The following is a 71,373-nucleotide window of genomic DNA, read 5'->3' as shown; positions in this document are numbered from 1 at the left end:
TGTTGGTGCAGTGGGGCTGTCGGGGGTGCTCCTCTTAAGACCTTTTAAAACTGATGCTGCCAGGGATCGATGGGGCCTGGGGCTTTCCGCATACAAAACAACCACTCTGCTGCTGACCTGTGGCTCCGTTAGATCCCCTCTCCCCGGTTGGGAAACTTGCATCTTTCTTTAAGATAAAAGCTTGCTTGCTTCCTCGCTCCCTCCCTTGAAATTAAATCAAAAGTTTACAGCTAAATATTAGGAAGAACTTTTTGACAGTTAGAATGGTTCCTGAGTGGAACAGGCTTCCTCGGGAGGTGGTGGGCTCTCCTTCCCTGGAGGTTTTTAATGCAGAGGTTGGATGGCCATCTGTCAGCAATGCTGATCCTATGACCTTAGGCAGCTCATGAGAGGGAGGACAGGAAGGGTTGCGGCAGTGCTTGGCTCTCGTGGTCCTTTCTTGCATGCCCATGGAAATGCTGATCACCACTTTCCTCCAGGCCAGATTGGCTAGGGATCCTGGAGGGGTTTTGTTGCCATCTTTTGGGCATGGAGTAGGAGTCACTGGGGGTGGGGTGGGGGAGGGAGTTGTGAATTTCCTGTATTGTGCAGGGGGTTGGACTAGATGACCCTGGTGGTCCCTTCCAACTCTGATTCTGTTATTCCTTCCTTCCTTCTTTCCTTCCTTCCTCTTTCAGTAATGATTTTTTTGCTGCTGGCTTCCTTGTTCTGTGGTTAATCTTTGGATGTAATCAAAGACTACAGATGGTTTCTCCCCCCCGCCCCAAGACAGCAAATATTTAAAGAAGGTTCAGTTGCAACCCAGCCGTGACTCCAGCGCCCTTCTCGGTCTGTGCAAACACTGAGCTGGATGGAGCACAAGCATCTTCCTGTGGAGCCAGATTCGCTCCTGTTGCAACCTTTATCCAAACAGCATTCACAAAACAGTAACCTTTCGCTGTTTTTTTTTTAAGGTGTCAGGTTCTCCTGCCCTTTGCAAAGGTACGGAAGGATGGCTCTTCACAGCCCGTGTCGCTCCAAATTGCATAACCACAAAGAAATGCCACTTTGGTTTGAGTCTCAGTTGACACCATGTGAACACAGATACCTGCAAGGTCCCAAGTCTGAGGACGGAGTCATACAAATGGGTCCTGGGGTGCCGGACTCACCAAGAAAGCATGCCTTCCGTTTTCCTTCTATTCAACCCATGGAAAAGATGAGGAGGAGCAACCAGCCTTCTTACATAGGGGGAAATCCCTACGTGACGAGGACAATGGAGGCTGGCCAATGAGCTGCAGCCCAAATTCCTGAAGAACTCTCTTTGCCTCCAGCTGCCAAGAATCCATTTAAAGCCCATAATGATCTGGGAGTCTCGTACCTATGGGACCACCCCTCGAGAGCCAGTGTAGTGTAGTGGTTAAGAGCAGTGGTTTGGAGGGGTGGACTCTAATCTGGAGAACCGGGATTGATTCCCCGCTCCTCCACATGAGCAGTGGACGCTAATCTGGTGAACTGGGTTGGTTTCTCCACTTCTACACATGAAGCCAACTGGGTGACCTAGGGCTAGTCACAGTTCTCTCGGAGCTCTCTCAGCCCCACCTACCTCACAGGGTGTCTGTTGTGGGGAGGGGAAGGGAAGGTGATTGTAAGCTGGTTTGATTCTCCCTTAAGTGGCAGAGAAAGTCAGCATATAAAAACCAACTCTTCTTCTTCTTCTTCAACCCCCTGCATTCCCTTCGGTCATTATCTAGGGGCTTCTTGCAGGTGTCCGGCTCCAAGATGGACCAGTTAGCTGTCACCAGGGGAATGGCCTTCTTGGTTGTGGCCCTGGTCCTGTGGAATGCATTCTCTGATGACACTCATGCCCTGCCGGACTTGTTTCGTTCCCGCAGGGAATGCGAGGCCAGATTGTTTAGGTTGGCCTGTGGAGCGTCATCCACATGTTTGGATTGTTTTGTTGGCGGTAGGGTGCTAGCCACATATTTTAATAGTTTAACATTTTAATGTTAATATTTTATATTTCTGATCTGCTTTTATGTTGTTTTTAACTCATTTATACTGTTTTAATGTTGCAAGTTGCCGCAAGACCCTTGGATGAGTGGCAATACATGTATAAATAAATAAATTGGCATACTCCTCCATGGTAGAGCAGAAGTTTGCTCCAATCAGCTTGAGCAGGTTGTCAGCTACAGAAGGTTGACTTGGGACGCCTGACACCCTCAAAAGAACACACTAATCTTCTAGCTGGGTGGAGGAAACCTCATACCCAAGGGTATGAGCTAGTGATTCCCAAAGGCATTCCTCGAGTCTTTAGGACTGAGCTTCATTATTGCTAATTTCAGAGGGTAGCCACGTTGATCTGCAGTAGAACAGCTAGATTTGAGTCCAGTAGCACCTTAGAGGACAACAAGATACGCTTCCGAGGGTCAAAGCTCTCTTGGTATCTGACGAAGGAAGCTTTGACTCTCAAGCTTATACCCCAAAACTCTTGTCAGCCTCTAAGGTGCGACTGGACTTGAATCTAGCTGTTCATTATTTCTAAGAACCAAGGTGGAAAACAACATTGGTTAATTTCTTATTCCCATTTTACAGACTAGAGAGCTGAGATTGGGAGCCAAGGATTTTCCCAAGGCCACCTATGCCACTGAAAGGCAAACTGGGAATTGTACCCCAATCCCAGTTCATCTCCTGAGGCCTCAAGGGACAATGTGAAGGAAATCCCACGGCAGAACTCTTTAGTCCTGGGAGCCAGAAGGGTGTCCTCTGCTCATTGAGTACGTCTGTTCTCAAGACCTTTAGGATACCCTTATCTTGAGATAAATAAGATTAAGGGAGAACAGGAGGATTTTCAAAGAGTTTGAGGGCCGTCATAAAGAAAATGAGAAACAGTAAACATTGGAACTTGGGTCAGAACAGAAGGAAGTACATTTCACAGCCGTACAAAGGATTAGCTGACGTCCACTATTCCAAACCCGCATCATTTCAAGAAGGATACTGATAAACTGGATTCTGTCCAGAGATTAGTTCCAAGGACTCTCAGATCTCTGGAAGGAAGGTCATGGGACAACAGGCGAAAAAGAAGTTGTCAGTGGTGATCCCAAAGAAAACAAGATTAAAGTGATCGCAGCTGTTTTCACACTCAGAAGAATTTCAAGAAAAAGTCACTGTTCTTTCGAATGCTTCTCCGTGTTCAAGAGTATAGGTCAGGGAGTGACAGTCCGGATTATAGGGAGGGAGACCAAACCCAAGGTGCATTCTGGTCAGTTCAACATGGCTCTCAACTCGAGGAGCTGTTTACATCAAAGGATATCACAAAGAGTGATTAAAGGGTGGAATTTGCTACCAGAGGATGTAGTGATGGCCCACAGTCATTGATGGCTTTGAAAGGTGACTAGACATATTCATGGAAGAAAGGTCTATCAGTGGCTACTAGCCATGGTGACTAAAAGGAACCTCCATATTCAGAGGCAGTCAACCCCTGAATCCCAGTGCCAGGAGGCAACATCAGGGGAAAGCCTCTGCCTCTATGCCCTGTTGTTGGCTCTCCAGAGGAACAAATTGCCTGCTATTTGAGACAGGATGCTGGACTAGATGGACCACTGGTCTGATCCAACAGGGCTCTTCTGGTGTTCTTATGAAGGTGTTGGCCTCTATGCCTTGTTGGCCGTCCAGAGGAACTGGTTGGCCACTGGATGAGACAGGATGCTGAACTAGATGGACCACTGGTCTGATCCAACAGGGCTCTTCTGATGTTCTTATGAAGGCCTCAGCCTCTATGCCCTGTTGCTAGATCTTCAGGGGAGCTGGTTGGCCACTGTGGGAGAAGAGGATGCTGGACCACTGACCTGATCCAGCAAGGCTCTTCTTAAGTTCTTATGAAGGTCTTGACCTCTATGCCCTGTTGCTAGACCTCCAAGAGAAGAAGAGCTGGTTTTCTATAAGCCAATTTTCTCTATCTTTTAAGGAGAATCAAACCGGCTTACAATCTCCTTCCCTTCCTCTCCCCACAACAGACACCTTATGAGGTAAGTGAGGCTGAGAGAGCTTGAAGAGAACTGTGACTAGCCCAAGGTCACCCAGCTGGCTTCATGTGTAGAAATCTGGTTCACCAGATTAGTCTGCTGCTCATGTGGAGGTGTGGGGAATCAAACCCGGTTTTCCAGATTAGAGTCCACCGCTCCTAACCACTACACCATGCTGGCTCCCTGGTTGGCCCCCATGTGAGGCAGAATTCTGGACTAGATGGACCACTGGTCTGATCCAGCAGGGCTCTTCTGATGTTCTTATGACACTGGATGGCCTGTGCTTCCATGAAAAGGTGGGAGGATCACATACTGGAGATGTTTTAGGTACAGAGAATCCTCTCTGGGTCAAAGGGCTCTATAAGATCAATGCTAGCTAAACTATGGGATTGCCCAACCATGATGCGCCACAACAGCAATTTCCAGAGGATGTTGTCACCCAGAGCACGCTGGCATAAAAGTCCTCCTTTGCAGTGTAAGGTACTTTCATGAGTGGATCACATTGCCTGTAAAACCATTAATCTTGCGTAGACTGTGGGGAAAAGCAGGGAATTCAGAGGGCTTCGGGATTGTCCGTGGGAGGGCAGAGGGCCTCTGTGGTCCACATCCATTGGCTACGTGCAGGAGCACCTCAGGAAGACGTCTGGCTGGTGGTTGGACCTGAAGCTGGATAGAAACAAGTCATGAGAAGACAAGAGTCACTGGAAAAGAACATAATGCTAGGAAAAGTTGAAGGCAGCAGGGAAAGAGGATTGACTCCATCAAGGAGATGGATTGACTCCATCAAAGGAGCCACAGACCTCAGTTTGCAAAACTATTAATGAGTGGACGTTTTGGAGGTTGCTATAAGTTGGAAGCGACTTGACAGCCCTTAACAGACACACACAACTGGCACTAAGTCCTGTAGCCCCATCCCGTGGTTCTCATGGGGGTGAAGTCTGATTCCACAGGTAATCAGAAGGACTTGTACACATCATGAATAATCCTTACAGCCTGCTCTGAAGACTGGGTACTAGGCTAAGCCCCCTTCTGCACACAGATGCACATTTCATGCTCTATTGGGAGCCCTGCATGCATTACAGAAGGGGTCCCTAATGTGGTACCCGTGGGCATCATGGCACCTGCAAGCATATCTAAGCTGGATATGCTTAGAGCCATGCATAGCTGTGTGCATATTAATAAATCCGAACCAAAAATAAACCCCAAATTAGCCATTTCGATAAATTTCCAGTTCAGGTTTACCGAATGCACAAACGTGGGGAGAAAGCTAAAACCAAGTAGGCAATTCCGGGTCCTGGGGTGTGTGTCATTTTTTGAGGTAGAGCCCCCAAATTCACAGCGTGGCTTGAAGGGACTGTTCTTGCACAAACCCCAAAGTTTGGTGAAGATTGGGTCAGGGGGTCTGATTTTATGGGGTTTGGAAGGGGTTGCCCCCCTTCCTCCATTGACAATTATTGCAAAATGACCCCCCGCCCCCGGGCCAAGTTTTTTTGGGAAACCTGGAAATAAGCTGAATGCCCAGTATGGGTATTCGGCTTATTTCAGGTTTCCCCCCCCAAAAAATCAGGCCCACCCAATTAACCCGAACCCGAAATTTAACGAATTTTTGTTGATGTTGCACAGCCCATGCAACCTCAGCTGGATAAAAGAAACTGCTTTGGCCAGGTGAACCACATTCTGTGCCAAGAAAAGCCGATTTCTGCATACTGATTCTGGTTTTGCATGATTTATCTCACTGTCCAGGATGTCCTCATTGGTAGCCGTTGCCCAAGTTTGCTGACTGTCGCAGGTAGACAGCTGGTTGCAAAGCACCGTTCAGACACACAAACATTTGAAGCTGCCTTAGACAGAATCAGACCCTTGGTCCATCAAGGTCACTATGGTCTATGCAGACTGCCAGTGACTCCTGGGTCTCTGGCAGAGGTCTTTCACATCACATCACCTTCTACCTGGTCCTTTAACTGGAGACGCCAGGGATCGAACCTGGGACCTTGTGCATGCCAAGCCACACACCCTCCTCTTTCACTCAGAGGTTTGAACCCACCCAAAGGAGAGCTCTGGTTGCCTGCAGGTTTATGATGCAGGTAAGAAAGGGAAAAGAAAGGGTTGCCAACCTCCAGGTGGTGGCTGAAGATCTCCTGCTATTACATCTGATCTCCAGGCGATAGAAATCAGTTCCCCTGGAGAAAATGGCTGCTTTGGCCATTGGCATTGAAGTCCCTCCCCTCCCCAAACCGCGCCTTCCTCAGGCTCCACCCCCAAAATCTCCAGGTATTTCACAACCCAGAGCTGGCAACCCTAGAAAAAGAAGCAGCCCAACCCCATCCTGTCATCTCATTGGTCTTGTGGGCCGTCACTTACATTTCAGAAGCCACTGGATGAAGGCACCTGGGAAGGGTTTATCCTAGAGGAGGGGGAGAGGGAGAATAGGGTGTCAGGCATGTCTCAGCTGAACAGGGGTCACGAACATCCCCCCAACTGAGATTCAGCAAAGTGCCTCTTTGAGGGGGAGGGGTGCTTACGAAGGAGGGATGATCAGAAGAGCTGAGCGAACACAGGAGGAGAAACAGAAGAGCCAGAGGCTGAGTTACCTTCAAATCGATCTCTGAAAACTGGCCTGTGGAAATTGGCATGCTGGAAAGAGTGGTGTGGATTTTCCCAAGCAGTCCAAAGAATACATAATCTGGAGAGGGCAGAGAAAGAAGTAAGTGTTTTCCCTGAGCTTGCTAATGCTGCCGATCCTGGTTGGAAGGGACCACCAGGGTCATCTAGTCCAATCCCCTGCACAGTGCAGGAAATTCACAACTACCTCCCCTCCACACACACACAATGACCCCTATTCCATGCCCTTCCTCACTGTCAGTCTTCAAGCAGAGGCTGGACAAGCACTTGTCAGGGATGCTCTAGGCTGATCCCGCATCGAGCGGGGGGTTGGACTAGACTGCCTCTATGGCCCCTTCCAACTATATGATTCTATGATTCTCTCTGGAGTTAGCCCATGTTCAGCATAATCCCACTTCTGCCTTCCATGCCAGCGAGCAAATCAACCGCACCCTAGGCAAAGATGGTCTTCTCACCTGGGGCTAGCCAAGAAGCTGCTTCACAGCCACTGTAACCCCCACCCCAGATGTACATTAAGTATTCCCAGAATGTCATGTAAAAGTGCCTCATAAGGTTCTAGCAGGCAAGTGCAACTGTTGTATACCATTGACTGAAAAATGGTACACTCCAATCTGGGATGGCTGTCCTCTTCCGCCAAGTGGGCCGCTTCAGGAGGGATACACATGGAGGGGTAAGGGAGGAAAGGGACCCCCACCTAGCCAGACAGATCAGTCAAATCAACCCTATCTTTAGGGTTTCCATTTGCCTAGTTATGGTGGGCAATTGACTAGGCGGCTCACCGCCCCCCAGCTGGTCAGCGGGCAGAAGCAGTCCAGCTGAAGGGGGGAGCGATCTGCACATGTGGCACGATGACATCACTTCCGGATTTACCCCAGAAGTGCCGGCATCACAACACACTAGCATTGTCCCCCACCCCCACAAAACTCTACAGTTTCCATAGAGTTTAAGGAGGACACTGCTAGAGCATCCTGTGCGATGCCGGCATTGCTGGGATAAACCTGGAAGCGGCATAATTGCACTGCGCAGACAAATCACCATCCCCAGCCCCGCCTCCCCAAAGCTCCCGCTTGTGGCCGGGGGGACCTGGCAACTCTGATCTCCAGGATCAGAGGAGCATGCCTGTTAGGTGCTGTTATTAGGTGCTGAGGAACACAGGCAGGATAAATGCTGCTGCAGTCGTCTTGTTTGGGGGCTTCCTAGAGGCCCCTGGTTGGCCACTGTGTGACCAGACTGCTGGACTTGATGGGCCTTGGTCTGATCCAGCAGGGCCTTTCTTATGTTCTTACCTAACTGGCTGGCTGGGACAACCACCCCAGATAGAAGGAATGTGCCACTATGCCGTCAAGGGTATGCCACATAAGGAGTGGATGTTGTGTGGGGGAGAGACTCTCTCAAGAAGCAAGAATATTACCAAAACCACAAAGAATGTTACCATTGAGAATGTGGAGCTGTTCGTTGATGAGACGGAACCAGATCTGGAAGATGGGGCATATCTGAAATGAAGCAGAACATCAGCACCCAATAGCTGGGGAACGTTCCAGTATTCCACGGCCTGGGAAAATATGGGGGAATATTAGGAAAACCTTTTTAACAATAAGGGCAGTTCAGTGGTGGAAATGGATGCCCAGGGATGTGGTGGGTTCTCCCTCCTTGGAGGTTGGACAATTATTTGTCAGGGATGCTTTAGGCCAACCTACATGGCACAGGAAATAGACTGGATGGTCTTTAGGAACCCTGCCCACTTTTTACTCCTATGATTCTATGAAAATACATTCCCTGTGAGAGGGAGACCAACAGAAAATGCCGGCCAGGTCCGCACCTTGGGTAGGAGGTGGCCTGGAAGCTGACCAGCTGTGACGTCTACCAATACAACTGACTACCTGATAACTGGGGAGGCTGGAAGGAAGATGGGGAAATGGGAAGCTCTGCCCAATGTATGCACAGCAAAGGTTGCTGCTCAGGGGTGCAATGGAGCTGGGGTGGAGGAGAGAGGGGGTGAAGGTTCTGTGCTGGCCTGGAGAGGAAGGAGTGGCCCAAGATAAGACCAATGCCAAGGGCAAGGCTGGTTTGTTGCCAGGGGGCTTTCCAGCTGCTCTTCTGAGCATGACACTTTTGGAAAAGTTGGGGGAAATGTTCCAGCCCAGCGACTCTGGAATCCATGCCCTATGAAGAGAGACTTAGGGAGTTGGGTTTGTTTAGTTTGGAGAAGAGAAGGTTGAGGGGAGACATGATAGCCATATTTAAATATTTGAAGGGATGTCATGTTGATGAGGGAACTAGCTTGTTCTCGGTTGCTTCAGAGACTAGGACATGGAGTAATGGATTTAAACTAAGAGTAAAGCGATTCCACCTAAACATTAGGAAGAACTTTCTGACGGTGAGGGCTGTTCGACGGTGGAATGCACTGCCTCGGAGGGTGGTGGAGTCCCCGTCTTTGGAGGTCTTTAAGCAGAGGCTAGATGGCCATCTGTCGGGAGTCCTTTATTGTGGGATCCTGCATGGTGGGGGGAGGGTTGGGGTCACTGAGGATGTGGGGGGAGGTAGTTGCTAATTCCCTGCATTTTGCAGGGGGTTGGACTAGATGACCCTGGTGGTCCCTTCCAACTCTATGATTCTATGACTCTGCAGGTCAAATTGTCAGCTTTGCACCAAAGAGCCAACAGGCCACTCACCATTGTAGGCAGGAGCGTCCGGATGGCTGCGTTTATCCCACCACTTACAAGGTTTGTCAGCAGGCTGAGGAGAGGGAAAAAATACAGTACAACCCCCGTCAGATTTCAGATGCGGATTTCCAAATTCCAAAATGTTGTTACTGTTCTTATCACCAAGCAATCTCAACAAGGGGAATTTGTTCCCCCTATAGATGGTAAAGGTTAAGGCTACTAAGGCTGAGAGGGAAGGTGCGTGGGATAGCGTGATCCCATCAGATCTTGGACACTAAGTAAGGGTTGGTAAATGGATGTGAGATCACCAAGGGAGACCCTGCAGAGGAAGGCAGTAGCAAACCACCTCTCCTTCTTATTTGACATGAATGCCCCTTGCTGAGGTCACCTACGGTTGAAAGGTATGGCAAGTAGGGATTCGAGCCTCGGTTTCCCAGATCCTAGTCTGACACCTTAATCACTACACCACACTGGCTCTTGGTTACTTGAGAGGCTGGGTTTTATATTTTGGGGTGGTGGTAGCAAAGAAGAAACACTCTTTTACATGCAGGCAAACATGCAACATGCATGTGAGTACACACAGACAAATGATGGGATTGTGACACCCTCAACCCACACTGAAGAAAGGAAAGGAAATAGAGGATTCAGCACAAGAGATGCCATTTGGCCTGGAACAAAGACGATCTGAGCTTGCTGGATTGTTTCTCATGTCCAAAGAACAACATGCGAAAAGCCGAAGAATAAGGAGGAGGCCATGGGAAGAGAGCATTTAAGGCCAGCATTAAGCAGCATGTCCGCACAACTTTATGTTGAACAAGAAGAATTGAGGGCCCATTTCTTGGTCTGTGTGCGCTCACCAATAATCTGCACAGGTGAGAAAGCTTTATGGCCTGTTATGAAGAAGAAAATGAGCTGAATAGGAAAGGAAATTATTGGACTATGAAAGGCTGGACAATAAAACAAGCTAACCAAGGGCATGGGGCAATTAATCTCTATAAATCCTGCTCTAGAGAGCCCTCCTGCAGGGTATGGCCTGGACCAGATTGGGGTGTATTCCAGCACCTCTTCTCAACTGACCAATATGTCCATAATTGCTATGACTCACCTCTTGCGCAAATGGATGGTAAACCCTCCAGCCATCTCCGCACAATTTTTAAGTACCAGTCTGAGATCTCCAGGTTTGTCCTGAACCACAGCCAGGTGGGCCGTGATGTTCATCTCGACGGAAGATCCACTCAGGAACTTGAGCGAGCTAGGAAACAAAGGCAGACAAGGCTTGTAGAATCCATCAGACACTGCTGAGAACATTGGTAGGTCAATAATTTTAAAGGGTAGTATATATAGTTGGCAAAGAGTGCAAACAACTTTTTTTACTATTTGTATAAATTTGTGGGTAGAGCTTAATACTAAGGGTTTTAGTGGTAAATTGTGAAGAGCTGTGCTGGTCTGACTGTTTTTAATAAAGATTGATTGATTGATTGATTGATTGATTGATTGATTGATGGATGGATTGAGGCAGACAAGTGTGAGTGTTTTGAGCGTTCATTCTGAAACGAAGCCGCAGTTTTCAGAACACATGTATTTGCCAGCAATCTCATGCCTGGGAGGAACTACACAGAGTTTGGGGGGTTAGGTTGGGTTGGAAATGAAGACTTGACCCTTAATACGGAACACATGAAGCTTCCTTATATTGAATCAGATCCTTCACCCATTAAGGTCAGTAGAGTCTACTCTGACTAGCAGCGGCTCTCCAGGGTCTCAGGTGGAGGTCTTGCACATCACCTCCTACCTGATCCTTTCAACTGGAGATGCCGGGAATTGAATCTGAGACCATATGTGTGCAAAGCAGTTGCTCTGCCACTGAGCCACGGCCTGTTCCCAAAGAATACAGAGACTGTCAACCAGTGCTCTGGGTCTGAACATGGCCATGCAGGGATGGGGATAGTCCTGTTGCTCCACCCCCAGTGGGCTCTCTTTGTCTCTGCATCAGGAAAGGAAAATGTGAAGGAAACGGTATGACTCACCCTGGGAAACTCATTATAACCCTGCCCTGCAGGGTTAGCATCAATTCAGCCCCACGGATGACCTTCCAAGATCCTCGGACAATCTCAAGGTTCAACGCATCCCACCTACACAGTGAACAGTATAGAAGACCATGAAGAAGTGGGTTGGGCCATGCTTGACTGGTACCTTTGAAGGTTTCCATTTGAGTTAAAGATCATGAATCCCCCCTCCCCTTAAATGATATTGAGGTGGTGAAACCACCACAAATCACGCAAATTAACTGAATCTTCTGAATGGCAAATGTCCATATTGGATCGGGGAGATTTTCTGCATTCTCATATTCCTCACTAGTAAGTTCCTATTTTTTTTTGCGGGGGTCTATTTTGCATGTGTTTTGCTCCCTCTAGTGGTCCACTCGATATTACATCAGTTTATGTCCTGCATAAAAACCTGCAGTTTAATTCTGCAGGGAGCTATCCTGGACAAAAACGGATGTAATATTGAACAGACCACTAGAGGGAGCAAAACACATGCAGAGCAGGGTGGGGAAACCCTGAAGAAACAGGAACTTACAAGCGAGGAAAATGGGAATGTGGAAAAGGCCACGGAGAAAGTATGCTAATGTGCACATTCAGTATGACTTCTGAAAGAACTTGTGCAAGATCTCTATCCGGCCCATAAAGATCAGTTCACCTGGAGAAAATGGCCGCTTTGGCAATTGGACTCTATGGCATTGAAGTCCCTCCCCTCCCCAAACTGTTCAGGCTCTGCCCCAAAAAATCTCCAGGTATTTCCCAACCCAGAGCAGGCAACCCTAGCTAAGGGGTGTGTCATCACACACCACCACACTCAATATGATTTGCTTGGGTCAGGAATGAAGCCTGAACAGCACAGCTGCACTCTGAAATGGTTGGGCAGAAGGTGGAATGAATTTGTTCTGCTCCATCAGGAAGAGAAGGGGGCAGCAGCCAGAATGGGTCCCACGGTCCTCTCTGGATGCACATAGAACACCATGGGAGATGAGTGTAGAACAGGCAGGGCATTCCCAGCGCACATTCTCATGCATCCCTAGCACTGGTTGGGAACGTTCCGGATACTCATGGGCATAATATTGTCGAAGGCTTTCACGGTCAGAGTTCATTGGTTCTTGTAGGTTATCCGGGCTGTGTGACCGTGGTCTTGGTATTTTCTTTCCTGACGTTTCGCCAGCAGCTGTATTTTCAGGAAGGAAAATACCAAGACCACGGTCACACAGCCCGGATAACCTACAAGAACTCATGGGCATGTTCTAGATCTGCTTCTCTCCCAGCAGAGGCTCCAGCCTAGGGTTGCCAGGTCCGTCTTCGCCACCCGTGGGAGGTTTTTGGGGCAGAGCCTGAGGAAGACAGGGTTTGGGGAGGGGAGGGACTTCAATGCCATAGAGTCCAATTGCCAAACCGGCCATTTTCTCCAGGGGGACTGATCTTCGTCGGCTGGAGATCACTTGTAATAGCAGGAGATCTCCAGCTAGTTCCTGGAGGTTGGCAACCCTACTCCAGCCCAAATGTTGGGTAGAGGACATTTCCTGTTTAAGATTACATATTTGGTCTTCCAGGAGGGAATACAAAATAATTCCCTACACACAGAAATCCCTAACACAGTGATTCCCCAAGCTTTTTAAGCCTGCGAGCACCTTTGGAACTCCGACTCCGTGGTGAGGATGCAGCCACAAACTGGTGGTTGCAGCTTACCTTCAGTCACACAGTAGAAATCCTTTGCGCTGTGGAGGCAGCTGCTGCCAAAGCAACAGTTTTAAAAATCTGCCACATGCATAAAGTTCTACACGTCCCCCTTCTCTCTTTCTCCCATCTACTACACTGTACTTGCTATTTTGAAAATAGCTGTAAGAAGGATGGGGGGGGGGAGGGACAGTGCAACCAGCAAAGCACTGTAGGGTACTGATCAACTTTTTGAACTGAGCAATGGACAGGTTGAAGGGATCCCTTTTCTGACTGTCCTATGATCTGTCTTTAAAACAATGGCTCAGGCAAAAGAGGACAATGAACTGGAAATACTTGAAAAGGAAATAAAGGATTTCAGGGCTACGTTCAAAACCACTTGTTATGGAGAATCTACTGAACAGACGTTGGGGCTAAGAGACCAGTGGCTGGAATCTATAAGCAAACTTACAGGTAAATGGTCTAAGAGACTAAAGGAAGGGGACCTAATGATGAACAGATCTCAAGAATATACAGATGAGTTGCACCAGAAGAACAAATGCATTGAAGAGAAACAGGAGAAGCTACTGGAAGTTCTTGCTAGCATCAAAGATGGATAAGAACAAAATGCAGACTTGATGGATAACATTCAGGCGCTCAAGCAGAAGTTGATCAGGACAGGGGAACTTAGAAGTAAAGCCACAGAAGAAAAGATGGAAAGACTTAGAAAGGTTGAAAAGACATTTAAAGAGCGGACCGGGCTAGAAATACGGAAAACCTGTGCTAATCATCTGCAGTTTATATTCTGCTGTATTGACCACAAAGATCCTGACAAGTCATATGTGTTTACCCTCTCCATAAATGAAGAGGGAGCCTATGAAGTGATCTCCTGTTCTCCTCCCTTAGACTGCATAGAAGAACTCCAGCTAAAAGTGAGAGAAACCAATAACTTGCATTCATTGCTAACGTTAGGAAAGCCTTCATTGCTTTGTCATATAAGTGATATCTTGTAATACCGATAACCCTGTCTTCGTACCTATTTTTAATGTTTACTTGGGGGGGGGGAAGGAAAGAAGAAGAAGAAGAAGAAGAAGAAGAAGAAGAGTTGGTTTTTATGTGCCGACCTTGTCTACCACTTAAGGAAGAATCAAACCAGCTTACAATCACCTTCCCTTCCCCTCCCCACAACAGACACCCTGTGAGGTAGGGGGGCTGAGAGAACTGTGACTAGCCCGAGGTCACCCAGCTGGCTTTGTGTGTAGGAGTGAGGAAACAAATCCAGTTCACCAGATTAGCCTCCATTGCTCATGTGGAGGAATGGGGAATCAAACCCGGTTCTTCAGATCATACTCCACCGCTCCAAACCACTGCTTTTAACCACTACACCACGCTGGGGAGGCTCCTGCCATTTCCTTCTGTTGGGGGCATTGCTCCATTAGCTGTGCATTCTTACTGCCTTATTCCCTCCAACTCACCAATTAAATGGTTCCTTCGAATTACCACTTTCTTGCAGGAGACCTTTCAGGTCAAGTAAGTTGCCTCCAAGGAGACCTTGTAGGCTTTGATTGCCACCCAGCAAGCCGTCTTTACCGAGGAGACTGCCACCGACCAGACCCTTCTCGTCAAGAAGGCCTTTTCCCCCGAGCAGACCACCATTTCCTGACTGACTTCCGTCACCAAGCAGAGCCCCAGTTGTGTTGTCCAGAAGAGCTCCAGTCGCAAGCAGGCCGCCGCCAGCCCCTGAACCAAGAAGGCCCTCTTTTCCAGAAGCACCATCTGCAGAAAAGACTCATTGCAAGAGTTCTTATCAAGGAAACCTGCACAAAATATTCTTCCATCCCTAAGGAGATCCATACTCAATAGAGCATCATGGCCAGATTCCTTTTTCACACCTAGGTCATTGTGTGGACTTGCAAGTACCATCTGAGTCAGGATAGGGTTGCCAACCTCCAGGTACTCACTGGAGCTCTCCTGCTATTACAACTGATCTCCAGCCGATAGACATCAGTTCCCCTGGAGAAAATGGCCACTTTGGTAATTGGACTCTATGGCATTGAAGTCCCTCCCCTCCCCAAAACCTGCCCTCCTAGGGCTCTGTCCCAAAAACCTCCCACCGGTGGCGAAGAGGGATCAAGCAACCCTAAGTCAGGAAGACCTATGCCCAGGAGGCCTTTAAAGGTATGCATGAACAGAAGCTGCCTTCTACTGAATCAGACCTTGTTCCATCAAGGTCAGTCTTGTCTACTCATAGAGGAAGGGCTGGAAGGGTTGTGTCAGCGCTTTGCTCTCATGGCCCTTTCTTACATGACCAGGGTAATGCCAATTGCCACTATGGGGTTAGGAAGCAATTTTCCTCCAGGCCAGATTGGCCAGGGTCCAGGATTCTGGAGGGTTTTTGCCATCTTCTTGGCATGGAGTAGGGGTCACTAGAGGCGTGTGTGTGTGTGGGGGGGGGAGTAGTTGTTTAGTTGGAAACTATGAAATAGGAACCAGAAAGTTACGAACATCTGGATTTTAAAGAAAAGAAAGTGTGGGGTTGTTGAATGTTATGTGGGGAGAAGGTGTGCCATTCCCATTCATTTCGCTGAAGTGTGCGTTGGAATTCTTGGTGGAACGTGCCCTTAAGGGGTCACATCTGTCTTCCATTCTGCCCTGCCTAGTGACGCAATCCTTGGTCGGACACTTGCGTATGACATGGCCAGCTTATGGTGTGAGGTCTGACCTACAGCTACTGTTGTTCAACGTTGGCCCTTGCTGGTCCCTTGCTGAACTTGGCTTGCATAAGAACATGAGAACTTAAGAAAGGCCCTGCTGGATCAGACCCAGGCCCATCAAGTCCAGCAGTCTGTTCACACAGTGGCCAACCAGGGGCCTCTAGGAAGCCCCCGAACAAGACGACTGCAGCAGCACCATCCCGCCTGTGTTCCTCAGCACGTGATGTAACAGGATCTTGAGAGAAGAGGCATGCATCATGACTAGTAGTCATTTTTACTAGTCAGCTGAAATTGCCATGTAGTCCGATCTGATTGCTACATGTTGCAGCTAGGAAGGATTGCCCATCAGATGTTTTTCTTTTCCTGGCCTGGCTGGTTTTTCAGCTTCCCAGTCACCAATTATTATTTTTTTAACTTAAGAGAGAATGCCAGCTTCCCCCTAATTTTTGTAAGGCTGTTCCTGTTCCTTGCCTATATGTTCATTATCGTCAACACTGGCTTCTGTAGCCTGCTGTCAGACCATCAGGTGGATTTCAGGGAAAACAAACCTGCTTCTCCAGATTAGAGTCCACTGTTCATGTGGAGGAGCAGGGAATCGAACCTGATTCTCCAGATTAGAGTCTGCCACTCTTAACCACTACAACACAGTGGCTCTCATCCATGCATACAGATGCCACATCCGTTAACTGACGAGAGGGTGGGCTTCTCTCACAGCAGCCCAGAATCTTGAGCTGGGCCCCTTCATCTGAGATTCAACTCACCGTCTCCAGACTTGGAGCCTGATCCCAGGAGACCTCCCAACTCGAGCTGGCCTTGCGACGGAGCCCACAAGCCCCAGCAGAGAAGAATGATGCACGGGGCCGTGGCTGCCCTCAAGCCTTCCATCCTGGCTCTTGAATGTTCTGGAAGAGAAGGAGGCATCGGTGCACAGCAAAGAAACGATCAGCCGAAGAAGAAAAGAGCAAGCTGCGTATGATATCAGCAGGCAAAATTTTAAAAAATAAACCTGTAAAGTGTGTGGCATCTAACTAGCACATTTTAATCTTGCCCTTCTCCAAGAAGATGGTGTGCATGGTACTACCTTCCAGGGGTGGACTGGGATGTTACGGTAGCCCAGGAGCAACCCAAATTGCGCAACCCGGTAGCACTGCAAATCAGCCCTGCAGAGGACATGTGGCTCAGACCCTGACAGCGGCACTGACAGTAGGGTTGCCAGGTCCCTCTTCGCCTCCGGCAGGAGGCTTTTGGGGCGGAGCCTGAGGAGGGTGGGGTTTGGAGAGGGGAGGGACTTCAATGCCATGGAGTCCAACTTCCAAAGCAGGCATTTTTTCCCAGGGGAACTGATCTCTGTTGCCTGGAGATCAGTTGTAATAACAGGAGATCTCCAGCCACCACCTGGAGGCTGGCAACCCTAGTGGCTGGCCCAAGGTCACCCAGTGAACCACACTGGCAGAGTGGGGATTCGAACCCGGGTGTCCCAGAGCCTAGTCTGACACTCTAACCACTACATTAAGCGGACTCTCCCATGCATCAACTGACTTGGACAAGATTCAGGCCATGGGCAAAACCCTTAAGCACGTGGGGTTCCATGTATACCTTTAAAACGGCTTTCATCCATGTACCCGCAGGAAAGCCACGCTGGCATTTGCCCAGTGTACGAAGAACAGGTGGCATCTGGGTAAAAATATTTCTTTTTTTATTATTATTATTGTTTTTATTTTATATAATGGGATATTGAAACAGAAAAAGGGTAAAGGAAAGAGGATAGAATCATAGAATCATAAAGTTGGAAGGGACCACCAGGGCCATCAAGTCCAACCCCCTGCACAATGCAGGAAATTCACAACTACCTCCCCTTCCCACACACCCAGTTACCCCTACTCCATGCCCAGAAGATGGTCAAGATGCCCTCCCTCTCATGATCTGCCTAAGGTCATAGAATCAGCATGGCTGACAGATGGCCATCTAACCTCTTCTTAAAAACCTCCAGGGAAGGAGCGCTGTAAGCTCTAGCCCTGTGGCAAACCCATAAACAGATTCCAGCAGACGGCAAGTCCACGAAAGCAGTTTTATTGGTTAGAATCAACAGATTTCAGAAGCCATATTCAAAAGGACACTAGTAAGGGGCAAAGGCAAGGTACATGGCATATATGGAAAAGGAAAAGGAGATAACTGGTAACCCAGGCAACCCCCCTCCCAGAGGTAGGAAGGAGTACTTGACGATTCCCACAGTATGGGAATCTACGAAGACTAAACACGAGGCATAGACTGGCCTTGGACAAAATAGCACAACAGCACCTGGAAGCAGCACAATCGCACTACCGCATACCATCCTCATGGCCTGCTCCTGACAAGCGCTCACCACCTCCCGAGGAAGCCTGTTCCACTGAGGAACCGCTCTAACTGTTACGGTAGGAAATTCTTCCTAACGTCTAGACGGAAACTCTTTTGATTTAATTTCAACCCGTTGGTTCTGGTCCGACCTTCTTGGGCAACAGAAAACAACTCGGCACCATCCTCATAGGATAGACACATGCCTGTGTCCAAGCATTAACAAGATAATAAATTCATACATCAACTTCAATCTAACCCTATAAGTTCTAAAGCTAGATCTTAGTAGTGCTCCATAATAGATTACTATCCCTTTACGCAATACAATATTTTACATAATATATGAGAACGTATAGCCTTAGTTCTAACTAGGGCTGTCAAAAAAAAAAATTCGGTACAGTTCGGATTCGGCAAAATTCGGCCCGTTTTTATTCGGGCCGTGCCGAAGTCCGAACTCCCCCGCTTCGGATCCCCGGAAATTCGGGGGGATCCGGCGTTCGGGGGAAAATTCGGCCCCCACGCGCCTTCAGAGGGATTCCCTGAAAGCGCACGGGGGCCCTTTAAACTGATCTGAGCCTCCCGGCCGGGAGGCGCAGATCAGTTTAAAGGGCACCCCGCGCCTCTTCAGCCGGCTCCCCTGTGCCAAGTCACAGGGCAGCCCACGGCCAGGTCCTGTACAAATTGGCTGGAGTAGATCGGTTCCATTTGGACTGGAGGTTTTGGCTGGGGAAAATGGGAACGTCACTGTGAATCTCAACAGATAGCATTTTCAATTTCGTGAACGAAAAAGCGCTTTGAGGTTTCTTTAACGAATGAGATGAGCCCGTAAAGCATTGCAAAATCACACAAATTGGATCATAGAGGACAACTCTTTTACCATTTAAGGGACCCCCCCCCCCATGACAGTTTCTGGCTCAATTAAATGAGGTTTGAATTTTCTAGACTGTCTTTCTCATTTTCCCTTTGATCAGCATGTAACCAGGTTCATTGCCAGGCCTCCGGATTATTGAACAGGAGAGGCGACTCAAAAATCATGTCAAATAAAATCAAAGGGGCTTGCTGGCATTTTTCACAGGCATACGAAGCCCTAGAATTAACTTCTGCCTCCAGGAATGAAAGTCTGACTTTGCAGAAGAAATGTAAAGCTAAAATACAGCGCTATTTCTGGTAATCTCAATATGCTAATTATATATCTATCTTCCTCACAGGTGTGGAGTGGAAACCTGATGGCGCCCTTCTAAACACAGGATTGTGCATTCAGAGACAGTGCAGAAAAGTAGCCGCGCCCCATTAGAATTGACTGAGAATCAAGTCACACCAGCAGACATTTCCAACAAAATAGGTGCGTGTCACCATCTTATTGGCAGATAAGAAAGCACTTTAGGAGGGCGATTTGCAAATGATCTTTTCTAAAATATTAGAAACTGCAGAAGGGGCTTATCCTTGTAATACTGTAAGCAAAAAACAGAACCCCATTTGACTTTTTTTTTAAAGATTCTGGAATAGGAGTGTAACAGCCCATTCCTGAGAAGGGGGCTGAAAGTTCTTTGGAGGCAGCCTTGACCTCGCCGCCGGCATAAATGAGGGTAATCACACGATTACACGCATTCACGCCAGCGGCGAGGCCAGTCCCGGGGGCGGCGAGTGCCATGGGACTGTGCCTCCCCCCTCTGCCGGCGCAGCCTCTCCATGGCATCGGCAATGGCGTAGAGAGGCCATGCTGGCGCAGGGGGGCGTTCTGGGGGCAGGCCAGGGGGAGGAGCCGCTGGTTAGGTGGCTCCCTATCCCCTTTTGGCCACTTGCGCCGGCAGACAGAACAGCATTGCTGCGCCTGCTATTTAAATTACTATTTAGCAGGCTCAGCCTCACTGTTTTCAATGGGGCAAAAAGCCCCAGTTAAACAAAAAAAGCCACAAAACAGCTTTTTTGTTTAACAGTGTTGGGGAAATGGCTTAGGAAAAGGTGCCGCTGCGCCTCTTCCCCACCATCCCCGTACGCCTCTGCTCAGGAATGGGCTGTAAGAAATAGGCAGGATGGTGCTGCTGCAGCTGTCTTGTTTGTGGGCTTCCTGGAGGCCCCTGGTTGGCCACGGTGTGAACAGACTGCTGGACTTGATGGACCTTGGTCTCATCCAGCAGGGCTTTTTTGATGTTCTTATGTAAATATCAGTAACCCTTTTTGTAGGGTATAAACTCTCAATTGCCCTGACCTGGATGGCCCAGGCTAGCTTGATCTTGTCAAATCCCAGAAGCTAAGCAGGGTCAGCCCTGATTAATACTTGGATGGGAGACCACCAAAGAATGCCAGGGTTGCTACGCAGAGGCAGGCAATGGCAAACCACCGCCGTTCGTCTGCTCTGACCTGCATGGCCCAGGCTAGCCTGACCTCATCAGATCTTGGAAGCTAAGCAGGGTCAGCTCTGGTTAGTGCTTGGATAAGAGACCCGCAAGGAAGTCCAGGGTATCTCTGCAGAGGCAGGCAATGGCAAACCACCCCTGTTCATCCCTTGCCTTGATAATCCTATGGGGTCACCATTGGTCAGCTGCGACTTGACTGCAGTTTATATAGGGTTGCCAGGTCCCTCTTTGCTACCGGTGGGAGGTTTTTGGGATGGAGCCTGAGGAGGGCGGGGTTTGGGGAGGGACTTCAATCCCATAGAGTCCAATGGCCAAAGCGGCCATTTTCTCCAGGTGAACTGATCTGTATCGGCTGGAGATCAGTTGTAATCGCAGGAGATCTCCAGCTAGTACCTGGAGGTTGGCAACCCTAAGTTTACACCAAACTGCCAGTTGTAAAGTCTCTTAGCAGACCAGCGAACATCAGGATTTGTGCAGACCCCAGCTTCCCGTTGAGGCACACTTTATCGCCAACAACGCTTTCAGAATATTCTGGAATTCTAGCTGCAATATGCTACAAACTCATTGTTTCCCAATGGCACCAAGATTTCGGAAGGTGGTTTGGTTTAAGATCCTGGTGATATATGTAAGTCATTAAACTTGTTCAAAGAGCTGTTGGCTGGTGTTTGAACGATGATCTTTTAATATCGGTGGAGGCCAAGCAGGTTGAGGTCAGAAATTATTATCGTAAATCTCCTTTACCTGACAGGTAGGGTTGTTGGGTTTTTAAGGGAGGAGGGCACCCGAAAAATTCCCCCCTTCATGAGTGCCACACATTTTAAATTACCATTTAAAAAATCATCACTTGTCAGATGGGGGTTGAGGGATGGTCTGGAATCACCTTGACCACTTCTAATACACGCTCATACAATTAGTAAATATATCACATCTCACGAATGGGTGAGTAAACAAGGTAACAATTCACTTGCCCATTTGAAAACTCCATAATCCAAACTAATCTTGTCTTTTCATCTCCCCTCTACTCTGAATGCTAAAAGAAAGTTCTTGGTTCTTCGCTGGGGCATGTTTTTTTTTTTAATCTGTTCCTTTTTACCCCACACACTTCTGAATTGTCAAAGGCTGACAACAAAAAGGAAATTAAGCCACAAAGCCACAAAAGAGATTGCTTATTCAGCCAGCAAGACTTTTGAAGCCAACTCTAGATATAAATTCCCCTAAAGGATTTATTTTAAAAAAAAATTACTTCATTTTACGCTGCCTTTCTCCCCAGTGGAGACCCGAAATGGCTTACATCGTCCTGCTTTCCTCCTGTTTTATCCTAACAAGAAGTGTAGGTAAGACTAAGGGTGCATGTCTGGCCCAAGGTCACCCAGCAAGCTTCAACGGCAGTGTGGGGAGGGGGGATTCGAACCTGGGTCTCCCAGGTCCCAGTTCGGCACTCTGACTACTACACCGCACTGGCTCCATTAAATATGCAGAAGGAAAACACCATCCAGTCACTGATACAGAGCGCCGCTCTGCTTGGCGAGGAGAGGCAGAAGCAGTCTGCATTTTCCGAGAGTTTTATGGCTCTTACCTGGGTCCCTTTGATGTTCACAAGGAGATCTCAGAGGCTTTCTTATCTCATGCGCTCTGGAGCAGGAGCCCTGTATATCTGAGCTGAGAACGGGTAGAAGGAAAATAAGAATTCTGAATTATGATAAGGGGAAGGATTCTTCCCTGCCACCAAAGAGGGGCAAAAATTCAACTCCGTGCTCTGCAGACGGGTATCCCAAATCAGCTCAATGAGAGAAATATGGGCTTACTCCGGGTGCCAGCCGTTGTCTCTCGCTCTGGTGCCTTTAACAACAATCGGGCATCCATCATGTTATCTCCCTACTAGGATTTCCGATTTGCAGGTACATATTCAGTCCAACATAAATATTTACAGGATCAGGGCCCCACGAGAGTGTGTTACATGCCATCAAGTCACTTCCAACTTATGGGGACTCATAAATGAATGTCCTCCAAAATGTCTTATTGTTCACAACCTTGCTCGGATCTTGCAAACTGAGGGCTGCTGCTTCCTTTATAGAGTCGATCCATCTCTTGTTGGGTCTTCCTCTTTTCCTGCTGCCTTCCACTTTTCCTAGCATGATCGTCTTTTCCAGGGACTCTTGTCGTCTCATAATGTGACCAAAGTACCATAGCCTCAGTTGAATCATTTTAGCTTCTGGGGAGAGTTCAGGCTTGCTTTGATCTAGAACCCATTGATTTGTCTTTTTGGTGGTCCATCCCTTCAAAGCCGCATCATTTGGGGAGAACATTCCAGAGTCTGAATTCAGGCAACCAGATATCAATAGTTCTTCCAGCCCTATAAATAATACATTTATTTATGTTATTTATAGTCCACCTTTTTTGCTGAGTTTCAGCAGACATATTTATTTTTATTTATTTATTATTTATTAGCATTATTTAGAGTCTGCCTTTCTCACTAAGCTTTTCCTAATTTATATAGCATTTTCTTCTTGCTTCTGTAAGTTACTTTGGGTCCCCTTGGAAAGAAAGGTTATATAAACCTTTACATTTGAAGAGGCCAAGAGGTAGCAATCCTGTGGAGCTGTTGTATTTGTTTGTTTGTTTATTTAAAGCATGTATATCCTGCCTTTTCTTATGGTTCAAGAGGGTTGGACTAGATGACCCTCGAGGTCCCTTCCAACTCTATGGTCTTTTATGCATGGCTGTTTGCCTCGCGGTGACCCCTCTGATGACTTTGGGTCTTTATTGTGATTATACATGCCATTTCCAACTGTCAGAGGTCGCCTCGCTCTCCCTCTGCATTTCCCCGTGTTTTGCCTGTGTTTTATTGAATTTGAAAATGCAGGCAAAATGCAGGGAAATGCAAGGGGAGAGAGTGAGGCGACCTATGAATCTTTAATGAGAAAGGTGTACTAACAAAAATAAAACAATTTAAAAGATAATCACTAAAGTGCTTGGAATGCTTGGAACGGGGAGGGGGGGAACAATCGCCAAGCCCACCCCTGTCCTGTAGAGGGTGGAAAGCTGCAGATGAACTGGAGGTAGGGATAGCCGCAGCAGATGGTGCATGCGCCAATTCCAGAATTAATTTTGGAAATTCTGCTACTTGAACTGGAACTAAGTTGGTGGGACCTGCAAGCGAGAGCAAAATCCCAGAGATGGAAAAGGTCAGGATGGAAGGAAACCACTTGGCCCTACAAAATGAGAGCCAGCCACTCCACGATATTATCAGCCCTTATTGAATTGTAGATGTGGCATTTTGAGGTTTTTGCCACTGTCACTCTGTTCCAAGGTTGAGAATCTCTCCTGAAAGCTTTTGGTAGGATAAAGGTCTTAATTTTATTCCACTGTAACCAACTTATGCATCTCTAAAGTTGCTACTTTGAACAAAAAAACTCTTTACCAGAATTCTTCTGAAATTTGACAGTTCACACCTGCAGGGAACCCAGATGTGTGTATTTATGAGAAAGCAACAGTTCAATGGGCCCATTCACACACCACCTTAAAATTCAGGTACAAAAGTATCTTATGTGTCAAAAGATCCATGCTAGCTGTTCTAGGTTACACTCATGCTTTATGTGGGTGGGACTGAGTTCATTGTAAATTTTCTTTATTTCATAGAATCATAGAGTTGGAAGGGTCATCTAGTCCACCCCCTGCACAATGCAGGAAACTCACAACTACCTCCCCGCAACACCACCAGTGACCCCTGCTCCACGCCCAGAAGATAGCCAAGATGCCCTCCCTCTCATGAACTACCTAAGGTCATAGAATCAGCATTGCTGACAGATGGCCATCTAGCCTCCGCTTAAAAACCTCCAGGGAAGGAGAGCTCACCACCTCCCGAGGAAGCCTGTTCCACTGAGGAACCGCTCTAACTGTTAGAAAATCCTTCCTGATGTCTAGATGGAAACTACTTTGATTTAATTTCAACCCGTTGGTTCTGGTCCGACCTTCTGGGGCAACAGAACGTATAACTTTCCAAATAAAGAGCAGTTTAAACTTAACAGGGGGAGGTCAGTCCAGAAATTCCATGAAGACCTGACATTTTGACATTTCCTTGATTTTAAGAATCCGTCCTTGGCTTCACCTGGGGAAAGTCCTATCCAGGGCTGAAATATATATTTGGTATTGATGGCTGACCTAGCCTCAGCTTGGCTTATAATTGGCTCACCACTTATGAGCACCATCTGTGAATACGTGAGAAAAACATGGCTCTTTCCTGAGATTTCTAAACTGCTTTCTTTTTTTAATGCATGCACAATCTTGCCCTGTGGCTTGGGAATTTTAATGCAAGTGCCAGGAACAGAAAGCAGTGCGTTTCCTAGGTAATCACATAACACTCCATTTGCTTCTGATCTGCTTTCTTAAAAAGGTCACCTTTATAATAACCATGCTGTGCCCTGGGAGTATGTACACCTGTTTTTTGGGAAATTCCCAGCCATATTGATTGAGTGAGTCAGAAAACCTCAGCCGTGCTCTGTAAATTACATTCCTGTTTTTAAAAGTCCGGGTCAGTTTCGGCAGTCAGTAACAGCTCAAGGTTGACCCAAAGGAGTCTCCCTTTACATTTCAAGGCTGTTTGCCCCTTCCAGAAGCGAGGGAGCTCACCACACAATACAGTAAAATATTGCAAATTAAATATTGATCCTGTTATCCCTGAACTTTCTTTGGGCGGAGTTCAGTAATTGCTCACAGATGTAGGCGTTGGGTTGGATCCTGCCCAGACCAGACCTCCAGCTAAGCCCCCCAAAGCAGTTGGTTGCTTGGGGCAGCACGATGAGGAGGGCCCTGATCCACTACTGGGGCCCAGCTGGCTCTCCGGGGGTAACTCGCTTCCTCTCTTGGGCCTGTGCTCTCCCCATCCAAGCCAAGCCTGTCCAGCATACAGGTAAATGTTGGTTGCTAATGTTCAAGAAATATTTGAATAATCACAGAAGACTTGGAGGAGAATACTGGACATTTGAAAGGGAGAATATTTTGATTCAATTTATTTGATTCGTTTGTACCCTGCCTTTCTCCCCAATGGGGACCCGAAGAGGCTTTCAGCATTGTCTTCTCCCCCATTTTATCCTCATGATAAGCCTGTAAGGCAGGTCAGACTGAGCGAGGGTGACTGGGCCCCAGGTCACCCAGCAAGTTTCCATGGCATGAGTGGAGATTTGAACCCAGGTCTCCCAGCAAGTTCCATGGCATGAGTGGAGATTTGAACCCAGGTCTCCCAGATACTAGTCCAACACTCTTAAACACTGCACTACAATGTTGCAGTGAATCAGAAGATCAACTTTACTGGCTGTCCTTGATCAGCAGCAGCAGCAGCAGAAGAAGGGTCGTTTTTATATCCCGATTTTCTCTACTGAAAGAAGTCTCAAACGGGCTTACAATGGCCTTCCCTTCTCCACATCAGGCCCCTTTTAAGGTAGGTGGGGCTGAGAGAGTTTGGAGAGAGCTGTGACTAGCCCAAGGTCACCCAGCTGGCTTCATGTGGAGGAGTGGGGAAACCAACCCGGTTCACCACATTAGAGTCCGCTACTCTTAACCACTACACCTCGCTGGCTTTTTCGTATCTTGCAGTTCTGCCGACTGATCTTTTTTTGTAGTGTTGGTGTCATAGATTGATCAGCTGATGTTTGCTTTGTGGGTATTAACTGTGAGGAGGAAACCCACTGATATCGCTCCCTCCTGAGACAAAGTGCAAACATTTTTGCTTTCAAAGGAAAGAAATGGATGATGCAATAATCTGTGGAATTTCCATATCAAGAGACATTACAGTCCGTTACAGCCCGGTCTCTATTCTGCCCTTCTTGGGCAAGATGATAGAAAAAGCAGTTGCAGGGCAAATCCAAGCCTTCCAGGGTAACTCATCTGCCCTAGACCTGTTTTGGTTTCAGGCTTTAGGATGGAGACGGTGCTGGTATCTCTAGTGGATGACTTCCATCTATTGTGAGCTCCAGGCTGAGAGCGCAGCTGGAGTCAAGGTCAAGTAGCTCAGAGGTTTGTTATGATGGCCTGCGCCCCGGCATAACTGTAATCTATCATGGGAACCAAGCTCAGCCTGGTATTCAACGGTGCCTTTCTGATGTATATGTTTCAACCTGCCCTCTTCCCCCCACTTGAGTCCTCGTACCTTTTCCTGTAAATTGCTGCTATACAGCTTATGCTTCCCAAATAAACGGCTTCTTAGACGACTCTGTCTGGATGTCTGTTGATTGGGATTTGACAGGTGAACTCAGACCTTACATCTACATAAAGGCAAGGTGTCTCTGCTACTCTTCCAAGACTTATCATACGCCTTTGCTACAGTGGACCATTCCATCCTGTTGAAATGTTGGGAGGTCAAAGGAGGAATTAAGGGATGTGCCTTGGATTGGTTTCTTATGGGCAGGACACACAAGTTTGCTGTCGGCGACACATTTTCCATAATGTGGGGCCTGTCCTGTGGGGTTCATAAAAACGTAAGAAAGGCCCTGCTGGATCAGACCAAGGCCCATTGAGTCCTGCAGTCTGTTCACACAGTGGCCCATCCAGGAGCCTACGAGGTATCGAATTGACAAACAGGACAATTTTGACATCGTGGTGTGAAACATCCTTTTTCTCCCCCCCTCCCCCCACATCCAGCCTGATGAAGAGTTCTGGAGATCTCGAATGCCTGCACTTTTTATTTTTTTTTGCAATATTTTGGTTCATTGCAATAATCAGTGTTACAAGGCATGTGTTTACTGAGTTGAACAAAGTCATAACCCAACTTTGTTTTAGCAGACAATTGATTTAATTAAACAGCTTAAAGATGCAAATGCTTATCACAGTTCCCATAGGGCTTGAGCATCTATTCAAGCATGTATGTTTGAAAAAGAACAAGTTAATTCACAGCTTTGGGGGGGGGGGGGAGGACATCCTGAGCCAAAGCAAACTGAACAAAAGGAAAATTGTGGTGCCAGAGCGCCATCTAGTGGCTGATATTAGGGACAACAAGGTTGTCAGATGTTCCCTCTAAACTATTTTCTCTCCTGTTGGAAAAGAAACTGGACGGAGTGAGGATTTCTCTGGTTTCTGGTCTGGAAAGCAGATGAGTAATTAAGAATCTGCAGAGACAACCAGAAGGGAACCACCAGAAAGAGCCAGCGTGGTGTAGTGGTCAAGAGCAGTGGTTTGGAGCAGTGGAGTCTGATCTGGAGAACCGGGTTCGATTCCCCACTCCTCCACATGAGTGGCGGAGGCTAATCTGGTGAACTGAGTTGGTTTCCACACTCCTACACTGAGTTGGTTTCCACACTCCTCCACATGAAGCCAGCTGGGTGACCTTGGGCTAGTCACAGCTCTCTCAGCCCCACCTACCTCACAGGGTGTCTGTTGTGGGGAGGGGAAGGTGATTGTAAGCCAGCTTGATTCTGCCTTAAGTGGTAGAGAAAGTCAGCATATAAAAACTAAGTCTCCTCCTCCTCCTCCTCTAAGGGATGGGGGTGTCCATCTTTCGATCATCCCACGTTCCATGATATGAAAGCCAAAACTAGACTCAGGGGGTTTATTGAATATCAAGACCACTCTGGCTGGATTTAACATTCTTTTATGGTTTCTCCACATTTGTGATGAAACTGCAGCTACTTCCTTTCTGAGCTACATTAACAAAATTGGATAGAAATTTACTGTTAAAGATGGCACTTGGTTTTGCTTCAGTGCGTTTCAATAAATGGCATGCTAAAGTGCCAAGAAAGAAACAAATGGAAATGGGTAATTTGCAAAAGCAAAAAAGTGGAATGAAGTGGACCTTTCTTACTATGCATGAAAATCTGATTTTGTGAACTTAGGCAGATCATGAGCAGGATGGCAGGATCCTTTCTCATGTGCCCAGGGAAATGGAGATTTGGGGGTGGAGCCTGGGGAGGTCGGGGTTTGGGGAGGGGAGGGGACCTGACTGGGGTACTATGCCACATAGATGCCACCCTCCAAAACAGCCATTTTCTCCAGGAGAACTGATCTCTGTAGTCTGGAAACTGGTTGTAATTCTGGGAGACCTCCAGGCCCCACCTGGAGGCTGGGAACCCTAAAAAGATGAGGAGAAACTCAGAGAGATTGATACTGCCCTGTCCTAGGAAATCTTGACATTTATACACACACACAAAAAGGGCTCTTTTGGAGTTTCTGTTTCTTTGGAGTCACAGTGATGTTCAAGATAATGTTACTTTTGAACCTTTTCTGCCGCCCAGTCAGGAATCACAAAAGTCAAGAAAAGTAATTGAACATGACACCAAGGTAGCATCCAAGGTGTCTTATTTAGCCAGTGTGGTGTAGTGGTTAAGAGCTGTGGGTTGGAGCAGCAGACTCTAATCTGGAGAACAGGGTTTGATTCCCCACTCCTCCACATGAGCAGCAGATGCTAATCTGGTGAACTGGGTTCAATTCCCAACTCCTACACATGAAGCCAGCTGGGTGACCTTGGGCTTGTCACAGTTCTCTCTGAACTCTCCCACATACCTCACAGGGTGTCTGTTGGAGGGAGGGGAAGGTGATTGTAAGCCGGTTTGAGTCTCCCTTAAGTGGTAAAGAAAGTCGGCATATATAAATCAACTCTTCTTCTTCTTCTTCTTCTTCTTCTGAACAAGCCCCGCACACAGGAACACACACTTCAGATGACAACAGCTTCTGATTATTTGGGAAGGGGGCTCAAAAAGGGAGCATTTAATTCAAGACACGAATCTTGACCCCCTTTGCAGCCTCTTGCTAGGCGGCCACAATTAGCCTCACTATGATCTGCAACGGCTGGTGTGCTTTTATGAGCTCAGCAGCCGCCCAAAGCTGCTATAAAGACTCTTCTGTTAGAAAGAATGGAAATGATTTAGGGCCTCGGGTCATTATGTAGAAGCTCTGCAGGCAGTGGCGTAGCGTGGGTTGTCAGCACCCGGGGCAAGGCAAGTAATTTGCGCCCCCTAACCCGTGGATTTTAGCACTCGAGTCTCTTCCACTAGATTAGTTAAAGAAACCCTTACCCCCTAAGCACATGTATTGTTTGTGCTGATGTAATTAAAGTAAAATGACTGAACCTGGGGCCTTCGGTATACCAAGCAGCTGTGGGACTTGCAAATACCTCTGTACTTAATAATTTGTGTTTAAGAGGTGTTTGGAAGATGCAATACAAACCTTATGCCTGCTTGTCTTTGGGCCATACTCCTCCTGTGTTGTTTAGGTGGAAAGCAGCCACTGGCTTCCTTTTGGGACTTCATGTACCCCCCCCCATTCATTTTCATATGCCCAAAACATATATTTACTGTTTACTGATATGATGCTTGCTATACACCTCTGTGCACATCCTGGCCACAGGAGGCAAAGATGTATAGTAAATTGGCCCATGCTGCAAAACTAAATTAACTGTATACAATTCAAATTCACCAATTAGTAATAAGTGGAAGATGAGTTTGAAAAAGAAAAGTCCAGGAGGCAATTCTCACTAAGCATCAAATTCTAATCCACAAGTGGTTTCTCTAACAATGTGTGTGTGTGTGTGTAAAGTGCCGTCAAGTCGCAGCCGACTTATGGCAACCCAGAGGCCACTTACCGGCATCATCTTCGCCCCGAACCGCATTGAGGCGGGTGGCGCCGGCTCCCACCACCCGGGACCGAGGCGGAGACCAACGGCCGAGGCCTGGAGGAGTGCGGCGGCCTCGCGTGCCCAGGAACCTGTTGCAGGCGGCGCTCCCGGGCCGGTGGGACGGCCCTCGCGGGACCGGCGCCTCTCTCAGGGCCCAGCGCCGCCCCGCGCCCTTCAGCTTTGTCTCGCCTTCGCCCCCCACCCCTCCTTCCCCGCCGCCTCTGCTCGCCACAAACAAGACGGCCGCCGCCCTCCAGCCTCCTCTGAAACTCCCCCCCCCTTCCGCTGGCCCGGCAGGGAGGAGCTGCTGAGTCCCACCCCCAAGGTGGGCTGGGCCGGGTGAGGCCGACGCTGTGGGCTCCGCCGTGCGGCCCTGCCTCAGCGGCGAGGGGGAGGGAGATTAATGCCTGAGGCGGCCCTGCCGTGAGTTGGGGAGCGGGGCCGCGGCTTTCCCGCCCCCTGGAGGCCTGCTGAGAAAGGGTGGCCGCGCTTGGCATTCCCAGCGCTGGATCAAGAGTTTGAAAATGTTATACAAAAAACACCGCTTTGAAAGGGTTTTTTGGATACCGCGGCTTATGAATGGTTGGAAGACGTCTTCACTGCAGTGAGAGAGAGTGAGTGAGTGAGCCAGGCAGGGGCAGAGAGCTGCGAGTGCGCCCCCCCAGATGTTGCGCCCGGTGCGGCCGGCCCCCCCTGCACCCCCCACGCTACGCCACTGTCTGCAGGAATCCATGAAAAAGGGAGGGGACCCCATTGGCAAGGGAAAGAGAAGGAGGTCTGCTAGACGTAGACTTCCGCATCCACAGCGATGCCCTGTGTCTCTCTGTAGGGTGGCCAGGCAGGCAGGGACTGTGGCAAGCCAGGGCAAATTTGATCCCACAAGCTATCCAAGGTAGAGTTGCCAGGTCCCTCTTCGCCACCGGCGGGAGGTTTTTGGGGTGGAGCCTGAGGAGGGCGGGGTTTGGGGAGGGACTTCAGTGCCATAGAGTCCAATGGCCAATGTGGTCATTTTCTCCAGCAGATCTCTATCAGCTGGAGACCAGTTGTAATACTGGGAGATCTCCAACTAGTACCTGGAAGTTGGCAAGCCTAACACAAGGAGTGGGCCATTTTGGAGGGCACCAAAGCAGAGCGGCAGCGGTTTTTGGACACCAACTTTGGAAGCAGATATTTTAGAATCAGCCCTTGATGAATAGATCAAATAGCAATGATAACTTTTATCTCCACACTTACGAAAAGCTTCACCTGCTACCTGGAGAGCCAGTGTGGTGTAGTGGTAAAAAGTGGTGGTTTGGAGAAGTGGACTCTAATCTGGAGAACCGGGTTTGATTCCCGACTCCTCCACATGAGCAGTGCAGGCTAATCTGGTGAACCGGGTTGGTTTCCCCACTCCACCACATGAAGCCAGCTGGGTGACCTTGGGCTAGTCACACTCTCTCAGCCTCACCTACCTCACAGGGTGTCTGTTGTGGGGAGGGGAAGGGAAGGTGATTGTAAGTCAGTTTGATTCTTCCTTAAGAGGTAGAGGAAGTTGGCATATAAAAACCAACTCTTCTTCTTCTAACTGCTGCAGACTCTGGAGAGCTGATGCCAGTCTGAGTAGACAAGACTGACTTTGATAGACCAATGTGGGGAGGAACCGTGGTTCAGCAGTAGAGCATCTGCTTGGCATGCAGAAGGTGCCAGATTCAATCCCCAGCATCTCTGGTGATAGGTGATGAGAAAGACCCCCACCTGGGATTCTGGAGAATGGAGAGCCGCTGCCTCTCTGAGTAGACAAGAGTGACCCTGTTATGCACAGATCAAAGATCAGTCAAACAAAGGCAGCTAGCAGCAAGCAGTTTATTCAGGATACATGATCACGGAGAGAAGGCACCTGGGTGCGGTCTCTGAAGGTCTGTAGCGCAGCCCAGCTCAATTTAAGGTCCCGACGCAAACGTCCCTCTCTTCCCCTCTGGCCAATTATAGGCCACGTGGAAGAGTTCCAATCTACGTATCCCGATGCGAGTGTGTTACTTATAGCCTTATATGGCACATTTACCCCCCCTCCCCACCATACCTTACATGTCTAAGTAACAAGCAACTTATTTTTAATTAAGCATGCGCAGAAAGCAATCACCTTTTGCTTGACATCTGGAATTTCCCGACTTGTGCTCTTATATGTTCTGTTCAGCATTTGTGGTTAAATGATATCCTGTTCTGTTAGCAACCCTTAGCAACCAAGCGTCTTCTTCCGGTTGTGGCGAGCTAGCATCTTCCTGTACTCTAGCTGCCAGTTTCACCTGGCTGATTGTCTGTTTTGCCCTTTGCACTTTACATTTAGCTCTTAGCACACAGCACTCTAGAAGCCTTCAGAATTTTTATGTAAGCTCAAAACTAACTCATTTTTCCTATCAACCCTGATGGACCAAGGGTCTGATTTAGTGTTCAAGAAGATGTGGTTAAACATACAACGGCAGGAGAGGAGCGGCTCCAGAAAAGACAGCAAGGGCAGCTGACGGATCACTCCAGAAAATATCACGAAGGGTGCACTCAGATCCAGACACTACAGAGCTTCATGAACACCTTAAAAAGCAATTGTGGGGCTGATCCTAGGGTTGCCAACCTCCAGGTGGTGGCTGGAGATCTCCTGCTATTACACCTGAAGAGATCAGTTCCCCTGGAGAAAATAGCCACTTTGGCAATTGGATTCTATGGCATCTCCCCTCTCCAAACCCCGCACTCCTCAGGCTCCACCCCCAACATCTCCATGTATTTCCCAACCTGTAGCTGGCAACCTTGGCTGCTCCCCATCTAGGGTTGCAGATCTCCAGGTAACAGCTGGAGATCTCCCGCTATTACAACTGATCTCCAGCCGATAGAGATAAGAACATAAGAACATACATAAGAACATAAGATCAGTTTCCCTGGAGAAAATGGCCACTTTGGCAATTGGACTCCATGGCATTGAAGTAGGATGGCCAACCTCCAGGTGACGGCTGGAGATCTCCCACTACTACAACTGATCTCCAGCCAATAGAGAACAGTTCACCTGGAGAAAATGGCCGCTTTGGCCATTGGACTCTATGGCATTGAAGTCCCTCCCCTCCCCAAACCCTGCCCTCCTCAGGCTCCCCCCCAAAAACCTCGCTCCAGTGGCAAAGAGGGACCTGGAAACCCTAAATGCAGAGGAGGGTATAACTCAAGCTAGTATCAAAGTCTTCCATGGATACCCATACCTGAAAGGAAGCAGTTCTGGGGAACACTTTGCCCTCAGTTTCACTTTCTGCAGAGGCAGCAGCTACTCAGCGTTGTGAAGTCAGGTTTGTCTCAGACTTTCATTTCCTATGTGTGTGTGTTATTTGCCGTCAAGCCGCTTTTGACTTATGAATTAATAGCCTCCCAAATGTCTTCTCATTAACAGCCTTGCTCAGGTCATGCAAACTGAGCGCCGCGGCTTCCGTTACAGGAAACAATCCAGCTCTCTTTATGCAGCCTTCGACTTTTCCTAGCATTATTAATTTCCTATGCCATCGTTTAAAAAAAAAAAAAATAGCAGCAGCAAATCTTACGAGAAGAGTCTTCCCGAAGGGGAGAGTCTTTGATTGCTCCCCCTTCCTTTCCCCCTTAAACAACAGGATGCTAAATCTGGAGAGGAGGAGACAAGGTTCAAATAAAGAAGGTCGGAAGCAGCAAGACGCCTCACTAGTGTTCAGCACGTTTCAAGGGCTATGTAAGAACTCAAGAGCGATCCGCCCCAGCGGAGAAGCCCTCAACCTTGATAAAGATTGATAAAAACAATGAAGAGGAAAAGCACACACCCTTGCTATGGAAAGAGCAAGAGTCCAGTAGCACCTTAAAGACTTAACAAAATTTCTGGCAGGGGATGAGCTTTCGTGAGTCACAGCTCACTTCTTCAGATCTGAAGAAGTGACCTGTGACTTACGAAAACTCATGTGTGTGTTAAGTGCCAACAAGTTGCTTCCGACTCACAGCGACCCTATGAATCAATGTCCTCCAAAACGTCCTATCCTTAGCAGCCTTGCTCGGGTCTTGCAAACTGAGGGCCGTGGCTTCCTTTATAGAGTCAATCCATCTCTTGTTGGGTCTTCCTCTTTTCCTGCCACCTTCCACTTTTCCTAGCATGATTGTCTTTTCCAGTGACTCTTGTCTTCTCATAATGTGACCAAAGTACGATACCCTGCCAGAAATTTTGCTAGTCTTTAAGGTGCTACTGGACTCTTGCTCTTTTCTACTGCTACTGACAGACTAACACGGCTACCCATTGTGATCTACACCCTTGCTTCGGGTGATTGTCTCAGGCACTAGCGAACAGGCAGCTCTGAGCACAGGTAGCATCAGTAGAGGATCATATTTGGCTAGCATGTGTGAGGAAATGGGCCCGACCATCACTGCAGGCTTATGTCATCCTCCTTGGAACTGGTCTCAAGAGACCAGAAGTAGGGAAGAGGAGGCAGAGGCGGGGATGGAGGAAGATAACATAAGAAATTCTTTAAGTATATTAGGAGTAGGAAACCAGCTAGGGAAGCGGTTGGACCACTGGATGACAATGGGAGTAAAGGAACTCTAAGGGAGGATAAAGAGATTGCTGAAAAACTAAATGAATTCTTCTCATCTGTCTTCACTGTTGAAGATACAGGGCAGGTTCCTTCTCCTGAACAGAGATTTTGGAGAGGGGAAAATGAGGAACTGAGGCAAATAGTGGTAACAAGGCAGGAAGTCCTAGAACGTCTAGACAAACTGCGAACTAACAAGTCACAGGGACCAGACGGTATTCATCCTAGACTCAAATGGGAAATTGCTGAACTTCTAACAATGATATGTAATATGTCCCTTCGATCAGCCTCTGTACCAGAGGACTGGAAAATGGCCAATGTAACACCCATTTATAAAAAAGGTTCCAGGGGGGACCCAGGAAATTACAGGCCAGTTAGCTTAACGTCTGTTCCGGGTAAATTAGTGGAAAGCATTATTAAAGATAAAATTGTCAAGCATATAGAAGGGCAAGGTCTGCTGGGCAAAACCCAACATGGCTTCTGTAAGGGTAGGTCCTGTCTCACTAACCTATTAGAGTTTTTTGAAAGCATCAATAAGCATGTGGACAGGAATGAGCCTGTGGATATTGTGTATTTGGATTTCCAAAAAGCTTTTGACAAAGTCCCCCACCAAAGACTGCTAAGCAAGCTTCATAGTCACAGGATAAGACGACAAGTCCTCTTATGGATTGAGAGCTGGCTGAAAAATAGGAAGCAGAGAGTAGGAACCAATGGTCAGTTCTCACAATGGCTAGATGTGAGCAGTGGGGTGCCTCAGGGATCTGTGTTGGGACCGAAGCTTTTCAACCTGTTCATCAATGACCTGGAGTTGGGGTTAAACAGTGAAGTAGCCAAGTTTGCAGATGACCCCAAATTATTTAGGGTGGTTAAAACAAAATCGGACTGTGAAGAGCTCCAGAAGGATCTCTGCATACTGGAAGAATGGGCAGTGAAATGGCAAATGAGATTCAATGTGAGTAAGTGTAAAGTGATGCATATTGGGACAAAAAATCCCAACTTCACATATACACTGATGGGATCTGTGCTGGCAGCAACAGACCAAGAAAGGGATCTTGGGGTGGTAGTGGATAGCTCAATGAAGATGTCAACCCAGTGTGCGGATGCTGTAAAAAAGGCAAATTCCATGCTGGCCATAATTAGACGAGGAATAGAGAATAAAACTGCTGATATCATACTGCCCTTGTACAAATCTATGGTGAGACCACACTTGGAATACTGTGTACAGTTCTGGTCACCACATCTCAAAAAGGATATTGCAGACCTTGAGAAGGTGCAGAAAAGAGCAACCAAAATGATCAGGGGACTAGAGCAACTGTCCTATGGGGAGTGGTTAAGGCACTTTGGGATGTTTAGCTTGGAAAGAAGGCGGATGAGGGGAGACATGATAGAGGTTTATAAAATTATGCATGGTTTGGAGAAAGTGGACAGGGAGAGGTTTTTCTCCCTATCCCATAATACTAGAACACGGGGTCATCTGCTAAAGCTGGAGGGTGAGAGATTCAAAACAGATAAAAGCAAGTATTTTTTCACACAACGCATAGTTAAATTGTGGAACTCCCTGCCCCAGGATGTGGTCATGGCTGCCAACTTGGAAGGCTTTAAGAGGGGAATGTGGACATATTCATGGAGGAGAGGGGTATTCGTGGCTGTTAGTCAGAATGGATACTAGTCATGATGCATACCTATTCTCTCCAGGATCAGAGGAGCATGCCTGTTATATTAGGTGACGTGGAACACAGGCAGGATGGTGCTGCTGCAGTCGTCTTTTTTGTGGGCTTCCTGGAGGCACCTGGTTGGCCGCTGTGTGAACAGACTGCTGGACTTGATGGGCCTTGGCCTGATCCAGCAGGGCCTTTCTTATGTTCTTAAGATCCTGCTGGCATGTTGTAGCAGGTTTCCTCCCTTTTCTTTGCCAGGGATTTGGTGGAGGGCAGATGTGAAAACCTTTCAACATGAACCAAAGTTCCTTCTTCCTCTCCTTTTTGTCCTGGCACACAAAGCCCTTGTGGGCTGATTGCCCTTACATGGCATGGCCTCTGCAAACATGAGCTCTCTCTGCAGAACCCCCGTTTCCTAGAAACAAATTAGCTGTGTGAAGAGGCTGCTTTGCCTCTGCAGGCTAAATTGGGACTTTTGCAGGGCATTCTTTCTTTTAAAGGTTGTCTGAAACCTCCCTTCCCACTTTGCTTCGGAGAAAGCAAGCAAGAAAAAAAACGAGGGAAGGTGAAAACGTGACGTCTCTCCCCATTATTGCATCAAATGGCAGTGGGGGACGCAACCAGCCCCCCACCTCCAAGAAACCTCAGAAATAAGAAGCCAATTACAAAACAAATTAGGGTGAGTTTTCCCATCATTACTCCACATATTCATGTGCCTTCCGCGGCAGCTACATTCTCTTGGAACCTCTGCACTTGAGAAATGTCCCCATCTTTGCCTGGCAGGAAGGAAAGGGCTGCAATAAATTATTCTCTTTCTTCCTGAAAAGTCGATAGGAATCCCCCAATGTCAGGCAAAGGCAAAGGAAGTGTGTCGCTCCGATTTATATCTCCACCCTTGGGCTCCATTAGGAGCTGTGATCAACCTGCTAATTGCCTCCCCAGTAGAGATCGTTAATCTATTCGTCCTTTCATAACTGCCAGATGGGATTTTTTTTTGGGGGGGGGGTCTTTTTAGCTGCAGCAGCTCATGTGGAATCCAAGAGACTCAGTTGCTCCAAATGCAGGGGAAGCAGAAACTTTTATTGAAGTCAGTAAAGCGAGAAGCACAAAATATACGCGGATGTGCGAAGACATTTGAACGTGTCCGAGCTGCTTTGAAGCTTGCTGTGCACAGAAACCAGAAGGGGCTCCTTAACGTACAAACGCTGCTTTGAGACCACCGGCCCTGGGAAGCAGGGCTGCGTGTGCTGGGATGACCGAGGCCTTGTGGAAACCGATCGGGTGGGGAGGGAGAGTGAGGGTCCGCCCTGATCTGGAATGAACCTTTCCGTCTGACTTTTTCCTGCACCTCTCCTTCGCAACTCACATCACGCAGACAGCACGAGCAGATCCTGATGAGAAGAAGAAGAAGAAGAGTTGGTTTTTATACACCCCTTTTCTTTACCTTTGAGGAGTCTCAAATCACCTTCCCTTCTTCTACCCACAACAGACATCCTGTGAGATAGGTGGAGATGAGAGTTCAGAGAGAACTGTGACTCGCCCATGGTCACCCAGCAGTAGGGTTGCCAGGTCCCTCTTCGCCATCGGCGGGAGGTTTTTGGGGCAGAGCCTGAGGAGGGCGGGGTTTGGGGAGGGGAGGGACTTCAATGCCATAGAGTCCAATGGCCAAAGCGGTCATTTTGTCCAGGTGAACTGGTCTCTATTGGCTGGAGATCAGTTGTAATAGCAGGAGATCTCCAGCTAGTACCTGGAGGTTGGCAACCCTACCCAGCAGGCTTCCAGTGGAGGAGCGGGGAAACCAATCCGGCTCAGCAGATTAGAGTCCGCCGCTCATGTGGAGTGGGGGATCAAACTCAGTTCTCCAGAATAGAGTCCACCGCTCTTAATCATTACACCACGCTGGCTCTCAGAGCAAACGAAAAGCAGAGAGATTTTTCTCTCAACCAACTCCACGCCCTTTCCTTTGGCCTTCCACTCTTGCATAGTGGATGTTGTACCATGACTCACCTTGTCCGTTTTTGAACACATGAAGCTGCCTTCTACTGAACCAGATCCTCAGTCCATCAGGCTCAGTCTTGTCTATTCAGACTGGCAGCGGCTCTCCAGGGTCTCAGGCAGACTCAGGTCTTTCCCATCACCTGGTCTGTTCAACTGGAGACTCTGGGCCTACTGCATGCCAAGCCGGTGCTCTACCAGTGAGCCACGATGCCTCCTCTTTTATTAAAGATTGCGGGAAACAAATCTCCAAAATCAATACAACTGTTGGAAGCTAAAGGGATAGATCTATGAACGGATGTGCTCATAGCTCGGGGCCACATGACAAGGGGACTGAGAGTCCATGAGTAGCATTCTGCCATGGTCCTGTGGAAGAGCTTCTGCTTGGCATGCAGAAGGTCCCCGGTTGAATTCCTGGCATCTCCAACTGAAAGGACCAGGCCATAGGTGACATGAACGACGCCCACCTGAGACCTTGGAGAGCCACTGCCAGTCCGAGTAGATAATACTGACTGGGATGGATCCAGGGTCTGACTCATGAACACATGAAGCGGCCTTCTACTGAATCAGACCCTCGGTCCATCAAAGTCAGTATCATCTACTCACACCAGCAGCGGCTCTCCAGGGTCTCCGGTAGAGAGGTCTTTCACATCTCGCCTGGTCCTTTTAACTGGATATGCCGGGGATTGAACCTGGGACCTTCTGCATGCCAAGCAGATGCTCTGCAAACTGAACCACAGCCCCTCCCCAATCAGTGGCCAACCAGGTGCCTCTAGGAAGCCTGTGAACAAGACCACTGAAGCAGCATTCTCCTTCCTGTGTTCCACCGCACCTACTATAATAGGCAAGCTCCTCTGACCCTGGAGAGAACAGGTCTGCATCATGAATCCCAGCTGAGCTCCCTCTCTTCCCCAAACTCTACCCTCCCCAGGCCCTGCCCCACCCAAATCTGGTGGCAGAGTTGGCAGCCTTATTAGGATGAGAGCACTTACTTCAATGACATCAATGTCAGCATTATTGAAGTCGATGTCCAGCAGTTTGGGGAGAGGGACGCCCCCTCCTAACACACCTGCAAGCAGCAACAAGAAACTCTCTAAGATTTCCAGGCAAGGGGAGACTGGGTGGGTGGGTGGTCTCTGTCCTCTCCCTGCTGTCACTTTTCACCTCAAGCAGACCCTGGGGGCAGAGTCTAGGGCTTGGGCAACAGAATAGCTCCTGCATTTCCAGAGGGGCATGAAGAGTTTTTGTTAAGCTAGCAACAGTTATGGGAGGGGTCTCTGAGCTTGCGGACACCTTTGGAATACTGTCACAGGGTGATGGGAATAGCCATAAAATGGTGGCCACAAAATGGCTGCCACAGGAGGCGGAGCCAGTCACAAAATGGCTGCCACAAGAGGTGGAGCCCGTCAAAAAATGTCAAGGAGTGAGGTTATACCCAACTTTTCTGACAGAAGCTCCATTTAACAAGTGGCCTTTTAAATTGAACATATTGCTTAAAAACATTTTCTTTCAACACACAAAATAAGTATACATATTGAGCTATCCAAGAAACCCACATCTGGCAGTATTTGTCTCTATTTTACAGGTATCTAACCTGGCTATCCACTTTACCTGTGTTGGGCAAAAGCTCCACCTGCCCCCTCCTATTTTCTAAAATCTCTTGGTGGGCACCAGGAAAGATGTTGGCGGGCACCGTGGCACCTGCGGGTACCATGTTGGGGACCTCTGATTTATGGGATGGCATGGGGTGCAGGGCACTCCCATAGGACTTTAACAAATTCCTTCCCATTTGATCTGCAACATTTTTTCGAAGTTGCAAAACGGAACTGCAAACCACGTCCCTGTCAACTCCCACGTCCCCGCCACACCCCTCCAGTTTCAACCCCCGGGTGTCTGGGCAGAGACTTCTGTGGCTGAACTTTAAACAGAAGTGGTCCGGATGTCCTCCTTACTGTTCATTGCTGGAAGGAACGCGACATCAAAAATCCTGCCCACCAGTCCCTCCAGGAGCGAAACCTGCAGCAACAAGAGAAACTGTTGGACGTCCCCATCTTAGCCAGAAGCAATACATTACCATAGACCTCCCCGTCCCAGGGTGACTGGATTTAACAACGTCTACACTTCAGCGCTGGCACACTTTCACTCACTCTGATCTGCACACCTTCTGGGCTCTGAATTCTTGAACTTGAAGTGAACTTCAAGAGTTACTGCTTGCTGCAAGCATTCCCTGGAGTCCCCAAAGGTTTCCTCTCCCTTGGCCTCAGCAAGAAATGCTGAGACTGCTGCTCAATCTTTTTTGTAGCTCAGACATGCTTGCAAGGAGGGTGTAGTTATTTCAGATACAATCCAAGGTGGTCTATTTCAGGGGTCCCCAACTTTTTTGAGCCTGCGGGCATTTTTTGGAATTTTGACACAGCATGGTGGGCATAGCCACAAAAGGGCTGCCACAGGAGGCGGAGCCAGCCACGAAAGGGTTGCCACAGTTTACCTTCAGTTATACAGGGAAGATCTTTGGGCTGTGGTGGCAGCTGTTGCCAAAGGAACGTTTTTCTTAAATCTGCCCAGCCAAGCCAATCTCCAGTGGCCAATCTCCAGTGGCTCTCCCCCACCTTTCCCCACGTTTTGCCCACATTTGCAAATTCAAGATAAAACAGGTCCCCGAAAACACGGGGAAACACAAGGGGAGGGCAAGGCGGCTTCCGATGGTCGGAAACAGCATGAATAATCAACATAAAGACCCAAGGTTGTCAGGGGGGGGTGGCAAGTGAAACAGCCATGCATAAAAGACCTCAGAACAGTAAAGGAATGGAAGCAGAGACATCTTCCCTTTATCGCTAATGGAAGCAGAGACAACTACGACTTAGCCCTAAATTGGCATTCTTACATCAACTTTCCCAAGGGACGAAGACGCCAAGGTGATGTGAGTTCTGCGGAAACAAAGGAGAACATTCAAGGGAGAGTCAGACAATCCACTGCCCGCCTGCTATCACTGCCTATACTGGCAGTCTATAGTGTGCTGGTCTATGACCATAATACACCATTCATTCATTCATTATTTACTATATTTATTTTCCACAATTTTACCAAAATATCCTGGGTGGCTTGCAAAAATCAAAACATTAACCGACCACAAACATTCACAGCAGCCTAAAAACATAAAGCATCAAACCCCAACGAAAACTGCAAAACGCAGCAGTGGACTCTGATAAAACAAACAGCCGTTCACCCATTAACCCCTGACAACAATAAAAGCAGGATAAAGAAACAAATGATAAAGAATAAGGATAAAATAACAAATCCCCCCCCCCATACACACACACAAGGCCCTCGGTCTCCACCACCTAGGATTTCCATCCTCGGGGGTGGGGGGGAATGGAGACCTCCCAGAATCATAACTGATCTTCAGACTACAAAGATCAGTTCCCCTGGAGGAAATTGCTGCTTTGGAGGATGGACTCTGTGGCACCCCATCCCCGCCACGCTCCCTCTCCTCCCCAAACTCTGGTCCACCACCCTCCAATCTCCATGAATTTCCCAAGCTGGAGTTGACAGCCTTGTCTGGAATGGTCTACCAGGGTTGGCATGGACTCTATGGCATTTTACCCTGGTGAGGTCTCTTCCCTCTCCCCAGGCTCCACCCCCAAATCTCCAGAAATCTCCCAACTCAGAGTTGATAACCCTAATGGGGGGACCTCATGGCATCCACTTTCTACACACTTTTGGCAAGTTCCAACTTCTTCTTGGCTAGGGTTGGCAATCTCCAGGTTGAAATGGCCGCTTTGGCAATTAGACTCTTTGGGCATTGAAGCCCCTCCCCTCCCCAATCCCCGCCCTCCTCAGGCTCCGACCCAAAAACCTCCCGCCGGTGGCAAAGAGGGACATGGCAACCCTATTCTTGGCCAACGTGTGAAGCAAAGGGTGATAATTTGTATGGGAGGGGGCAATACTCACTTGTCAAGCTCCACACTGATCTTCAGTTTGTTGTCTTCGACAGAAAACTTGGCCAGCAAAGAAGTGTCCTAGCAAGAGAAAGTGGGAACTCCTGCAACCAGGTTCGAGGGTGGGCCGGCCCTTGAACATACCGAGAAAGTTGCCGGTGGGCCATTGGTGTGCAGGAACAAGTTGAGGCAGGTGACCTGGCAGGGCTGGCTCCAATCCAGGGGCCATTGGGCAGGGCTATCCTGACCCACCCAAAAGGGTACCTTCCCAAGGCTCGGGTTGACTGAGCTTTGCACTCCAAACAACTTCATGGTGGTGGAAAGTGCTGTCAAGGTGAGGCTGACCCATGGCGGTTCTGTAGGGTTTTCAAGGCAAGAGACAAACAGAGGGGGTTGGCCTTGCCTGCCTCTGTGTGACAACTCCGGACGGTCTTGCTGCTCTACCATCCAGTTATTGGCCAGGGCTGACCCTGCTTAGCTTCCGAGAGCTGATGAGATCGGACTAGCCTGGGCCATCCAGGTCAGGTCAGATGAACAGAAGTAGATCAACTGGATTTGTTTTCCCACTCCTACACATGAAGCCAGCTGGATGACCTTGGCCTAGTCACACGCTCTCAGCCCCACAGGGTGTCTGTTGGGGGGAGGAGAAGGGAAAGTGATTGTAAGCCAGTTTGATTCTTCCTTAAGTGGTAGAGAAAGTCAGCATATAAAAACCAACTCTTCTTCTTCTAGTTTGCCATTGCCTGCCTTTACGGAGCAATCCTGGACTTCCTTGGATGTCTCCCATCCAAGCACTAACCAGGGCCAACCATGCTTAGCTTCTGAGATCTGAAGAGAGCTGGCCAACCTGGGCCATCCAGGTCAGGGCCCAGGCAACTTATTGAGAATGAATTAACAAAGTTATTTGCGAGTCATCAACCAGGATCTCTTACAAAGCCGCAGAGGCTGCTGAGCCACATATCAGGCAGTGGGCATTAAATAGATATTTTCAGTAGCTACAATTAGTTTTATTAGCCTAGCTGAAATCTCAGCAAGAGCTTGATACGCTGGCTTGGTATCTGCTCACACAAACATTTATTTATTTACTTTTTTATACCCTGCCTTTCCCCTTAATGGGAACCGAAAGCAGCTTCTGTTGTTCTCCTCTCCTCCATTTTATCTTCACAACAACCCTGTGAGGTAGCTTAGGCTGAGAGTGTGTGACTGGCCCAAGGTCACCCAGCGAGCTTCCATGGCAAAGTGGCGATTCCAACTGGGCTCTCCCAGGACCTAGTCCAACACTCCAGACACAACACCATGCTGGCTTTTTTACTCTCTTATCACTTCCTTTGCTCAGCCGGAAGGGGCAATTTCTTCCCTGTCCCACGAAATAAATAAGAGGCAGACTTGGACAGAAGGAATTATTTCCCATCCACTTCTTATGTTCTTTTCCCCGGGCTGTCTCTCAGTAACTCACAATGTTCAGGACTAAGAGGGATTGGTGAACGTCGTTCGGCTTGGACGCCAGCACTTCGGTAGTAGCCTTGAGTTGGATGAGTCCCTTATCCTTCTGCAGCTTCACTGTGGGGACATCAGGGACGGACACCTTCAGAATGAGCGACCGCGGCTCTGGGAACATCGGGAACACCTGTAGGTAGCCCGGAAGGAAGACATGGAGCACACGGTGTTGGGCCAGTGTGCGTGGCCTGCTAACCTTGGCCTTGCTAGATGTGTTGTGCCAAGCGCTACAGGCTCCATTTTGGATCTCAGGCTCTGTTTTGGATGGCATCTGCAGGTGGCCCCTACAGAACCACCATCCCCAGCCCCAAGAGGCTTTAATTGCTCAGAAAGGTCACCTTCCGCTCAGGCTTTCTGGAGTCTTGAGCTCCAGGCCAAGCCGTACCCCACCGGAAGACCTTGAGATGGGGATGGTTGCCCATTCGTAGGGTTGCCAACCTCCAGGTACTGAGAAAAATATGCACAAGTACTACTAGGATAGTAGTGGAAATATAGTACTAGGCTCAAACCAATTAATTTAAATAATACACAAGCAAACTATGCAAACATATATTGTGAACAATGTGTAACATCTACAGACAAGTGAAAACAGCAGTGATAGTATGTACAAGCAAATCCAAGATGGAAAGTCTTTTTCAAGGTAAGTAAGAGTCTTACTCTTGAAAAAGACTTTCCATCTTGGATGCTGTTTTCACTTGTCTGTAGATGTTACACATTGTTCACAATATATGTTTGCATAGTTTGCTTGTGTATTATTTAAATTAATTGGTTTGAGTCTAGTACTATATTTCCACTACTAACCTCCAGGTACTGGCTGTGGCTGGAGATCTCCTGCTATTACAACTGATCTCCAGCGGATAGAGATCAGTTCCCTTGGAGAAAATGGACACTCTGGCAATTGGACTCTATGGCATTGAAGTCCATCCCCTCCCCAAACTCTGCCCTCCTCAGGCTCCGCCCCAAAAAACTCCCAGTGGTGGCGAAGAGGGATCTGGCAACCCTATCCAGCCGTGCAGCGCCAACTGGCAAAGTTCACATGCTAAAAGCAAACTCAAGAATACTCTATGTTGTACTAATGTCTAAACAAAACTGGCAGCATACAAAATAAGCAGTGCAAAAAAATATTAAAAAACTAAATACAAATGCCACTATAATCATACATATGCATTAACACTAAATATACTATTACAACAATTGTTGAACTAGTTATATTCCTTCATTTTTCCAATAAGGCAAAAGAAGTTGGTGGCGATGCGGAGAAAAGGGCTTCACCAAAAAACAGTTTTGTTCATGAGCCCAGGGTGAGTTCAATATGCAAAGTTAGTGGTTAAGAGTCCTGCAATCCTCTTATCTCTATTGCAGGAAAGTTATCCACAAAAGCTGTGTATTGGAGACAGAAAAAGACTGGGATGGCTAAATTGGAGTCGTTTTGCCACACCCCCAGGGCCAGATTTAGGTTTGATGAGGCCCTAAGCTATTGAAGGTAATGGGGCCCTTTATATGTCCAGCTGTCCTTTGTCAACAACAAATTGTCGCTGTTTTTTGTGTTGAATATATGCTATATGGTAATTTATGGACCTAATGAGCAAACCAGCAATATTTTAGGGAGCAGGCTAGCAGGAGGGGCCCATTACTTACATCATAGGAGCCTACACAACACAAAACACTGTTGCTGTATGTAGGATTTATTTTATTTGTTTTTTTATCTTATATTTTGGAAATGTACATCCAGTTTTTTTTTCCTTTACATTTTTTGGGGGACCCCATGAGAGTGGGGCCCTAAGCTATAGCTTGTTTAGCTTATACGTAAATCCGGCATTGCACGCCCCCAAGGAGTTCCTGGCTTTTTCCATTCTCCTCCAATGCAAAAATTGTTTACCTTCACACATTCCTCAAAGCCATAACATTTTACTGCTTTTCCATCGCCAGAGTTCTGGTCCACATGCTACTCAAATCGAGTGGACTTACCGCTGGAATCAAAGCTCCGAGGGTTGACGTAGTCAAGGGAGGAAGTTCAGGGAACTGGTGAAGGAAAAGAACACATGAAGACATGAAGCTGCCTTTTACGGACTCAGACCCTTGGCCCATTAAGTCTTGAGTATTGTCTACTCAGACTGGCAGCAACGCTTCTGGGTCTCAGGCAGGGGTCTTTCACATCTCCTGCTGCCTGATCCATTTAGCTGGAGATACCAGAGATGGAACCTGGAACCTTCTGCATGCTGAGCAGATGCTCCACCATTGAGCCACAGCCCCTCCCCAAAGAAGTGGGGTTGAAGAAAAAGAAGAAAAAAGCTATTTCATGGAATATGCAAAGGATGCACATGGGCTTTTTATTTAATCAACTGCTTGATGGTATGCCAATGAAGGTATTGAAATTGAAATTGGATGCACATGGGAAACTTAGCCCTTTTTTTGTACCTCAGTTTAATTCCAGCAGGGCATGCTTCGTGTTACAGTGGAAGAGCACATGCCAGAAATTCTCACACATGAACACATGAAGCTGCCTTATATTTAATCAGAACATTGGTCTATCAAACACAGTATTGTCTATTCAGACTGGCAGTGAATCTCCAGGGTCTCAGGCTGAGGTCTTTCACATCATCTACTACATTATTGTGAGGGTCTCTGTGTCTGTGTCTCTGCTTCCCATCACCTGCTATCAGTGAACTCATAAAAGCAGTTCACACCTTCTGGTCTCAGGCGCCAGGCCTGATTGCCCCATGTATCTTCCCCCCCGCTGTTCTTCCTGTCAGTACTCCCTCAGGCCGATGCGGCCTTGGAAGTGTGATAGCTTCACCAGACTTCCTGGGACTCGTCTGATGTTTTGTATTATGCCAAGCTTGTAACTTCCCATAACAATAGTGTGAACCCCAGTGCCCCGGTGCCCTGGAGTCAATATATTCTGTAAACCCGATTAGCCCCTCACTTGCAACTCGCTATCTGTGCCTGTCTCAGCTCCTGATGTCTTCAATAAATCCTTTGTTTCTTTATCAACGTCTGAACATTTGATTTTGAGAAGTAAACTCAGAGAGAGGGGATCTCTCACATTGAGTTGCAAGTCCTTGCCTCTCGAACTGCTGCTGTACCTTTTGGGACAGAATGTCAGGCGATGAGGAAAACACCCCTACTACCCCTGACGCACCGGACGGACCGGTGGTACCGGAGAAGCCGGATCCCAAGGAGGAGGGTGCCAAGCCAAAGAACCCTAGGGGTCCCATCCCCGACCAAGGCCGTGGACTTTTTAACAATTGGCTGGACTCCCCCAAGGGTTGGTCTCTCTCCCGAACCGCGGCGAAGGATCGCCGTTTGGCCTTCCCCAGCACGGGACTTGAAGGGGACCCGGCACGCAAGGAGGCCCTGATGGAAGAGGAACGCAGGCAGTGGCTGGAGGATCGCCAAGCCATGCAAGAACAGATGGAGTCCATGCGGCGGGTGATGGGTGAGATGGCTGCGGCCCTGGACGCCTTGAAAGTGCAACCGCCTGCCGGCACCCCTCCGGACGGAACACCGGCAGCCCCCCCCGCGCCTCCTAGCCTCCCGTCCCGTCGGGACCTGAAAGTCACCTATGACGGTTCGGGTGACCAGTTGACCTTTTTCATGGTCCAAGTGGACATTTTTATGCGGGAACAGGGCCGGACCTTTACTTCCGAGGAGTCCCGGGTGCAGTACGTGGCTTCCCTGCTGCAAGGGGAGGCGGCCGCCTGGATGGTGTTGCAGTATGAACTCCGCTCGCCGGTGCTACGAACCCTGGATGAGTTTATGGTAGCACTCCGAAACCGCTTCGAGGACCCGACCCTGGGTGAGCGAGCTAAAGCCTCCCTGATGCAACTGCGCCAAGGGACTAAGTCGGTGGCGCAGTATGCAAGTGAGTTTCAATCACTGGCCAGCCGAATCCTGGACTGGAGTGAAGCCACTTTGGTACAGTGCTTCAGGGAGGGCCTCAACCCGGACCTCCAGCATTGGGCTTTTATGCAAGGGAACCCCCCGGATGTGGAAGGTTGGGTTCGCCACGCTGCCGACATTGAGAATCGCAAACAACTCCTGACCTTGTCCAAACAACGTGTTGGACGAGACCCGAGACCCCGGAGTGACCGGGGCCGAGACTTCCGACCGGGAGGGAGCGGAGGTCCCTCGGCCGCTGAACGCCGTAAGCGTTTTGAGACCGGAGTCTGCCTGACCTGTGGAGGGAAGGGGCACTTTGCGTCGCAATGCCCCTCTCGTGCGGGTCGTCCAAACCCCCCTCGCCAAGTCCCAACCGAACCACAGAAGACGGCAGCTGAGGAGCAGCCCCGCCGCAGGAGCGGGCCACCGGGCCGGCGTTCCGGCGCACCCTCCGCTCTCCATGCGCGCCCCCAGGATGTGATCTCCACCTCTACAGGCCCAACGGGGTCCCGGATTACAAATACCACTTTTGATTCGGACGGATCCCCGATTGCCACCACCCCATCTCCCTCTTCCAGTGAGGAGGAAGAGTGGGAACAGCCGGCAAAAAACGCCGTCGGTCTGCTGTAGAGGGGGCTCCGCAGCAGACCGCCCCTGTCGTTGTGCAAGGAGCTCCACCGATGGTAAGCGCCCAAGAGGACAATGTGTATGTACGTGTTCACCTGTCCCTACCCAAAGGGGGTCCCAGTTTAGAATTCCCCGCTTTGGTTGACTCGGGGTGTGCCCGCACTATGATTAGTGAGGAAGCCGCCAAGAAACTGGGAGTCCGGCGCAAGCGGCTTCCGGGACCCCTCCGCTTTTCCCAAATGGACGGGAGCGATTTTAAACGGGGCCCAGTGACCCACCGAACTGCGGCCGTGATTATGTCGGTGGGAGAACATTGGGAACGCTTGTATTTTACCATCGCCCCCATTGTAACCCCAGTGGTGTTAGGGATGAACTGGCTACGGGGACATAACCCCTCCATCGACTGGGTTAAACGGGTGCTCTCGTTCCCCGACAGCCCCTGTGGGTTGCATGACAAGGAACGGGTACTCAGGACTCCGGCCGCCGCATTGGTAGGGTCCCCCAATCCGATCTCCATTCCTCCTCAACTTCCCACAGAATACTCGCAGTTTGCGGATGTCTTTGATGTCAAAGAGTGTGACGAACTACCTCCCCACAGAGAGACGGACTGTGCCATTGAAATCGTGGGGGAAGGCAAACTGTCTAAAGGGAAGGTCTACCCCATGAGCCCTAGTGAGAAGGCGGTGTTGCGGGACTATTTGGACGCTAACTTGGCGAGGGGTTTCATACGCCCTTCCAAAGCTCCTTATTCGGCCCCGGCCTTCTTTGTGAAGAAAAAGACGGGAGATTTGAGACTGTGTATTGACTTTCGTAGGCTAAACGCGGTCACCCAGTCTAACGCTTACCCTCTCCCTCTTATTCCCGACCTTTTAGCACAATTAAAGGAGGGCCGGATCTTCACCAAACTGGACTTAGTGGAAGCATACCACCGCATCCGCATTAAAGAAGGAGACGAACCCAAAACGGCCTTTTCCAGCTGTTTTGGAATGTTTGAATACCTAGTCATGCCGTTCGGACTTTCGGGGGCCCCCAGTGTGTTCATGCAATTGATTAATGAGGTTTTACATGATTTACTGTTTCGGGGGGTGGTGGTATTTCTCGATGACATACTTATTTACTCTGAAACCATGGAAGAACATGTGCGCCTAGTGCGAGAAGTGCTCCAGCGGCTGCGGGAGCACAAACTGTATGCTAAGGTATCCAAATGTGAGTTCCACCAACCTTCCATTACATTTCTTGGGTACGTGATTTCCCACCAAGGTTTAGAAATGGACCCCGCCAAGGTCCAGGCGGTGCGAGATTGGGAACCCCCCACTACCCGCCGCCAGCTTCAGCAATTCTTGGGGTTCGCTAACTTTTACCGCAACTTCATTCCCAACTTTGCCCAAGTTGCGCTTCCTCTCACCAATCTGTTGCGTACCAAAGACAAGGGGGCTAGTGCCGCGCTTCCCTCAGCCCGTTTGCAATGGTCCCCCCAGTGCCAGCAGGCTTTTGAGTGTTTAAAAATACTCTTTTCATCCGAACCCATTTTGGCTCACCCAGATTGCACCAAGCCTTTCGTGGTGCAGGTGGATGCTTCGGATGTGGCCATGGGTGGAGCCCTATTGCAGAGAGATGAGGGGGGCCGGTTGAGACCATGCGCCTACTTCTCCAAAAAGTTTTCCCAGTCCGAAATTAACTGGGCTATTTGGGAGAAGGAGGCGGCGGCGGTCAAACATGCCCTCACCATATGGAGGCACTTTTTAGAAGGTGCCGAACAGCCGTTTGAAGTGTGTACCGATCACAAGAATCTCGAGGCTCTCAAGGGAGCTAGAAAGCTCAACGCCAAACAGATTCGGTGGGCCCAATTCTTCGCCAAATTCCGGTTCACTCTCAAACATGTCCCGGGGAAGGACAATGCCCTGGCAGACGCTCTGTCTCGACTTCCCCAGTATCGCAACGAGTTCGATCGCCCGGTCGACTCCCTGTTCACACCCGAGCAGCGTGGGGAGGTCCCCGGCTTAGCCGTCACCACCCGCTCCCAAGCCCATCGACCAGAAACCCCCCCTACGCTCAAGGGTATCCCGGAAGCCTTCCAACAGCGGCTCCGGGACGCTTCCTTACAGGAGGAGGAGCACCATCTCCTCCCTACTGGCCTGGAACGAACCAACACTTGGTGGATGCAGGGGGGAAAACTGTATGTCCCGTCCTCCCTTCGCAAGGAGGTATTGGGACTTGTACATGGTGCCAGATTGGCGGGTCATTTTGGCTTCATTAAAACACTTCACCTGGTACGGAGGCAGTTCTGGTGGCCCGGTATGAGAGCCGACGTGGAGCTGTATGTGCGCAGCTGCCCCACTTGCGCCACAGCTAAGAAACGGATGGGGAAACCCCCCGGGCTTCTTAAACCGCTGGAGAACCCCTCCCGCCCATGGGAAGTCATAGCCATGGATTTTATCACCGACCTACCTCCCAGTCGGGGAAAAACGGTTCTCTGGGTAATCACGGACCTTTTTTCCAAACAGGTCCATTTTGTTCCATGTGCAGGTCTTCCTTCAGCCCAGGGTTTGGCTAAGCTATTTGTCACGCATGTCCTCAGGCTACACTCGGTACCGAGGAAGGTCCTCTCCGACCGGGGGGTCCAGTTTGTTGCCAAATTCTGGCGAGCGTTCCTAAAACTCATGGGGGTGGAGGAACAGGGTTTGTCTTCCGCCTATCACCCCCAAACGGATGGTCAAACGGAACGAGTAAACGCAGTGGTAGAATGTTATTTGCGTTGCTATGTCAATTTCCACCAAGATGACTGGGTCGACCTGCTGCCATTCGCCGAATATGCGTACAACAATGCGCCTCATTCCTCTACCGGCTTTAGTCCCTTCCAAGTAATATACGGGACGGAATTCGGTCCTTTCGGTTCCGCCCCCGTCACGCCTGAGCTCCAAACCACCCCTGATCTTCAGGAGTGGATCCAGGCAGTTAAATCTACCTGGCCGTGGCTGCTCAAAAATCTTGAGAAAGCAAAAAGCAAGTACAAGGAACAAGCAGACAAACACCGGTCTCCGGGGTGGGAGCTAAAGGTGGGGGAGCAAGTGTATCTGTCCACCAAAAACCTCCGCTCCCTGAGGCCCTGCAAAAAACTGAGTGACCGTTATGTGGGGCCTTTCCCCATAACCAGAGTGATCAATGAGGTTACCGTGGAACTGAAGCTCCCGAAGACTCTCAAGGGAGTCCATCCGGTTTTTCATATTAGTCTTCTCAAACCGTATGTGGCAGCCCCCCAGTTCCACCCCCCTCCCGACCGTGAAATTCCTACTGTGATAGGAGGGGATACCCATCTGGAAATATCCAAGGTCTTAGACTCCAAATGGAAGAAGGGGAAACTGTTTTACTTTGTTCGTTGGAAAAACCTTGGGTCCGCTCACGACGAGTGGGTGGCCGCACCCCACATGGCGGCCCCTCGCTTAGTCCGAGAATTCCACCTCGCTTATCCCGATAAACCTCGCCCTCTCGAGGATCCCGGGGGGGGCCTTAAGGGGGGCTCTGTGTCTGTGTCTCTGCTTCCCATCACCTGCTATCAGTGAACTCATAAAAGCAGTTCACACCTTCTGGTCTCAGGCGCCAGGCCTGATTGCCCCATGTATCTTCCCCCCCGCTGTTCTTCCTGTCAGTACTCCCTCAGGCCGATGCGGCCTTGGAAGTGTGATAGCTTCACCAGACTTCCTGGGACTCGTCTGATGTTTTGTATTATGCCAAGCTTGTAACTTCCCATAACAATAGTGTGAACCCCAGTGCCCCGGTGCCCTGGAGTCAATATATTCTGTAAACCCGATTAGCCCCTCACTTGCAACTCGCTATCTGTGCCTGTCTCAGCTCCTGATGTCTTCAATAAATCCTTTGTTTCTTTATCAACGTCTGAACATTTGATTTTGAGAAGTAAACTCAGAGAGAGGGGATCTCTCACAATTATCCTTTCTAATGGAGATGCCAGGGATTGAACCTGGAACTTTCTAAACACCTTGCAGATGTTCAGCCGCTGAGCCACAGCTCCCCAACTCTGAACAGCCCCATCTTAGTTATGGTAAATCCTGATTTAGATTAAGCTGAGCTGTTGGATGAAGAAGAAGAGTTGGCTTTTATATGCCGACTTTCTCTACCACTGAAGGAAGAATCAAACCGGCTTACAATCACCTTCCCTCACCCTGTGAGGTCGGTGAAGCTGAGAGAGCATGACTTGCCCAAGGCCACCCAGCTGGCTTCATGTGTAGCAGTGGGGAAACAAATCTAGTTCACCAGATTAGCCTCCACCGCTCATGTGGAGGAGTGAGGAATCAAACCCGGTTCTCCAGATCAGAGTCCACCGTTCCAAACGACCGCTTTTAACCACTACACCACGCTGGCTCTCACCACCACGCTGGAATCCAGGACTGTGGCCTGGAACTCGTGCATCAAAAAAAGCAAGTGCTTTTGAACACCTGCAGCATGCTGCCAAGCTTGGACACCACACAGGTGAGACTCAGCATCACTGTTTCCAGTTCTGAGGTCAGGTTGGTGCTCGGGCTTCATACCTTGACTTCATACACCAATTGAGGGTGCTGTTGCTAGAAGTTTTACTTTCCCCTCCACCCCCGTGTCTGTCCTTCCTCCCAGCCTGACTTCAGAGGTCCTGTCCACAGCATGAACTTTGCCACTCACCATGCCGTCCGAGATGTCTATGTCCAGAGCCCCTTGTTTCTGCAGGAGGGCCACCACCGAGCTGAGGAAGTTGACCGAGAGCCCCAGCTGGGAATTTGCTGCATCGGCCATGGGAGGCATCGGGGGCATTGGAGGAGCAGGTCCCCTTGGTGGCAAGGGCGGTCCTCTCGGTGGCAAGGGCGGTCCCCTCGGTGGCAAGGGCACAGCTTCTGGCTTGCCCAGTGGGTAGTCAAGGAGGGGGCCAGCCACCTGCCCCACTACAGTCTAGAAGGGAGAGAGGGGGAGATAATGAAAAGTTCCAGACAAGGATTTCCATCTGTGCATTGAACCCATCTAGTGATGAGGGTATAGTTTGGGCAGAACGTCTGGGTAATCCCAGTTCCCATTGCCCATTGCCACTCTGACCAGTGGCAGGAGAAAAAAATAAACAAAAAAAGCTGTCAGACCAACAGCATGACATCACTTCCAGGAAGTGACGTCAGTCTCCTCTAGGAATTGCCAAAAACTCTATGGTTTTAACATAGTTTCCAGCAATTGCTAGAGAGGACTGACATCACTTTTGATTTTACCTACAGAAGTGACATCACAACATCACCTGTGGCAGCAGCCCCCCTTCTTGCTGGTTGCTTGGCAACCCTAATTAGTAAGATTTAACAAATGAAAGGAAGTGATTCCATGCCCTAGACCAGTGATGGCGAACCTTTTAGAGACCGAGTGCCCAAACTGCAACCCAAAACCCACTTATTTATCGCAAAGTGCCAACACAGCTAGAAGTCCACATGGGGCTAGGGGTTGCCAGGTCCCTCTTTGCCACCTCCGGGAGGTTTTTGGGGCGGAGCCTGAGGAGGGTGGGGTTTGGAGAGGGACGTCAATGCCATAGAGTCCAATGGCCAAAGCGGCCATTTTCTCCAGGTGAACTGAAATAGCAGATCTCCTGCTATTACCTGGAGGTTGGCCACCCTGCATGGGTGGCCGAGCGGGGGAAGGAAAGCAGCTGGAGCATAGCCCCCACCCCTTCAGTTTGGTTCTTTTTCCAGCTGTTCATACAAATTAAAAAAGACTTATGCGGGGAGGGGGCTGATGGTGGGGACAGCCCTCTGCACTCGCTCAGAGGCACCTTCGGTTGCATGACCGAGCAGAGTGGAAACCCGAGCTAAGCGAAGGGCTTGGCTCCAGCACAAACGCCAGGCGGGCCCCCATTCGGCCCTCACCCCCAACCCCCTGCGCTGCAGTCACCAACCAGCCCGCCGTAGACGGCCGCCCAGGCGTCCCACTCCCGGTCCAGCCCCGTCCCGGCTCTGCCTCTTCCAGTCCTCGGCAGAAGGCTCGTCGTTGTCTTCACTTCCAGAGCGCGCAGCCGGCGACTGCAGAGAAGGCGCTGGGAAGGAGCCCGGCGTTTCCCGGAGGAGCCAGGAAGGCACTGCTGGTCCCCAGCCTCCTCAGCCGGGGGAACGAACTCAGGCAAACTCTATGCTGGGGCGACGGCTCGCGTGCCCACAGAGAGGGCTCTGAGTGCCACCTCTGGCACGCGTGCCATAGGTTCGCCACCACTGCCCTAGACTGTCCCTGATGTATCGTCAGAGCATCCATCATAAACATCTTTCCTCCAGCCTTGTTCCCTTGTCTGACACTTCACAAGGACAAACAACAACGACTGAGCTCCATTCAATCATCCTCCCCAACCTAGAAAAGCTAGATTTAGAGCTCCTTCCTGCAGCCATGACGGAGGTTAGCTCAGACCCACCGACACCCAAAATAACTCTTTCTTGGTGGTCTTGCTTGTGATAGCCAGCGGTGACCCAGACCAAATAGGCACAAAAACTAGAGGTGGCAAGATCCATATTTTCATTTCTGAGCAAAGGCAAAAACCTGGACTTACGTTTAAATCGATTTCCAAGAAATGCCCCGTGACTAGCGGGAGACTGGAGACGGTGTACTGGACGCTCCCCAAGATGCCCAGCGGGACCAGAGCTGTACGGAGAAACAAAGATAAGGGCTTAGGGAGTCTCTCACTTTTCTTGTTTGCGGTCTCTCCCAACTCACACAGCCCCAAGGGCAGACCTGGGCAGCCATCCAGGGCGGCAGAGTGGATGGCAGACTGGTGGAGCTGGCCTTTGTGGCACACAAGACCCCCGTGAAACGCTCCCGTGGGTTCTCGCCTGACCTTGAGGACTAGAACCATGTGCGAATATTGACTATTGCACCCAACAAGACTATTTGCCAGAAGATGAGGAGTCTGGTTGGGTGGAGCGTTGATCTGAGGTAGCGTCTGCATTTATTACATGCCACCTTTCCCAAAACTGCAGGCAGACAACAAGGTGACTCTGGGGGTGCGTGGAATGATCGGCTGGAGGAGGCTTTAGACAGAATAATTCCTTGGTAGGGCTGTGCGTGTAACTTTTTTCAGGTTAAATGGACCCAATTATTTTTTCCCTGGGAAACTGAGATAAGCTGAATACCCATACCGGTAAATGGGTATTCCAGCTATTTTTTAGGTTTTCCTGGAAAAAATGTATCCATTATAGTCAATGGGAATTATTTTCGAAGCTCCTGTGGGAACATGATTTTTTGAGGTAGAGTCACCAAATTTTCAGGGTAGCTGCAAGGGACTCGCCTTGCATGAACCTCGAAGATTGGTAACGTTTGGGACAGAGGGTCCAATTTTATGGACCCCCGAAGGGGTCACCCCCCTTCTCCCTAGGAAAGCATTGTAAGTTTACAGTACCAGGTCCCTCTTCGCCACCGGCGGGAGGTTTTTGAGGTGGAGCCTGAAGAGGGCAGGGTTTGGGGAGGGGAGGGACTTCAATGCCATAGAGTCCAATTGGCAAAGCGGCCATCTTCTCCAGGTGAACCGATCTCTGTCGGCTGGAGATCAGTTGTAATAGCAGGAGATCTCCAGCTAGTACCAGGAGGGTATCCTCCATCAAGTTACTCCTCTAAAATTGGTATTTCTGCTAGAATTGCACACTTACCTGCATGGGACTTATAGAAGAATGCAGCACCTTGCCAAAGACCTTGCATTTTTGTGAATTTTGTTAGTGTCTGTGTCACCATCCATGTGGACTTGTTTGGTTGTGCTTGTTATTTTTGTATGCTTGTACATAACACTGTATGTTTATATGTATAGTTGTATTTAGACATCATAGGATAAACATTGGTTGCACTTAACAGTAATTGTTATTGTACATTTTTGTCGCCCCTGTACTGATTTCCTAATCTCCTGATAGTAGTACAGTGGTGTCTTTTTCTCCTACCTAGTACCAGGAGGGTGGCAACCCTAACCACCACTGCGGAACTATGTCCCACAGGGATCATCACTTTTATGATTGCCAACGTGGATAGGGTTGTCAGGTCCCTCTTAGCTACTGGTGGGAGGTTTGGGGGCAGAGCCTGAGGAGGGCAGGGTTTGGGGAGGGGAGGGATTTCAATGCCCTAGAGTCCAATTGCCAAAGTGGCCATTTTCTCCAGGGGAACTGATCTCTATCAGGTGGAGATCAGTTGCAACAGCAGGAGATCACCAGCTGCTACTACCGCAAGGTTGGCAACCCTAAATGTGTAAGAGAAGCGAGAATAACGGACGGAGCACTTACAGTTCACGAGTCCCAGCTCATCATTCACAAGGCCCAGGACAACATCGATGACGGGGCACAGCTGGGGAGGAGAAATCACCTTTCAAATGAGACTTTCATGGCAAAGTGTCAGGATAGAAAACCACAAAACATGCAAAAGGGTTTCCACGACGTTCTGCCTTGTCCTTTCTGCCCCTCCCTGCTTTTTAAGTGAAGAGAACTGCATGTAAAATCCTCCCACAGAAATGGTTCACGACTACCCAAGTTTCCATTCTTTTCTAGGGCAATTGTGCAGAAGGACCTGCCAGGTGGTTGGAGCCTGGATAACAGTAAAGCCAGAGGGGCAGTTTTCAACTGCGGAGGTGGGGGGGGGGTGAGGCAGGAAGGAATGATCCAGGCATAGAGCTGACCAGTGGGAAGATTTTAAATTCTAAAGCTTCTCCTGAGAAATGTGGCATATAATTTCCTGCAAATGTGGGCCTTCCAACATATATTCCAAGCCGGTTATACTGCCATTGTGCAAGGGGGAAATTGTTTAATAGTTAAATTGCTTCTATGCGTTTCGCATATGCGTCTTCAGGGGGGATCTTTCTTTACTCAAACGTCCTGAGCAAGCAATAAAACAATCATGCACTGAGCAGGGGGTTGGACTAGATGACCTCTAAAACCCCTCCCAGCTCTAACACTCCATGACTTTGATGACCAGTCATTTGGGATTTATAAGGGGGCTGATATGTACAACCTGTTGTCATCTCTACACACTAGTGAGCTGGATCCTACTAAATCTCAACACTTACCAGTTCCGGAAGAAGTCTGTTAAGAACACGGGCCAATAAATTATCCACAATTGGGAGCAGGCTGGGGAGAAAAGGCAAAACAATTTATGTGCTTATTAATAGTTTTATTCGTTAAAACATTTATATCCTGCCTTTCCTCTTGGTTTAAAATTTAAATTAAATAAAATAAAATTTAAAAAGTTAGAGAGATTTATTAATATTAATTAATACATACTGTGGTTTTAATAGGTTTAAGTATTGATGAATTATGGTTTTATTGTTTTATTGTTGTCATTCTGTTGTTTCTTGCCCTGAACCCGGCTTGCTGGGGATGGAGGGCAGGCTAGAAGTCTGAATGAATGGATGAATTGGATGAATAGCGGTTGGCATCTCCAAATGCAAAAGTGTTTGCAAGCAGACACATTGGTATCCCTCCATTTCAGGGGTCCCCTACCTTTTTGAGCTTGTGGGCACCTTTCGAATTCTGCCACAGTGTGATGGGCAGAGCCCGCAAAATGGCTGCCTCAAAATGGCTGCTGCAGGAGGTGGAGCCAGCCACAAAATGGCGGCCGCCGCTTACCTTCAGTCACACAGTGATGATCCCTGGCCAGTCAGATCTCCAATGGCCCATCAGAAGCTGGTGGCCAGCCCACTTCCCAAAAACAATTTGACAGGCACTAGGAAAGATATCGGAGGGTGCCATGGCACTCACGGGCACCACGCTGGGGGCACCTACTCAAGTTACCTAATCTCCAATTCCTAGGGTTGCCAACCTCCAGGTGGCACCTGGAGATCTTCCGCTATTACAATTGATCTCTAGTTGATCAAAATCAGTTCCCCTGAAGAAAATGGCTGCTTTGGAGGGTGGACTCTATAGCATTATGCCCTATTGAGGTCCCTCCCTTCCCTTCCCTTCCCCTCCCTTCCCCTCCCCAAACCCTCCCCTTCCCAGGATCCACCCCAAAAACCTTCAGGTATTTCCCAATCTTGAGAGCTCTTATCCAGCCCACGAGCCAGCCGAGGCAGCCACCACCACCCCACTACCAATCTGGGCTGCACGCTAGGGTTGCCCACCTCTAGGTAGTGAACAGCATGTGGGCTCAACAATAATATAGCAATTCAAATTTGAATAAACTTACAATTCTTTTTGTATTTCAAATTTTATGTGGGCAATTAACATTCATGCCCCATTTTTATAGTTCCAAACTTATAAACAACAAACAAATAATACAGCATGAAGCAAAACCCAAAATCTGAGTGCTACTCTTAAGCAAAAAAGACTTAATACAGTCTGAAATGGTCTGGTAACAGACTCTAATTACAGCACAACTCAAGGTCCGTGGGCAGCCGCCCTGTGTGTGAGTTGAGTCTCTAGCGCTCGAGGAAAACCTATTGCAGGTTCAATCAGAATGGGGCGACCATGAAACCGAGGGGAAGCACTCCTGCGGGTGCACAAAGGACCCAGTTGATGATCCAAAATCAAGTTGAGGTAGAATAAATGCAGACAGAGGACGTGAGACCAGTTGTATCACGTTTTGGTGGCTTCATCAGCCAGTGGCAAAGAGGGACCTGGTAACCCTATCTCCAGGTGATAGAGATCAGTTCCCCTGGAGAAAATGGCCGTTTTGGCACTTGGACTCTATGGCATTGAAGCCCCTCCCCTCCCAAACCCCGCCCTCCTCTGGCTCTGTCCCAAAAACCTCCCACCTGTGGCGGAGAGGGACCTGGCAACCCTACTGCAGGCTCACCAGCGGAGGCAGCCACCCCTCCCCCTCCGCTGCCAATCTGGGCTGGCGAGACATGGTCCTGCCTGACCAAGTGACATTTATGTCATATACAGCCCTCGTAACAAATTAGTTCAACACCCCTGCCTTAGGGAATGGGGCCTAGTTTCCTCTGGTCCGTGTATAAAACTCTGCTGGGTGCCACTCACCCTCTGAGGAGTCTGATTTTGATGCCACCAAGAAGGCCATCACAGTGATCGATCACCAGCTTGGGGTAGCCGGTGCCATCCATCGTCAGCCGGACGATCGCGGTGATGTTCACTTCCACTGCGACATCGAGCAACCCAAGGAGACTGTGGAAGAAGGAGAGTTTTGCCAACCTCCAGGTGGGGCATGTAGACCTCCCAGAATTATAACTGATCTCCGGGCTACAGAGATCAGTTTCCTTGGAGACAATGGCCACTTTGAAGGGTAGACTCTATGTCATTATACCCTGCTGAAATCCCTCTCTTCCCCACACTCCAACCTTCCTAGGGCACTACCCCCAAATCTCCAGGAATGTCCCAACCCAGAGTCGTCAACCATTGCACAGTCTGAGCTGTTTTGGGATATGATCAAGTCGTCTTCTTACCTCTTTCCATTGAGTGCCACCTTGGTATACAAATCCAGGTGGACCCCGATCCCAGGTAAGAGCCTCAGATTGATCCTGGGAAGTGTCAGCTCCACAATTCTTAATCTGCAGGAAACAACCGGCAGGGGCGGGGGGGTGAGGGGGTCATCCAGAGAGGTCCATCCCTTCTTATGATTTACAAGAACTCAGGGCTACCATAATAAAAACTAGGGCTGGGGGAGACACCAAATTTTCATGACTACCTAAGTGACTGTCAAAACTGTCAGGCAACCTCGCCTGTGACGGACATTATTTCTTGATCACAACTAGGTTTGAGTCGAGCAGAGACCAACAAGTTTCGGGGGAGGAGGCATAAGCTTTCAAGAGTCAGAGCTCCCTTCATCATATACGAAGCTTCATCAGATAAGCCTTGACTCGTGAAAGTTTATACCCCAAACATCTTGTTGGTTTCTAAGGTGCTACTAGACTCAAACCTAGTTGTCCTATGGCATTCCAACATGGATGCCCTCTGAAGCAATTCTCGGTCACGCAACGCTATGACAGAACATTTGGGACTGAAAGATCAGCGATTCAAACCTTCCAAAGACATTCTTCTTTTTAGATGCCAGAATATTCTCACTGTTGGACGGGGCAGAGCAGAATGAAGCAACGTTTTCTGGGGAGCAGTTTGGGGAACCTTCCCACTGATAGTTGCTTTAAATCTTACCCAAAGCTTCCTTACTTAGCATCGTTCATGAATCAGAAAATGTGTTGGACTGATACAGTATAAGTTGGACTGTGATCTAGGAGATCTGGTTTCAAATCCCCTCTCTGCCATGAAGCTCACACTCCCTACTTCACAGGGTTGTTCTGAGGATAAACTGGGGAAGAGGTAACCTTGTATGACGCCCTGCACTTCTTGGAGAAAGTGTGGGGAAATATTCAGTGGGCAGAGAGGTAATACGAAATCCCCCTCGACTAGGGCTACCAATCTCCAGGTGGAACTTGAAGTTCAGTCTACAGAAGTTGGGTCCCGTGGAGGAAATGGTAGCTTCAGAAGATGGATTCCATGGGAATACATTCCCGCTGAACTCCCTCTGCTCCACAGATTCCATCCTCCCCAGGTACCAACCCCAAATCTCCAGAAATTTCTCAAACCACATTTGGCATCCCTACTGAGGCCTCTTTTCTGTTAACAAGTCTGCACAGCTGTGGTTATTCATATGCATGCGGCCGATTATCTCTCGTCACAAGTCCTGAATCATTCCTTACCCTGTAAGGCCCTGGACTGTGCTGAGTAAACCTCCTTCCCCGAGGATGCCGAGGATGCCGCCTCCGCCAAGTAGGCCTCCATTACCCAGCAGGCCTCCATTGCCAAGGAGACCACCACCACCGCCAAGAATACCTGCAGTGCCAAGCAGACCTCCATCACCCAGCAGGCCTCCGCGGCCGAGCAGGCCTCCAGCACCAGGACCTCCACCGTTGCCACGAAGATCAGGTGCACCATAGCCAGGCTGTCCTCCACCAACCCTGTAAACTGGGCCACCACCATAAGCCTCATAGCCGCCTCCAGCACCCCCTCCAAGCAGGCCCCCGCCGAGAAGCCCTCCACCGCCGCCACCAAGCAAACCTCCAGTGACCCCACCAAGAAGGCCTCCACCACCACCACCTCCTCCCCCTAGCAAACCACCGGTAATACCCCCGAGTAGGCCTCCTCCACCTCCACCACCAAGGAGGCCTCCTAGCAGACCGTCACCACCACCTCCATTGCCAATGGGCAAGTCTCTCATGGCGCCTTGGAGGGCGTTGCTTTGGGCCACAGAGTTGGCGACCGCTGCAAATAAAAAAAAGACCACAAGATGAGTGTCCACTCACTGGGGAGACGATGGTTTCACAGCCACGTTTCAAGGGGAGCTGTTTCCCGAGATTAATGTGTGGTGGACATAGGGTTGCCAACCTCCAGGTACTGCAGGAATCTTAGGCTATAATTAATACACACAAATGAGTGAAACATCAAAATGTAATCAATGCATGCAATCATGGAAAAGGACAAACATACAACTATATACAATAGTATTTCAATAATCCACAAAGGTATGTATGAATATATTTTCTTCAATAGTCCATAAGTCCAATAGTCCATATGTACCCTTATGGACTATTGAAGAAAATATTGAAGAAAATATATTCATACATACCTTTGTGGATTATTGAAATACTATTGTATATAGTTGTATGTTTGTCCTTTTCCACGATTGCATGCATTGATTACATTTTGATGTTTCACTCATTTGTGTGTATTAATTACAGCCTAAGATTCCTGCACTACTTTCCTTATCTGTGATATTAGTGCAGAGGTGTTGATTTTGGCTTGCTCAACCTCCAGGAACTAGCTGGAGATCTCCTGCTGTTACAACTGATCTCCAGCCGATAGAGATCAGTTCACCTGGAGAAAATGGCCGCTGTAGCCTGGACCCCGGCACTTCTTCCTAAGGACCTGCGCCTCCCATCTGCTTCTGAGCCACAATTGGGCAGAAAGCTCAATTCCCCACTCCTGCACATGAAGCCTGCTGGGTGACCTTGGGCTAGTCACAGTTCTCTCCGAACTCTCTCTAGGTCCCACCTACCTCACAGGGTGTCTGTTGTGGGGAGGGGAGGCGATTGTAAGCTGCTTTGAGAGCCCTTATGGTAGAGAAAAGTCAGCATATGAAAACCAACTCTTCTTTTTCTATTTCCCATAGTGACCAGCCATGTGGATCGACCTAAAAAGGCTGTGAACAGAGCTCCCAGCCGCCCACTGCTGTTTGCCTCCTCATAACTGGTATTCAGAGGTACACTGCTTCCAAACATGGGGGTTCTATTTAGCCGTCATGAGTAACATACACTGATGGACTGCTCCATCATCAATCTGCCCAATCCCTTTTCTAACACCAGTTATGCAAGTGACTCTCCCTACATCTTGTGGCACAGAGTCCCACGAGTTATGGGTGCGTGGTGGGAAGAATTACTTCCCTTTGCCCTGAATCCTTGGCTGCCCACCTGCTTAGCGCCTTGGGACAGGGGTTGACTGGGGTGGCCAATCGCATGCCCTTCAACTTACCATTGTGCAAAACGCCCTTATTGACCCTGATGACGGCATCTGTTGGCAGCTGGCTTTGCGATGGGGCCAGCAAACTGCAGACGATGGCAACCCACCAGACCGTGAGCATCTCGCTTGGGGCGACGGCTGCTGGGATTGAACAGGGAGACTCCTGTCAGCAACGGACTGTCCCCCGAGACAACAAAAAGATTCAATGGCTATGGCAGGGATTTTTAAAGCAAAACATGATCAATCAATAATAAAAAGATAATAAAAAAGGTTATCCAGAGAGTACCCGGCAGAGGGGGTTCGACACACACATGAAGACTTTGCTATGGATTACCTAATTAATAACAGAGAAGATTGCCCTGTCTCTAATTAATTCTTGATCAACTGGAGTGCTGGGAATGGCTTGTAGCCCCCTTTCTCTAGTTTTTCTCTGGCTCTGGAGGTGGCAAACGCCATATATATCACAGGCAGGGTGGGAAGGCGGTACCGGCGGTGGAGACATAATGGACTCAGTGTTGCCGTGGCTTGGTTAAGTATGTGGTTTAGCCATATTCCAGAGTAAACAAGTATTTGTAAATCTGGAATGCGAGTGAAGCAAGAGGTATCAAATGCACTCAGGGTTCCCGAACACTCTCCGTGTCCAGCGGGAATAGAAGAGAGAGTTAGTTCTCATTCTATTATATGAGGTGCTGTGGAAGACAGGCAGGATGGTGCTGCTGCAGTCGTCTTGTTTGTGGCTTCCTAGAGGCACCTGGTTGGCCACTGTGTGAGCAAACTGCTGGACTTGATGGACCTTGGTCTGATCCAGCACGGCATTTCTTATGTTTTTATGGATACTAGTCCTGATGCATACCTATTCTCTGCAGGATCAGAGGAGCATGCCAAATATATTAGGTGCTGTGGGACGCAGGCAAGAGATTACTGCTGCAGTCATCTTGTCTGTGGGCTTCCTAGAGGCACCTGGTTGGGCCGCTGTGTGAACAGACTGCTGGACTTGATGGGCCTTGGTCTGATCCAGCAGGACCTTTCTTATGTTCTTATGTTCCTATTCCACCAGAGCCCTTCTGGGGGGTTCTGAAATGGCTCTCACTTTCTCACAGTAGCAGCCCACGCAAAAGGTTATCACCGTTCCAGATGCAGGAATGATGAATCTAATTGTGGAGTGCAGGGTTCCAGATCTTCTTTATTTAAGATGTGCAGAATGTTTCTTGCTTCCCTCCGCCTACAATCCACAATGTTCCATGCAACAGTATGAACAAGCAGAGGCCAACCAGGGCTGCCCTTGAAGACAACCTGGAAACTGCAGATGCTGTTTTTATGAGGAAGCAAGACTTAAGCTAATTTCCCCTCTCCCTAATCTAACAAAGGGCAGCTCTGAGGAAGAGAGGTTGAGGAATCTCCTATGGGTCGATGAAACAAGTCGCTAAATTCTGTGCTACAATATACAAGATTCGTCAAACAAAGCAGGGGCTTGGCAATTCAACCTTAAATGGAACATGTTATATTAATCTGAGGTTTTTAGCTAATATATATATTTATTTATTTAAGAATTATATATCTCATACTTTCAGATACTGTATCTTTTAATTCTACTCTGTAATTGATATGAATATTTTAATTTTAATAAATCTGATCTGGGAACCTGGAAACTGACGCTATTGTCAGGGACGAGGCCACTAGGAAATGACAATCATACTAGGAAAAGTTGAAGGCTGCAGGAAAAGAGGCAGACCCAACAAGAGATGGATTGACTCTATCAAGGAAGCCACAGCCCTCCGTTTGCAAGACCTGAGCAAGGCTGTTAAGGATAGGATGTTTTGGAGGACATTGATTCATAGGGTCGCCATTGAGTCAGAAGCGACTTGACCGCACTTAACACTCACACACATTAGCTGCCAGTCTGTTTTCAAGTTCAGTTCAAGGTGCTGGTTATGACCTTTAAAGCCCTTCTTGACTTGGGACCATGCCAACTATGGTCATCAGGTAGCCATCTGTTGGCTATCTGACCACTTAGGGTGGCCCATCTGGCATCGACCACAGCCAGCCCTTTCCCATCATGATTCCAAGGAAGTTGTCCCTCCCTGAGAGCCAGCGTGGTGTAGTGGATAAGAGCGGTGGTTTGGAGCAGTGGACTCTGATCTCTGGAGAACCGGGTTTGATTCCCCACTCTCCACATGAGCGGCGGAGGCTAATCTGGTGAACTGGATTTGTTTCCCCACTCCTTCACACGAAGCCATCTGGGTGACCTTGTGCAAGTCACGGCTCTGTTAGAGCTCTCTCAGCCCCACCTACCTCACAGGTTGTCTGTTGTGAGGAGGGGAAGGTAAGGTGTTAGTAAGCTGGTTTGACTATTCCTTAAATGGGAGAGAAAGTCGGCATATAAAAACCAACTCTTCTTCTTCTTAAAGTAAGTCTCTTGCCCTTAGCACAGATATAAAGAGAAAGCATATCTCTGCAGTGAAAAGGGGCTAGAGGATTTTTTTTTTTTAATGAAAGCTGGGGATTCAGAGAAACCAAAAGGCACTTTGTTATAATGCTATAGTGCTACAGAATTCAACTGTCAATTTAAAAAGCAAAGCAAAGCCCTTTGTTGGGCAGACAGCCGTCATGGGGCAGGGAAAATAGTTCCAATATGGGTGGATCTGGGGAGGTCCAGACTCTCCCATCCACGTGCTGTTATGAACTCCTTGAAGGAAGGGTGGGGTAAAAATGTGATAGATAGATGTGTGTGTAAAGTACCACAAGTCACAGCCAACTTACAGCGACCCCGTAGGGTTTTGAAGGCAAGAGACAAACAGAGGTGGTCTGCCTTTGCCTGCCTCTGTGGACGTACCCTGGACATCCTTAGTGGTCTCTCTAAGTAGTGCAACCAATAAGCTTCAAGCAGTGTCTGGGCTGCCATCTGTCAGCAATGCTGATTCTATGACCTTTGGCAGATCATGAGAGAGAGGCAACCTTGGCCATCTTCTGGGCATGAAGTAAGGGTCACTGGGGGTGTGTGGGGGTGGTAGTTGGGAATTTCCTGCATTGTGCAGGGGGTTGGACTAGATGGCCCTGGTGGTCCCTTCCAACTCTATGATTCTGTGTCAAGGGCACTCTGGCATTAGATGCCCTGCATTCAGATGGCCTGCAAGACCTCTTCCAACTCTATGGCTCTCCCTGAAGCACCCTCCTGATCAGGGATGTGGGGAATGATATGTGGAGTCAACAGGAAGCCATTTCCACCTGCACAAAACCAACAGAGAGAAACATGATGTATCCTCAAAACAAGCAAAGATTTTCTCAAGACTGAGACATCCAGTCTGGGAAGCTGGGAAGTCTTACATTACAGGGATTTTCTGTCCTTTAACCTGATCAGCTGTCCCTGAGGATAATCCTGAAGAGTTCTGCCGTCTTCATCCATCCGACTGGCGACAGAACGGATGCCCCGTTGTTGACATCTTTGGATTTCGGTCATTGCAAAGATCTGACTCAGAGAAACACTAAGATTAATGTCACCGCGCAGGTAAAGTTGCCACCACATCATAAGAAGGCCTTTGTCTAAATATGCTGAACAGTTAATACCCACAGTGAGATAAAATTTGTGATCATTTCCTGACATGAACAAGCGTTACGCAAGGGTTACACAATTGGGGGTGGGTACCTTTCCAAACAAAATCCATTCCAAAGCTCATCAGCTCAATTTCTTCTGGTAAAAGGAGACAAATTACATAATTTTGCTCCTGTACAAATTCCCCCCGTGGAATTTACAGAAAGACTGGGAAATGCTGACTTTAATTCTGAGAACAAACATATTATAATGTAGCATGTTGTTAAGAAAAGTTGCTTTCATTTGGCAAAAATACTATTTTGTGGGTGATTGAGATGCCAGATTTTTAAAAAGGCATTTTTGTTTCTTTGCTCCACTTTCAAGTCGCTTCCGACTTGAAACCCTAGTCCTCCAAAATGTCCTATCTTTGACAGCCTTGCTCAGGTCTTGCAAATAGAGGGCTGTGGCTTCCTTTATTGAGTCAATCCATCTTTTGTTGGGTCTTCCTCTTTTCCTGCTGCCCTCAACTTTTCTTAGTATGACTGTCTTTTCCAGTGACTCTTGTCTTCTCATAATGTGGCCAAAATACGATAGCCTCATTTTTGTCATTTTAGCTTCTAGGGAGAGTTCAGGCTTGATTTGATCTATAACCCACTGATTTGTTTTTTTGGCGGTCCACGGTATCCGTAACCCTCTCCTCCAATACCACATTTCAAAGGAATCTACTTTCTTCCTATCAGCTTTCTTCAATGTCCAGCTTTCGCACCCATACATAGTAATAGGGAATACGATGGCAGGAATTGACTTGATCTTGGTGGCCAGGGACACATCCTTACGTTTTAGAATCTTTTCTAGCTGCTTCATGGCATGGTACAAGCCATTATTAACACATCCTCCCTCCAGAAGTGGAGAGCATAGAAATACCATTTCCTCTCATCTCCCAACCTATCATATATCCTTTAGTGTGTGTTTTCCAAGCTGAATCAGAAAACAACTGGCAAAAGATGATAGCTGTGTTAGTCTGCAGTCGAAGAGCTGGATTCGAGTCCAGTAGCACCTTGGGCCATTTATGCAAGGCTGTTTCCCTTGCAGTCACCCCTCCCATTGCTTTGGGGCTTCCTTTTGATTATGCATGCCTTTCCCAACCGTCGGTGGTCACCTCACTCTCCTGGCTTGTTTCTGCTCATTTTGCCCATGTTTTCCGAATGCTGCTTTAACCAGAATATGGAAAACATGGGCAAAACGTGCGGAAACATGTAGGAAATGTGAGGCAACCTCTGACTATCGGGAAAGACATACGTAATCAAAAGGAAGCCCCGAAGCAGTCAGCGGTGGTGACCGCAGGGTCAAGGCATGAGCTTTCAAGAGCCAAAGCTCTGACGAATCTGAAGAAAGAAGCTTTGATTCTCAAAAACTCATACCTCAAAAATCTTGTTGGTCACTACTAGAATCAAAGGTTGTGGACATAATAAAAGATAGAGGAATATTGGTGTTTTTTGCTAGGTGTTACTGCATTAATTATCTGGAAGGTTGGTAGGGAAACACCTGGAGATCTGGGGGGCAGAGTCTGTGAAGGGGGTGGAAGGGAGATAGGGATGCCAGCCTGCAGGTGGGACCTGGGGGACCTCCGGAATTACATCTTATCTCCAGACTAGAACCAACGGGGTTGAAACTAAATCAAAAGAGTTTCCGTCTAGACATTAGGAAGAATTTTCTAACAGTCAGAGCGGTTCCTCGGTGGAACAGGCTTCCTCGGGAGGTGGTAAGCTCTCCTTCCCTGGAGGTTTTTAAGCCGAGGTTGGATGGCCATCTGTCAGCAATGCTGATTCTGTGACCTTAGGCAGATGATGGGGGGGGGGGCATCTTGGCCATCTTCTGGGCATGGAGTATGGGTCACTGGGTGTGTGTGGGGGGGAGGTAGTTTGGAATTCCCTGCATTGTGCAGGGGGTTGGACTAGATGACCTTGGTGGTCCCTTCCAACTCTATGATTCTATTATTCTATTCTATGGTTCTATGACTGCAGAGACCCAGGTCCCCATGAGAAAATGGATGCTTTGGAGGGTGGACTCTTTGGCGTTATATTTCACTGAGGTCCCTGCCCTCCTCAGTTGCCCTCCCCAAATCTGCAGGAGTTGCCCAACCTGGATATGGCAACTTTACCCCCCATACCCCACTGGTAGCCAAGGGGGACCTGGCAACCCTACAAGGAGACAAGCAGGAATGTGATGCTATAGAATAGGGTTCCCCAATGTGGTGCCCATAGGATGGCAGCAGACACCTTTTTCTGGCATCCACCAAGAGCTTTTAGAAAGTGGTTGGGGCCAGGTGGTGCTTTTGTTTGGCAGGGCTGCTGATTGGTCATTGGAGATGTGATTGGCTATTCAGATTTTTAAAGAAAAGATCTTCACTGTATGTCTGAAGAAAAGCTGCGTGTTTGCAAAATAATATTTTTAAACAACATGTTCCTTTAAAAAAAGCATCCTGTTAATGAGAACATCAGCCTGAAATGTTGAAGAGTTACTATTAGAGTTATGTGTGACCTTGAAGAGCCCCGTGGTGCTGAATGGTAAGCTGCAGTGCTGCAGTCCAAGCTGTGCTCACAACCTGAGTTCGATCCCAACAGAAGTTGGTTTCAGGTAGCCGGCTCAAGGTCGACTCAGCCTTCCAGCCTTCCAAGGTCGGTGAAATGAGTACCCAGGCTGCTGGGGGTAAAGGGAAGACGACTGGGGAAGGCACTGGCAAACCACCCCGCAAACAAAGTCTGCCTTGGAAACGTCGGGATGTGACGTCACCCCATGGGTCAGGAATGACCCGATGCTTGCACAGGGGACCTTTACCTTTACCTTTTATGTGTAACCTTACTCTTCCTGAGATTTTGTGGTTGGCTCCACCTCTTGTGGCAGCCATTTTGTGGTTGCGCCTTTCATCCAGTGTCAAAACTCTAAAGTTGCCTACAAGCTCAAAATGGTTGCGGACCCCAGCCGCAGAACGTCCTCTCCAAAGCTGCCATCTCTGTAGCCTGGAGATCAGTTGTAATTCTGAGAACTCCACCCCCACCTGGAGGTTGGCAACCCCATCTCTAGGCCAGGATGCATGTCAGTGGAGCAAATAAATGCAAAGCACCCGCTGGTCTCCAGAGCTCTCCTCCATCGACCAAGAAGCCCTCGGGTGCATCCTTAGGAACTGTTTGCCTTTTGCAAGTGGGAACTGTAGAACCGCACTTTGGAAAGTGGATTGCATGGGAGGGTTGGTTCTGTTACCCCTTCCCTCCTAGCCTGATTTTCGGAAGGCAAGAAAAAACCTCCCCAGTTAGGGTTCTGTTTTCTGTGTTTTAGGGTATTTCTTAGGGAATTATTGTGCATTAAAAAGTATTATTATTGTCTGCTAAGCAAAGAGCCACATGGAGAGCCAACTTGGTATAATGGTTATGAGCGGTGGTTTGGAGCGGTGGAGTCTGATCTGGAGAACCGGGTTTTATTCTCCCCCCTCCTTCACACAAGCGGCAGAGGCTAATCTGATGAACTGGGTTGGTTTCCCCACTCCTACACACGAGCCAACTGGGTGGCCTTGGGCTAGTCACATCTCTCTCAGCCCCAACTACCTCACAGGGTGACTGTTATGTGGAGGGAAGATGATTGTAAGCCGGTTTCATTCTTCCTTAAGTGGCAGAGAAAGTTGGCATATAAAAACCAACTCTTCTTCTTTTTGGGGTTGCCAGCTCCAGTTTGGGAAATACCTTGAGATTGTTGGGGTGGAGTCTGAGGAGGGCAGGGTTTGGGGGGGGAGGGACTTTAATGTCATAGAGTCCAATTGCCAAAGCGACCATTTTCTCCAGGAGAATGTATCTCTATCGGCTGGAAATCAGTTGTAATAGTGGGAGATCACCAGCTAATACCTGGAGGTTGGCAACCCTACCTCCAGAAGAGGTAGGGAAAGCCCCTCCTTTGTGCATGTGCTTCTGGGGGGTTGCCATCAAGGGAGGGGTCATGGGTCAGAAGGAAAGCACCTGCTTTGCATGCCGAAGGTCCCAGGTTTGATCCTCGACATCTCCAGTTAAAAGGACCAGGCAGAAGGTGATGGGAAAGACCTCTGCCTGAGACCCTGGAGAGCTGCTGCCAGTCTAAGTAGACAATACTGATTTTGATGGACCAACGGCCTAATCCAGTGTAAGGCAGCTTCATGTGTTCAGTGTATTCAATCTCTTATACCCTCCCCGCCCCCGGGGTCATTGAGCTCTTTACTGGCTGTCTGCTATCTTCCCCCATCTGACCCTCTCTGTTTTGCGACCCACAGGCAAGACTCAACATGCTTTGTTGCACTCATCAGAGAACTCTCTGTCTGCTAAGCAAAGAGCCACATGCCCTTAGAAGCAAGCAGGCGCGCATGCATGTTTGTTTCATCACCACCTCCTCAGACGATGCTCTTTTGCAACCACACGATGAAGCCTTCTAGGGCAAAGCACCATCGCTAGGGTTGCCAACCTCCAGTCCTGCTGGGAACCAAAAGAGGTATCCCTATGGGGAACCAACTAATTATCCTGATGTGAGATATTGTAAGAATTTTATGCTGGAAAAACTGTACAAGATCTTTTGTTGAATTGATTAGAAGTGGGACTGAAGAAGAATTCGAAACGGCCGTATCCCCTTCTGCTTTCTCTGATGGTATCAACTGGACCTTCTCTTCTGTTTTCCATGTTGTTGACTTAAGTGGAATTCTACATTTGAAACTTTAGGATCCATATCCAGGATTAAATAGGATTTTTTTCTTTTGTATAGAATTGTTTGGGATAGCAACAATTGTCTGTATATATTTGATGTTGTGATATTGTAGCACTCAATATATTTTGCACCTTGCTATATAAATTCGCTCCTGTGCTAATTTCCAAACCCATAGGTATAAGTACAGAGGTGTTCTCTTTGTTAGTAACCTCCGGGTACTAGCTGGAGATCTCCTGCTATTACAACTGATCTCCAGCCGATAGAGATCAGATCACCTGGAGAAAAATGGCCGCTTTGGCAATTGGACTCTATGGCATTGAAGTACCTACCCTCCCCAAACCCCACCCTCCTCAGGCTCTGCCCCAAAAACCTCCCACCGGTGGGGAAGAGGGACCTGGCGACCCTAACCACCGCTCTTTCGAGCACGTCCAAAGCCACCGAAGTAGGCAGAAACACACCAATGGATGCTGAGCAAGTGACGCCTTTTATTGGGACCTGATACACGAGAACTGTGGGGTTTTGGGGACTAGCAGCGCCGCGTTTG

General features: G+C 48.7%; 1 protein-coding gene and 1 pseudogene across 1 annotated transcript; one reads left to right on the top strand and one right to left on the bottom strand.

Moving 5' to 3' along the window:
- Window positions 1-13,307: 13,307 nt before the first annotated feature.
- LOC130473821 (kinetochore protein Spc25-like) lies at window positions 13,308-13,990 on the top strand (annotated as a pseudogene).
- A 23,581-nt stretch (window positions 13,991-37,571) lies between these two features.
- Window positions 37,572-62,702, bottom strand: LOC130473420 (BPI fold-containing family B member 4-like). Its single transcript, XM_056844940.1, has 16 exons — window positions 62,594-62,702; window positions 60,766-61,327; window positions 59,515-59,619; window positions 59,093-59,236; window positions 57,181-57,241; window positions 56,405-56,465; window positions 54,694-54,785; window positions 53,017-53,078; window positions 52,815-52,959; window positions 45,603-45,656; window positions 43,594-43,764; window positions 42,151-42,218; window positions 41,084-41,126; window positions 40,152-40,215; window positions 39,192-39,268; window positions 37,572-37,595 (listed from the first exon to the last, which is right to left on the bottom strand). The coding sequence occupies exons 1-16, from the start codon at window positions 62,700-62,702 to the stop codon at window positions 37,572-37,574; spliced, it is 1,842 nt and encodes a 613-aa protein (XP_056700918.1).
- Between the last annotated feature and the right edge of the window lie 8,671 nt (window positions 62,703-71,373).

The sequence above is a fragment of the Euleptes europaea genome, chromosome 2 (genome assembly GCF_029931775.1).
Source record: "Euleptes europaea isolate rEulEur1 chromosome 2, rEulEur1.hap1, whole genome shotgun sequence".
Lineage (NCBI taxonomy): Eukaryota > Metazoa > Chordata > Lepidosauria > Squamata > Sphaerodactylidae > Euleptes > Euleptes europaea.
This window is presented reverse-complemented; position numbering and strand designations above follow the sequence as displayed.

Excerpts from the sequence above, each read along its gene's own strand:
- LOC130473420 (XM_056844940.1), bottom strand. The coding sequence starts at position 62,702 with ATGCTCACGGTCTGGTGGGTTGCCATCGTCTGCAGTTTGCTGGCCCCA. Across the intron at positions 61,328-62,593 it reads TAAGGGCGTTTTGCACAATG|CGGTCGCCAACTCTGTGGCC; the intron begins GTAAGTTGAAGG and ends TTTTATTTGCAG. Across the intron at positions 54,786-56,404 it reads TGAGCTGGGACTCGTGAACT|CTCTGGTCCCGCTGGGCATC; the intron begins GTAAGTGCTCCG and ends TTCTCCGTACAG.